General features: G+C 34.0%; 8 protein-coding genes across 20 annotated transcripts in view; 5 read left to right on the top strand and 3 right to left on the bottom strand.

Annotated features, from left to right (window-relative positions):
• LOC117929081 (putative disease resistance RPP13-like protein 1) overlaps window positions 1–3,408 on the bottom strand; it is a 9,810-nt gene extending 6,402 nt beyond the window's left edge. For all 8 annotated transcript variants that reach the window (XM_034849275.1, XM_034849276.1, XM_034849274.1 and 5 more), the window contains exon 1: window positions 1–3,408. This exon is cut by the window's left edge and continues 959 nt beyond it. In XM_034849275.1, coding sequence (XP_034705166.1) covers window positions 1–3,114 — 3,114 coding nt within the window. In that variant the 5' untranslated portion in view covers window positions 3,115–3,408.
• Window positions 3,409–6,108: 2,700 nt separating this feature from the next.
• Window positions 6,109–11,415, top strand: LOC117929119 (pheophytinase, chloroplastic). 2 transcript variants are annotated; one of them, XM_034849335.1, is made up of 6 exons: window positions 6,109–6,235; window positions 6,858–7,628; window positions 8,721–8,947; window positions 9,189–9,380; window positions 9,465–9,621; window positions 10,837–11,415. In XM_034849335.1, exons 2-6 carry the CDS (start codon window positions 6,873–6,875, stop codon window positions 11,077–11,079), a joined length of 1,575 nt encoding a protein of 524 aa, XP_034705226.1. In that variant the 5' UTR covers window positions 6,109–6,235; window positions 6,858–6,872; the 3' UTR covers window positions 11,080–11,415. The 2 variants fall into 2 exon arrangements, with proteins under 2 accessions (XP_034705226.1, XP_034705225.1); XM_034849334.1 differs by lacking the exon at window positions 6,109–6,235 and adding an exon at window positions 6,250–6,310.
• Window positions 11,416–12,221: 806 nt separating this feature from the next.
• Window positions 12,222–17,731, top strand: LOC117927571 (putative disease resistance protein RGA3). Of its 2 annotated transcripts, XM_034847157.1 has the most exons (3): window positions 12,222–17,075; window positions 17,324–17,395; window positions 17,486–17,731. In XM_034847157.1, exons 1-2 carry the CDS (start codon window positions 13,742–13,744, stop codon window positions 17,326–17,328), a joined length of 3,339 nt encoding a protein of 1,112 aa, XP_034703048.1. In that variant the 5' UTR covers window positions 12,222–13,741; the 3' UTR covers window positions 17,329–17,395; window positions 17,486–17,731. The 2 variants fall into 2 exon arrangements, with proteins under 2 accessions (XP_034703048.1, XP_034703049.1); XM_034847158.1 differs by lacking the exons at window positions 17,324–17,395; window positions 17,486–17,731 and having other exon boundaries at window positions 12,222–16,423; window positions 16,684–16,840.
• Window positions 17,732–18,911: 1,180 nt separating this feature from the next.
• On the top strand, window positions 18,912–21,745 carry LOC117927941 (structure-specific endonuclease subunit slx1). 2 transcript variants are annotated; one of them, XM_034847674.1, is made up of 4 exons: window positions 18,912–19,220; window positions 20,027–20,133; window positions 20,905–21,035; window positions 21,329–21,410. In XM_034847674.1, exons 1-4 carry the CDS (start codon window positions 19,033–19,035, stop codon window positions 21,395–21,397), a joined length of 495 nt encoding a protein of 164 aa, XP_034703565.1. In that variant the 5' UTR covers window positions 18,912–19,032; the 3' UTR covers window positions 21,398–21,410. The 2 variants fall into 2 exon arrangements, with proteins under 2 accessions (XP_034703565.1, XP_034703566.1); XM_034847675.1 differs by lacking the exon at window positions 20,905–21,035 and having other exon boundaries at window positions 18,922–19,220; window positions 21,329–21,745.
• Window positions 21,746–24,874: 3,129 nt separating this feature from the next.
• On the top strand, window positions 24,875–26,860 carry LOC117929360 (serine/threonine-protein kinase-like protein At3g51990). The gene has a single exon (XM_034849650.1). The coding sequence runs from the start codon at window positions 25,132–25,134 to the stop codon at window positions 26,548–26,550; it is 1,419 nt and encodes a 472-aa protein (XP_034705541.1). The 5' UTR covers window positions 24,875–25,131; the 3' UTR covers window positions 26,551–26,860.
• Window positions 26,861–31,006: 4,146 nt separating this feature from the next.
• Window positions 31,007–46,666, bottom strand: LOC117927638 (protein transport protein SEC31 homolog B). Of its 2 annotated transcripts, none has more exons than XM_034847259.1 (22): window positions 46,154–46,666; window positions 45,159–45,213; window positions 44,920–45,042; window positions 43,158–43,254; window positions 43,035–43,071; window positions 42,802–42,907; window positions 42,660–42,717; window positions 40,084–40,181; window positions 39,829–39,948; window positions 38,762–38,804; window positions 37,406–37,527; window positions 37,202–37,329; window positions 36,530–37,097; window positions 36,261–36,353; window positions 35,417–35,602; window positions 35,125–35,338; window positions 34,127–34,233; window positions 33,849–34,022; window positions 33,067–33,192; window positions 32,704–32,986; window positions 31,710–31,948; window positions 31,007–31,618 (listed from the first exon to the last, which is right to left on the bottom strand). In XM_034847259.1, the coding sequence occupies exons 1-22, from the start codon at window positions 46,468–46,470 to the stop codon at window positions 31,523–31,525; spliced, it is 3,390 nt and encodes a 1,129-aa protein (XP_034703150.1). In that variant the 5' UTR covers window positions 46,471–46,666; the 3' UTR covers window positions 31,007–31,522. The 2 variants fall into 2 exon arrangements, with proteins under 2 accessions (XP_034703150.1, XP_034703152.1); XM_034847261.1 differs by having other exon boundaries at window positions 36,530–37,085.
• Window positions 46,667–53,363: 6,697 nt separating this feature from the next.
• Window positions 53,364–55,120, bottom strand: LOC117927908. The gene is made up of 2 exons (XM_034847633.1): window positions 54,827–55,120; window positions 53,364–53,846 (listed from the first exon to the last, which is right to left on the bottom strand). The coding sequence occupies exons 1-2, from the start codon at window positions 55,118–55,120 to the stop codon at window positions 53,574–53,576; spliced, it is 567 nt and encodes a 188-aa protein (XP_034703524.1). The 3' UTR covers window positions 53,364–53,573.
• An 11,012-nt stretch (window positions 55,121–66,132) lies between these two features.
• Window positions 66,133–70,497, top strand: part of LOC117929392 (EEF1A lysine methyltransferase 4) — a 6,787-nt gene continuing 2,422 nt past the window's right edge. For both annotated transcript variants that reach the window (XM_034849703.1, XM_034849702.1), the window contains exon 1: window positions 66,133–66,402. In XM_034849703.1, the coding sequence (XP_034705594.1) occupies window positions 66,219–66,402 (184 nt within the window). In that variant the 5' untranslated portion in view covers window positions 66,133–66,218. The remainder of the gene's footprint in view (window positions 66,403–70,497) is intronic.

Genomic DNA, 70,497 nt, shown 5'->3' with positions numbered 1-70,497 from the left:
GACATTGGGGAAGGACGTCAAAGAACCACAACCTTTCACAATCAAATGTCGAAGACAGTTATTGTTTTGCATCATTTCATCTGGTAGGGACTCCAGACTCCTACATTTTTTTATTTTAAGGTATTCAAGCATGGATGGCAGCTTCATCTCCGAAACTGATGAAAGATTTGGACATTTCTTGATAACCAAGCGTTTTAGAGAGATGAGTTTGTGTAGAATGGTTGGCAATTCAATTAAGTCCTGACAATCAACAAGGTACAATTCTACAAGAGAATGCAGGTGTTGCAATTCCACTGGTATTCTACAAATATTACTTGCATTCAAACAAGTAAGTGAAGAGAGGTTAACAGCATTTCTAAATATCGCATCATCGAATTTGTCTAACCGCGGCTGATCAATCGATGGAAGCATGGGAGGAGAATCCATCAGCTGCCCACATTCAGTAATCTCAAGTTCTGTTAAATGAGGAAGATGCTTAGGTACATCTCCTTTCAGCTTTGGACATTGTACAATATGAAGCTCCTTTAGACAAGGGAACTCAACTTCAGAACAAACCCATTCCTCCCACTCCAACATCTCTTGAAACACTAGAGTCACTAGGGATACAAATGGCTTAAATGAAGAACCAGAACCATTTCTGTAGAACTCTGTACCAACCTTTTGCACTCCATCCATCTTTACAATGCAGAGGTCCTTGAGAGACTTTAACTGCCCAAGAGGTGGTAAGGACAAGCAATATTTACAGTTCTTAATTTCCAAGGAAACTAAGTTCATGAATGAAGAATCCCCCAACCAGTTTGGAAATTTTACTCCACAGTAATACTCAATGGTGAGCCTTTTCAACTTGTTATGAGGCTGAAGCCATTCAAGCACTCTTGTTTGATTGTCTGAATCCCCGACAATTGCATTAGGATCCCAGGAAAACACCAGGTCTTCAAGAGCTTTCTTGTCCTTCAAATTAGCTTCTAAAGCATCAGTAGCATGCACCACATTCTGCAAGTTCAAAATAGAGAGTGCTCCACCAAGGCATGAAAGATCTCGCAACTCACAAATTCTTGCTCCACCATCCTTCACAACAACAAAAGTACTCAATCTCTGAAGATCTTTTAGCCTATTGATTCCTATTGGCATCCCTTCTATGTTTGTTTCAGAAATATCAAAATGGCGCAGGTTGATGAGTTCTCCAATTTCTGATGGCAACTCGGTAAGCGAACCACAATTTGACAACATTAGTGATTGCAAATTCAAAAGTGCACCAATTGATTTGGGTAATTCTTTTATTGCAGTATAGGAAAGGTTCAAATAGCGCAAGTGCTTTAAATTTCCAAATGAATTAGGCAAGTGAGTGATATTATAATGAGACAAGGATAGAACCCGCAAAGATCTTAATGTTGGCAATAGATCATGTAGGACTTTGTCAGCTAAGTAGCAGGTTGAAACATCATGAGGCATACCTAGTGGCAGGAAGGTCCGCAAATTATTAGTTTCATGAAGGGGATCAAATTTCTTGGACACATCAAATTCCTCACGGATGTATGATAAATGTCGAACCTTCTTTGAAATACTGCTTTGCTTTCCAACTTCCAGCCTAAAACAAAAATTCCCACATATAAATTGTGCTAGATCATGAATCAAGTCATGCATCACAAACAATGACTTATCGCGAGCAGATTGTTGAAAGAATGATCTGGATAATAGATTGTGAAAACAAGTTTCACCCACCTCTTCCATTATCTCCCCCCTTTTCAAGCCACCCACTAATCCTTGTGCCACCCATAACAAAATTAACTGCTCTTTTTGAAATTCATGATCCTTAGGAAATATGGAGCAATATGCAAAGCATTGTTTCAGTGTTGTGGGGAGATAATGGTAGCTCAAGTGTAAAGCTGGAAGAATGCTACTTTGTTCCGCTGGTAAATCCCATATTTCACTGTTCAACATATTCTTCCAAGCATTCTCATCGTGTTTCGAGCGCAGTAGACCTCCGAGCGTCTTTGCTGCCAGAGGCAATCCTTTGCATTTCTTGAATATTTGCCTACCAATAGGTTCCAAGTTTTGGCGGGCATCTGGAGTTATGTTTTCAAAGGCAAGATCTGCAAAGACTGACCAACAATGCTCATCGGACAGTTCACTAAGATGATGAGAAAGAGTCGTGCGCATAATTGATGCAACATCTTCATGGCGAGTTGTAACCATTACCACACTGCCTTGTGCTCCTGCTCTGAGGGTCTTTTCTAAGCTACTCCAGCGGATAGGGTCCTGGTTCCACATATCATCCAAAACAAGGAAAAACCTTTTTCCATTCAGTTCTTTCTGCAACCCATCTTGTAGCAATGGTAAGTTTTTAGAATCAGATGAATGTCCAGAGACCGATTCTAAAATTGCTCTTGTTATTCCAACCAAATCAAATTCAACAGATACGCACATCCAGACTCTGATATCGAAATTGTCCTCCACCCTCTTGTCGTTATAGATTATTTGAGCTAGGGTTGTTTTACCAACCCCGCCCATACCAACAATCGGAATGACCCTAACTTTACGACCAGCATCATGTACTTCATCTGATAGCAACAACTCCATGATCTTCTCCTTATCAGCATCCCTACCGTAAACCTCAGACTCATCTACCAAACAAGTAGTCCACTCAGTTGAAACTCCCCCAACTCCCTCTCTTAGATGAAGGTCAGATTTTCTTTTTACGACATTATCCAACTCCTGGGTGATTCTCTTCATCTTTTTACCAATCTTGTCATTAAATCTCACACCACTAAAATGAAAAGTTGGGATGAGCTTCCGTACCTTACTGGTGCTGGTTTGACCTGATCCTTCCACCAAACTTCGCCGCCTAGCTTCGCTATCAAACTCATCCAGGACGTCTTCAATGTCGTAAGCCAAAGCTTTGAGATCATCCAGCCACATCTTCACTGATGTATCCTTGATCTGCTTCTGCTCTGCATCATTCACCACTGCTTGGAGATGCAACAAAGTCTTCCTCCAGTCTTCCAGTGTTGACTTAACCTTCTGCCGGCGCGCATACTCCAACAGCGGGGTAGCCACCAGCTTGTCCAGCACCACCTCAAAGAAGGAAGACAGAAATACCTCACCCACAAACATTTTTTCTTTGGATAAGATGAGAAACAGAAAAAATGGAACCAGGAGCTTAGGAAAGCCCAATGTGCAAAAGCCAGAGAGATGGGTCCGCACTCCGCAGCATGAAGACCTTCCCACTTGGAAAACTCGTGCTTTTGTGACATGGGCATACCCATTGGTATTTTTCTGCTCTTAGTACATTGAATTTGGAATTTGATGCTCTTGAACCCATCAACCGGTGCAGAGAGCATCAGAAGGTGGGTGATTTGATCAAGAAACATTTTACCATTAAGTATTTTGAAACCTGAGGAGCATCAGAACATGGCTGCGTTGATTGAGACTCATTTTAAAAATCGGATTACAGCTAAGAGGGTTTGAATGGGTGAGATTCATGTTCCAATACATCCACCCGCAATAGGCCCTTACAGAAACCTCGTTGACCACGGATCCCACTAGCCGTTCAAATAATATGAGGTGATAGATGGAAAGAAAAGAAAAATAAAGGGGAGAGAAAAAAAGAAAAAAAAATATATTAGGAAATTATTGTACTAGTTTAATTAAGATTCCTATATTACCTTCCTTAAACCAAATTATTCAAAATTTATCATATTCATCCATTTCTTCTACTTGAATAATGTTTTCACTTTGATTGACATCATAAAATGCATGTCTATTACTTGATTTCATAAAACAAAATTCGGATATGATTTCTTTTATTTTTTCACCAATTCATGAATAGTAAAACTTGGTGTCAATGTGTTTGGTTCTTTTATAAAAAACTAGATTTTTGGTCAATGAGATTAATGATTTATTGTTATAAAATGCTTTAAGTTAGAACGCATTCAACAAAACCACATTGTTCAAGTAACTTTACTAATAGTTGTAATATTTTCGATTTTTGTTGTTGACATTATTTCTATAAATCTATAGTAAGATACGACTAACTCCTTCCAAGTGAGAGAAATTTAAAGACTCATAAATCTATTTACAAGTCTAACTCTAAATACAATTTTTGGTCTTGTATTAAGTCAAATACCACAAATTTCCAATCATTCTTCTAAATTTTACAAGATCAACTATCTGAATTTATTGTTTCCTAATTTCAGTCTTTCTTCAATTGAAGTTACAATAGTTGTATGATATATGCTGCTGACCCTACTAAAATCTCAACTCAGAAACATACATCGTATCCTCTTGCAGAAGAAAGTAGACCAATGAAAACATGACACATAATTCAGATTCCTTTTCAGCCTTATCTTTCTGAATGAAAATGTTTCCACCAATTTGTCTTTCCAAATCATTTGCATCACTTGGGCATGTTAGAAACAAACAAACAATGGTCCAACCGAAGTGGCAGTTCAAAGCCCTCATTTCTGAAGAGATCAAATGCAGAACCCCTAGAACAGAGGTCATATATCATTTGGAAACACAAACCCTCTACCTCATTTTTTTTTTCCTTTGTTGAGTGCCCAAAAGCTATAACCCAGCTATAAACCTAATCCGAACAAGATAATATCTCCCAAAAATGACAGTTTTCATATTCCAAAGGTATCATTTCCCATATATTCCAAAAGGATTCATTGTTCAGTGTGCAACTGGGCAAGGCAGATAGATACCTTTGCGTGTTGAAGAATCACTCTTCCTCCAACTTTCTCTGCAATGGGCCAAAGCAAGTATGCCACATTTGGACGGCAAACGTGAAAAATATGGAGGAGGATGGCGATGGCCAATAATTGATGAGGGGTGACTACAGATTGTCACCATGGGCTTGACGGGAACATGTCAGTGTGCCACATATTCATCGTCCTTTTCTAAATATCGAAAAAACCAAATGCAACTACAAAAATTAGTAGTACTTGAGTGGATGCATGAAAATTTGAGTCAGTTTGTTTATACTTTTTTTCTATTTTAATTTAAAATAAAAATAAAAATTTTATTTTAATTTTTCAAAATTTAAGCCTAATTTGTTTATACTTTTTCTATTTTAATTTTTTTTTTAAAATAATTTTTAAATTTTTTTGAAAATTTGAGCTTAAAAATGGACAAAAAAAAAAGTTTGATAACGGTTTTAAAAAATAGATTTTTGTTTTTTAAAAAAAATTGGATAACATATTTGACAACTAGAAAATTATTTTATGTTATTGAAAAAAAAAATATGTTTTTAGAAAACATATTTAAGTTGTTTTTACTTATTTTTTTTATAATTATTTTTAAAAATAATTATATAAATATGTATAATGATAAAAAATAAAGTTCTAAATATAAAATTTATTTTTAAAACATATTTCAAAATGTTGAAAATAAATTAAAAATATTTTAAATTTTCAAATAGACTTTTGTTTTACAAAATAGAGATAAAAAAAAGTTTTTAAAAACTATTCTAAAAAATATATGAAAATTGTTCTAAAAATCTATATTTTTTAAAATTATTTTTAAAAATAATTACCAAATAAAACCTAAAACTTAAAAAATGACACAAACAAATATAAATATACTTATCTAGTTACAATTTGAAACTAAAAAATACATTTTAATAATTTAAAATTTTATTTTTATGGATTTTATAATAATTCTATTTATTAAAATCATATTTAGTTAGATTAAATTTTTCAAAAGTTTGTTGTATTCTTTATATGATATAATACAGTTTAGCTCTTTCAACCCGTAATCTTTCATAAGATTTGTTATAAATTATTAATAAATAAAATAATTAGATTTTGAGACAAATTTAACAAAGTTGATTTAAATATAAAGAGACAAGATATAATTAAGAATGTAAATTATATAAATAAAAATAATAAATATGTTACTTATTTAATATTTGTAATAATATAATTAATAATTAATTTTGTTTTGTTAATGTTATTATCATTATCAAACACAATTTTCTTCTATTTTTCTCTAACTGCCAAATTAACGGTAAGCTCCCAAACCCGACAATACCCAGTGATCCACCTGTCCAGAACAGAGTCCCTTCTGTCTTTTCCGCTCCCAAAATATCAAAAAATTAATTTTAAGTTCCCTAATTTTCCTGGCTTGGAGAGGAAGAACAAACTTCCAAGTAACCCCTCCTCTCAGTTTCAGAGAAAGAAGCTCAAAGTCATCAAATTTTGACCCTAATGACACCTACCGCTCCTAATTAAAGGTAAATATCTCTCTCTCTTTATATATGTATCTATGTGCTGTGAAGGAGAAACCAGTTTTCTTTGATCTGAAGCAGGTGGGGTTTGATTTTTTTCAATATTAATTTTGTGGGATTTGTTTTCCTGAGATTTTGGAGTGGAGAAGATTGGTTTTGATTCAATTTTGGTTGTTTAGTTTATTGCATGTTGAGTTATGATGTTTGATTTGTTGATGAGACTTATTGATATGTAGGTTGATGTGTGATAGTGTTAATTGGTAGATGGGTGGTTGGGGAAAAATTTGGTATTTGGTCGTTTAGTTTCTTAACTGTTGGGCATTAGTTGTAGTTACTTCTGTTTGGATGCTGAGAAACTGTTGGGGAAGTGAAGGAACGAAATTAAAATTTTGAATTTTGTGTTGATTTATTACTTGGGATATGGGACACAAAAGCCTTCAATTTACTTTAACCAATGCACATGTTAACACGATTTTCCCTTCTTTTTTTTTTTCACTTCATGGAAGGTATGGAATTATTAACATTAGATTTGAAATATTGTTCCCTCTGCTTTTCCTCAAGTTTTCTGTCAGAAATTGGGGAAAGTTGAATTTTTGCTAAATAATTTGTTTGCGGCTTTCTGTTGCAGTACACGATTTCTGATATGGAAATTCTCTCCTGCCACTCGGCACCATGCTGTAAACTTGTAAATTTAAGGGGGACTTCAGTTCATAAAAGCTCAGGTTCAAGTCAAGCAAAGCTGCCTGGTTCTAGAAACAATAGGATTTTATGTGCTAGAATTGGTTCTAAATTAGGTTCTTCAGGATATTCTAATTTAGATGATTTTTGCACAAAGAACCTTGGTCGACATGAAGGTTCTAGGTCCTTAACAGCTTTCAAAGGGTCTGCGAATGTAAATTCAAAGGCCTTGAGTGAAAGCTATAATGGTTATGTAATTGATGGAAAGGAGGGGGTAGGAGATATTTCAGAACGGGGGGACCTAATAACTCAGATTTTGATCCCGGGTTTGCCAGATGACTCAAATGATGATTCTGGTGCTCAGATAAGTAGCTGTTTTTGGGAGTGGAAGCCCAAGCTCACTGTGCATTATGAAAAGTCGGGGTGTGAAAATGTAAACTCCCCACCAGTGCTCTTTCTTCCTGGGTTTGGAGTTGGGTCCTTCCATTATGAGAAGCAATTAAAGGATTTGGGCCGTGATTTTAGAGTGTGGGCAGTTGATTTCCTTGGGCAGGGCATGTCATTGCCATTTGAAGATCCTGCTCCTCAATCCAAGAAAGAGTTGGATTCAGAAAGAAATGATTTCAGTTGGGGCTTTGGAGATGAAACTGAACCATGGGCAAATGAGCTGGTTTACTCTATTGACTTATGGCAGGACCAAGTTCGCTATTTCATAGAACAGGTAAATCTACTTGTTTTGCGATTGCAGCTTATGTGGTGATGCATGGTAGACAATTTTCCTTTTTCTCTTACTTCTTCACAGAATTCTTTTTGATAGGAAATAAGTGTTTTTTTTTGGGGGGGGGAGGTGGGGGCGCGAGAATAAAAGTAATCCAAGGATAAGATATCCTTGAAGCACGCTACAGAAGAAAAAGGCCTTGAAATGCTGCTACCACCTCCAAACAAACCCAACAAAGAAAGCACAAAGAAGCTTGGGGAGAGGAAGTCTCTTCAAACTCCAACAAGGCATCTCAAAACTTAGCCAAACAATCACTTCCTAGTTGGCCGACCTAGATTTCCATACAAAGGAGCACCCAAAGCTTCTAGAAAGCTCAACAATTTGGTGAATTTATGTATCATATACTGACTCCAGTGAGGATGTCTATTCCAAGCCTTTGAGTGAAGGATCCCCTCTCTATGAACAATCCATCAATCTCCATATGCCTTAGGTTATCCAAAGAACAACAATCAAAATTAAGTGTAGGGTTTCATGATGCGGGACCACATATACTCCCAAAAGCCTAAGCTAATGGGAGGTAGAGGTAGCTCCACATATAAGGCCCAACCAATGTTGGTAATCAACAGATGTGGGACATTGGATTTCCATCCGTCCTACATTAGACACCCCCCACTCAATTGCTAATGCCCATTTTAGCAAGGGCAAGGTGAGTCGGGCCAAACCCAACTCTAATACCAAATGATGCGGAACCACATACAAACCCAAAAGCCTAAGATAATGGGAGGTAGAGGTAGCTCCACATATTAGGCCCAACCAGTGTAGGTAATCAGCTATGCAGGATGTTGGACTTCCATCCATCTTATGTCACTCCAAAAGGGGGATCCCACTCTTTCGTAACCTTGAGTTTGCTTGTATGCAAAAAGCAAGTTGTCCCTGTCCAGAAACATCAAGCTGATGCAAATACCAGATAGCTAACATACACCCAGATGGAGGGGATATCTGGGATTTCTGATGATTATTGCAATGATTAAATAAATTAATGCACCAAGTTATCATGAAAAATGCTGACTAAAAATTCCTGTTTTCTGTTTGCAGGTTATTGGTGAACCAGTTTATATTGTGGGGAATTCACTAGGAGGATTTGTTGCACTCTACTTTGCAGCTTGCAACCCACAATTGGTTAAGGGTGTTACATTGCTCAATGCAACACCATTTTGGGGATTTCTCCCTAATCCTTCAAGATCTCCAAGTCTAGCTAGGATATTTCCATGGGCTGGAACATTTCCTCTTCCTGCTTTTGTGAGAAAGCTCACAGAATTTGTGTAGGTTTCACATTTATCATCAAATAGCCATAGGATATCTATGCAGCCCCGTTTGTGAAATTCACTTTTTTTTTACCATGAAGGATTACATTCCACCCATTTAATTATTTAATTGCCTATTTGGGTGCTTCATTCAGCATTTATTTTCCTGAGCAAGAAACTGCAGTAATTTCCCTCTCTAGAACCATGGTTGTTTAATAAACCTTTCTGAATTAACATAGCCTTTTTGTTGTAATTTCAGTTGGCAGAAAATTAGCGACCCTAGAAGCATTGGAGAGGTACTTAAGCAGGTTTATGCAGATCATTCAACAAAAGTTGACAAAGTGTTTTCCCGTATACTTGAGACAACACAACATCCAGCAGCTGCTGCATCATTTGCCTCAATAATGTTTGCTCCTCAGGGACAACTATCTTTCAGCGAAGCTTTGTCTAGGTAAGTAGCAGAAAAGCTCATACTTCTAGAGATATTTCATAAATATCCCCCAAGTTGAGGACTTGAGTTTGTTTGAATCTAAAGGTGTCAAATGAGCAATGTGCCCATCTGTCTGATGTATGGGAAAGAAGATCCCTGGGTGAAGCCTGTCTGGGGTCTTCAGGTGAAGCGGCAATTGCTTGAGGCTCCATATTATGAGATCAGCCCAGCTGGTCACTGCCCTCATGATGAAGTTCCTGAGGTATGTGCCGTCTCTCCTGTTTGGAAGTGCATTTTCATTGTTCTTACTATCACAGGTTTCTATGGAAAAAATCATATTCATAACTTGTGAAGTTTCAAACTTCTATTTTTCTTAATTTTAGAATTATGCATTGTGTCAAAGTATTGATTTTTGAGTTTTCTTGTTATGCATCATAAAGTATCAGGTGTAGTAGGGTACACAACAATTTTGAATAACATGGAAAAAAAAAACTCAGGAAATTAAATCCATGGTAAGAGATAGTGCTGATTTGCATGACAAGTGTATATTGCTTATTTTTTCACATCCAACACTAAAACATTAGGGCTTTTGTGAGTTACATTTTATCATATGGCAGTTACATGCATTTAATTGCAGCATAAGGTGCAACAAGAACTCTTTAATATCTTTAAGGCTCCCTTTGGATCTTGGAAAGTAGTTGGCAAGGGAAAAAAAATGAGAAGGAAACTCAAATTCTCATATTTGGTTTGTCATGAAAAATCAAAGGAAAATGAAATATAAACAGAAATTTATGAACTTATAGATTTTTGAATTTTTCATTCTCTATATAAAAATAAAAGTGTGTAATCATGATAGGAAAAGTAGGTAACATTAAGTTTTAGGCTTTTTTTCTTATTTTCCTTCATATTCTTGCCTTCTCTTTCCTTATCATTTTTCTTTCCCTCATGGCCCTTGTGGACCTTGTGGTGGATGAAGGTAATGAAAGGGATATGAGAAACAATAACCATTCTTGTGAAAATGGTTGGTGATCTAGTTGAGTCTCACCAGTCAAATTTCAGCCTGATGTATGAGAAGAAAACAGCAGAGAAGTGTCTTGGCATGCTCCACACTGTTATTGTCCAATCACCTCTCTGATAAACTAAGTAGGTCTTTTGGGATGTTTCTATCAACGACTTTATTAGGAAAGAAATGTTCAAAAAATGTTTCAAACCTCACCTAGATCATTAACAAATTACTTGTTGCATTAACTAGAATCTTTGCCATTTTGTAAGAAGGAAAGAAGAATGTCAAAGAATGTGAATAGAATAGAATAATCCCAAAGGACAAGGTGTCTGGATTCATATTTTCATGCACATGTTGCCAGGGTTTTAATTGGTTTAGGATGTCCTGCAAATGCTGTTAACCATTTATTTTTATATGCCTTCTTTGCTCACTGTTGTTGGTACTCAAGACACGCTAGCTCTCTTTGTTATTCAGGTTGTGAATTATTTACTGCGTGGGTGGATCGGAAACCTAGAATCCAAGGGGTCTGTTACCTTACCTCTGCTTGACGACCCAGAAAATATTCAGTATGGCACCACAAAGGACTTGGAATTTGTTAGAGAAGGATCAAAAAAATCAGTGAGGGTGCATTTCTATGGATCCAGGTTTTCACTTTGGAATAGGATACGCTCTTATGTCAAATCCCGTTTTGAAGCTTTAGAAATCAATTCTCGATAACATAGCCTCCCTAACCTTTGTTCCAGACATTATGTAAATCCTGAAATGTATAATATCATTTGATTATTTTTGTATCATAGAAAGTAAATCAATATGCAAGTCCATAGTGTTGCAAATTTAAAATGTCAAATTAATGTATTTGCATTCACTCAATAAATTCCAAATCCAAACTACATCAACCATCTTGTACGCAGCTTGTCTTTGACTTGGGGGCGACATAGCAATTAGTAATTTGATGTCCTTGTTGTATTAGATTTCATATACCCAGAGAAAGCAAGAGCCGGGAATTTGTAAATATGTGGTGCCTTCGCAATTTGATCAATAATGTTCTGTGCCCATTTCTCATGTGGCTTGTTGTTACCGGCCAGTTGAATATTTGAAGCGACAACTTTGTGTTCCGGTGATCCTTGGTCTTTTTTGTTCTACATATGCTTTTAAAACTCGAGTTCTGCTGCTTTGCAGTTTCAACTTCCACTTTGATTTTGGTTCTTTCCTCTTGATTTTGGCTTTGATTTGCATGCTTCTTACCATTGAAAGTTGAAAAACGTTACTGTTAATCTAGTTATTAGTGATGGCCAACAATATATATTAAGCTGATTCGGGTACCACTGCACAGGCAACCTTCTGTTGGGTCTACTATGAGGTTCAAGCTCCTAACATCATGTAAAACGAGGGTCTAATACTATGTTAAGTTACCAATTTTACCTTTAAGAGGGCGTTCGACAATGTTTCTATTCAAAATGTTTTTGATATAATTTTTTTCTCTAAAAGTATTTTCGGAAGAATCAATAAGCAATTATTACATACGAAGTGATTTTTATAGAAATTTTTTCTCTAGAAGTATTTTTGGAAGAATCAATAAACAATCGTTACATACATGGTTGATTATATCATACATATATTAAGTTTTTCATAAAACAACTTTTAAATGTCATTATTGTTTATTATATTATTTTTAGAATTTTTCTCAATATTTTCATAAGTTTTGATCAATTTTAAGTTCACCGATATTTTGTGTCAAAATATTTGTTGATATATCTCTGATATATTTATAAAATCAAAGTATTGATATATCCATGATTGCTGATATTTTCATCATTGGACTTAACACAATTTATTTATAAATGTGAGTAGAAATTTTATTTATGAGAATACTAGTCTAATATCTTCCACTGCAGTCGGCATAGCTAAACTATTTTAGAGAAATTTTATGCTAATCAATGTTAATCTCTAGTATGATGTACATGCACACATCCATTCATGTAACTACATGCATATTGTACAGTGCCATTAAACATTCTATCTGACAGTCTTCCTTCTTCCTGGTGATTTATGAATAAGATTGTAATTTTCTTTCCGTTCAGCTTGAATCAATCAACACTACAAAAGGTTGCTTTTGATATATGAATGCCAGATAAAAAGATCATGAGCTTGTTGAAGTAACTACTGATAAAGCTTGACAGACCACTGATCATTAACTCAATTGAAACTTGTTCCATTAGCTTCGCGTGGAAAATGTTACGACTTAAATAACTCACAAGCCATGAAGAGCTCCAGTTGAACTACGCTGAGCAGTGTTTCTTTAGCTTTCTTCTTAGTGAGCCTATTTCTTCTTATGATAAAATTTTAAGTATGCATCCTGTGTTTGGATGCAGTTGCAAGCTCTTGCCAAACTATCTAACTGGTTGTTTTTTTCTCTCTCTCTAGGATTGTTCTGTATACCTTTTTGCCTCTAAAATTTCTTCATTAGGCATATAATGCTTTTTTCTTTTTTTTGATAATTTTGTGTCTTAATTGACAGTAGTTTAGGCCATTGACTCGTCTCCTTGTGGATCTTTGTTTTTTTTTTTTTTTTTTTTTTTTTTGGCATTATCCACAAGTAAGTTAAAATTTTTCCTAAGAGTTGAGGATCCTCTAATTGCTTGCTGACCTCTTGCTTGTGTTTATTAACTTGTCTAATGAGATTTTAAGATTTGAAGGATTTATCATTCTTCTACTGGTTCATGGATTTTCCTTTTTCTTTCTGGAGGCTCAATTCAAAGACAATGCTACCTGAAATTGGATTTTCTGGTTCCATATCATGGTTTTGACCTTGAGTTTGTTTTCCACTTTTATTTGATCCATTCTAGTCCTGATCAATGATATTCAAGCAGAAGTAACCAGGATGGTGTTCGAGTCATACATCGTCAGTAATTGAATTATTCTGACTATTGGGTAGACGCGTTTTTGCCCTGAACCTGAAGCTTTGGAAGACCATGGCGTGTGAATTAGATGCAGCATTATTAAATTCCTGGTTGTGAGTTTGCTGAGAAATTGTTTGGAACGATTTCTATTTGAGTTGTCATAGTCACTCATATGGGAAAGCATTTTCATGGGACTTTACTGGAAATCACTGAGGAAATCTACTGGTGTACCTCCCCATTTTTCTTCATGCGAACACTTTCCTGGAAAGAGAGATTTTAAGGATCTTTCAGTAGGAAATCATCTGCATAGATTGACCTGGCCGGCCAGCTCTTCGTATGTGGTTACAAATGAGACAGGTCATCTGGGTCCCATAATTTAATTATTTCTAACTGCTAAATAAGAAAACTTGGCCTACACAAGACCTTTCTGTACAATTGAACCAGAGTTTCCCTTTTGGTTTCTCTTCCTGTAAGCAGCCATGGCCGAAGCAGTTCTATCTGCACTTATGGAAGTAATATTCGAAAAGATGTCTTCGCAAATCCTGGAGCACAGAATGCTGGGAGGCACGGAGAAGGAGATGAGCCAGCTTCAGAGCATATTATTGACGATTCAAGATGTGCTTGAAGAGGCAGAAGACCAACAATTAAGGAATAAGATGGTGAAAAATTGGTTGATGAAGCTTAAGGATGCCGCTTATGATGCAGATGACTTGCTGGACGAGTACATGATGGAAGCTCTTGAGTATGAAGTAGGGGCTGATGATAACACGAAGCTCAAGGATTGCATGATTAACATGGTATGCAACTTCTTTTCACAGTCAAATCCGTTCATCTTACATTACAAAATGAAATGTAGGTTAAAGCAGATAGGGGAGAGGTTAAATTCAATTGCAAATGAGAGGTCCAAATTTCATTTGAAAAATTCAAATGTTAATCAGACCTATCAGTCATCTGGGAGACTGCAGTCAGATTCTTACTTGCTTGAATCTGATGTTTTTGGAAGAGACAAAGATAGAGAGGAAATAATTAAGCTACTGACAGATAATAGCCATGGGGATGTTTCAGTCATTCCAATAGTTGGTATAGGAGGGCTAGGGAAGACAACTCTCGCAAAACTGGCCTACAACGACAAACGGGCAGACAAGCATTTCCAGCAAAGAATCTGGGTTTGTGTCTCTGAAGATTTTGATGTGAAGCGGATTATGAAAGCAATTTTGGAATCTGCCACTGGGAATACATGTCATCTTCAAGAGATGGAAGTGATTCAGCAGCGCATTCGAGAACTGGTCATGGGGAAGAGGTTCTTACTAGTTTTGGATGATGTATGGAGCGATGATCATGAAAAATGGGAGAGATTGAAGAATTCAGTGAGACATGGTTCTGAAGGTAGCAAAATCTTGGTTACAACCCGTAGTGAAAAGGTTGCACTGATAATGGGTACCATTGCCCCTTACTATTTAAAGGGCTTGCCAGAAGATGATTGTTGGTCTTTGTTTGAGCAGCGAGCTTTCAAGCTTGGGGTACCAAAAGAAGCTTCAATAGTTGCAATCGGAAACGATATTGTGAAGAAATGCAGGGGTGTACCTCTTGCAGCAAAGACTCTTGGAAGCTTGATGTGCTTCAAAAGAGAGAAAAGTGAGTGGGTAGATGTAAAAGATAGTGAAATATGGAACCTACTTGGAGGAGAAAATGGAATTCTACAAGTATTGAGACTCAGTTATGATGATCTACCATCACATCTGAAACAATGCTTTGCATACTGCTCCATTTTTCCCAAGGACTACTGCATAGAGAAGGAGAACTTGGTCCAGCTGTGGATGGCTGAAGGATTCCTTCCATCATCTGGAAGAAAGGCACCAGAAGAAGTTGGGAACGAGTACTTCAATGAGTTACTATGGAGGTCTTTCTTTGAGAATGTCACCAAGGACAGTGATGGGAACATAGTAAAATGTGGAATGCATCATCTTTTTCATGATCTTGCAAGATCTGTTTCAGGTTCAGATTGCTCAGCAGTAGAGGTTGGTAGGCAAGTAAGAATTCCTGCAGCCACACGGCACATATCAATGGTCTGTAAAGAGAGGGAATTTGTAATTCCAAAGTCCTTACTGAATGCTGGGAAAGTCCGCTCTTTCCTTCTATTAGTTGGGTGGCAAAAGATTCCCAAAGTATCTCATAATTTCATCTCAAGTTTCAAATCCTTGCGTGCTTTAGACATAAGCAGCACACGGGCTAAGAAGCTATCTAAGTCAATTGGGGCATTGAAACATTTAAGGTACCTCAATCTCTCAGATGCTCGCATCAAAAAGTTACCAAGCTCTATTTGTGGTCTTTTGTATCTGCAGACATTGATACTCAAGCATTGTGACCTTCTGGAGATGCTACCGAAAGATTTGAGAAAGTTGATCTTCCTCAGACATCTAAATATTTATGCATGTAGATCATTGGTCAAGCTTCCAAATGGGATTGGAAAACTCAGCTCCCTTCAAACATTACCAATTTTCATAGTTGGTAGGGGAACTGCTTCTAGTATTACTGAGTTGCAGGGCCTGGACCTGCATGGAGAATTAATGATTAAGAACCTTGAAAATGTGATGAATAAAAGATGTGCCAGAGCTGCAAATCTGAAGGAGAAGAGAAACCTTCGTTCACTGAAACTTTTATGGGAGCATGTAGATGAAGCGAATGTAAGAGAACATGTTGAGCTTGTCATTGAAGGCCTCCAACCAAGCTCTGATTTAAAGAAGCTGCACATTGAGAATTATATGGGTGCAAATTTCCCATGTTGGCTGATGAATTCATCTCTCTCAAACCTCACTGAACTCTCACTAATCAGATGTCAAAGGTGTGTCCAACTTCCTCCGTTAGAGAAGCTAAGTGTTCTTGAGGTTCTCTCAATAGATGGAATGGATGCCACAAGGTACATCTCTGGTGACTCCTGCACAAATGACGGGGTTGTTGATTATGCATCATTGAAACACCTCACACTCAAAAATATGCCATCTTTATTGGGGTGGTCAGAAATGGAAGAAAGATATCTGTTTTCCAACCTGAGGAAATTGACAATTGTTGATTGCCCAAATATGACGGACTTCCCAAATCTTCCATCTCTGGAATCTCTGGAGCTGAATGATTGCAACATCCAGTTATTAAGGATGGCAATGGTGAGCACTTCTCTTTCCAACTTCATCATCAGTGGCTTTTTTGAGCTAGTAGCTTTACCTGTTGGATTGCTAAGAAATAAAATGCATCTTTTGTCTCTTGAAATCAAAGACTGTCCAAAGCTCAGATCTCTCTCAGGTGAGCTTGAAGGTCTTTGTTCCCTTCAAAAATTGACAATTAGTAATTGTGACAAGCTAGAATCTTTTCTGGAGTCTGGAAGCCTCAAGTCTCTAATATCTTTGTCAATACATGGGTGCCACAGTCTAGAATCTCTGCCAGAAGCAGGGATTGGAGATCTCAAGTCCCTTCAAAATCTTTCACTCTCAAATTGTGAGAATCTAATGGGCTTGCCAGAGACTATGCAGCACCTTACAGGCCTCCAGATTCTATCTATTTCAAGTTGTTCCAAATTGGATACCCTTCCTGAGTGGCTGGGAAACCTTGTTTCACTCCAAGAGCTGGAGCTTTGGTATTGCGAAAATCTACTGCATCTGCCAGATTCAATGGTGAGACTCACATCCCTTCAATTTCTATCTATATGGGGCTGTCCTCACTTGGAAATAGGATGCATCAAGGAGGAAGGGAACGATTGGCGCAAGATACAACATGTTCCATATATCAAGATTAATGGCCCTTATATTCAAGCTGCTGGAGGTATGCACTTCTCAATTCTCTTTCTGAAACCTCTCCTTTTTTTCTTGATACCATTTTCAAATGACTACACCATGGCCAACTTTGTCAAATCTTGAATATTGTTCTGGTGATTCACTCCATTTTTGTTGCAAATCTAAGACCTATTTGGGCACATAGTTTTGCTTTTCTAGATGCCACTGTTTGTAGAATCAATGGATGCTTGGGTCAAGAGATACCTGACATATTCTCATTCTATGCAAACTATGCAGTGTAGTGTATCAATATCGTGGCAAGGATAAATTGGGGATTAGGCAGCATTGTTAGTTTCCAGAATTGGTTAGGTATGACATTGTTCCTTGATGCTTAATCTCTTATTTAAAAGTATACAACTAAGAATATCTACTGAGAAGTTGACATCTTTTCGTGTTCAGGAAGCCATGAAGGAAGATAGCTGGCTCTTCGAACAAGCCGGTCAGTTGAACTATAGGATTGAAGAAGCATACTTGTATAATTATATAGAGATACGACTATCAAATCTGTTCTTTAAGGTCTTGGCAGAGGGTTCATAGGGGTTTATGGGATTGGACTTAAGATTGTGTTTTTGTTTGTACTGATTTATTCGCTTGTAATAAAGATCTTTCCAAGCTTATATGTTCACCTCTAGTGATTACTTTTCCTGCTTTATCTCTAACATTTTTCATATAGTGGTTTAGTTTTGGTATTAGTAGAGACTTGCAGGCATAATGCAGATATTTAAAAATATCATCTGGGTCGGCCTGGTCCATGTGCAGTGGGTGGGGCCTAGACCTACCTCATGGGCCTGGCAGCCCATGATCTCTGACCTCCAATGGACTGGGCTTGATGGGCTAGCCCAGTTCTGTCTGCCTTCACAGGCTAGCCCTGTCCTATTCAACCTTCAAAACAAGGTGAAAGAGGGGAAGAGCGAGTGACCATGGTGTAATGTGTTGTGCTTATAAATACTCACTTTTATAGAAGCCTTCATAAATCTCAATCAACAAACCATGGTCCTAGCAATTTCAAAACATGTGAGTTGTCTTCCCATTTGTTAGCTTCTATGTCTCATCTCCCTTAGCTTTTGTTGAAAAAAAGCTAGTAATGTTTCATTTTACCTTTTTAATATCCAAAGTGTTTCCGCTACCCGTCTTTTGTTTCTCGCTACCCTTTTTTTCCTTTCACTCTCTTCAAATTTTCATAAAAATTTCTCCACAACAATCAGATATGCCAGAAATAATTTTGAGAATTTGTACAATCTCATCGAAAATTATTATAAGCTTGTCATGCTATTACTTTAATGACATCAATTTCTAAATTTTCATGTATTCTATATTATTTTTATTTTCATAATTATAACTTTTTTAGTTTTTTTTAACAATATAAATGTCTATATATTTTTTTAATAATTTTTTAAATTTATTATAATATTTTATTTTTTTGTAATGAATATACTTTTTAGTAATTCATTAATATAAAAAATAGAATCACTTTTAACAAAAGTGTTATAAAAGAAAACATTTTTGGTAAAAACACTTCTATTAAAAGCGTACTCAAATAATGTTTTTAATAAAAATATTTTTTTAAAGGTGTTTTTAAAAAAATGACTTATAAAGTGTTTCTCTAAAATAACACCATAAATGATTTTTAAATATTAAAAATGATGTTTCAGATTTTTAAAAATGTTTTTTAAATTTTATCAATTACTAAAAAAACATTTTTTTACATCAAAATGTTTCATAAAATCACTGTGAAACGGAGTATAGGGATTTTTCAAATTTTAAAATTTTTTCACTTTAATATGTGTGAAAACAACAATCTGATTCCCACTCTTCTCTCGATTAACCGAAATAACTGAAACACAAATTAAAATGGAATTTTAAAATATTTTCATGTCCGAAAACGTTGGAATTCCAAAATCATCCAATGCAGGGGAGAAGCCTCCACCCACCAGCAGTCCCAAATTATGGTGAGGATATCAAAGATATTTCGATCGATCAAACGCTCTAACCCTAACCCTGATCCATCAAAGTCATCACCGTCTTCATCAAGATCAAGATCAAGATCGAGTTTTTCATGGTTGGTATATCTCATTCTTTCCACCAACACCCCCATCAAAACCTACGTCGGCGTCACCACCAATTTCTCTCGCCGGTATGTGTCCGCAATATGCCAATGCCCTTTCTTGTTTTAGGGGCAGATCGAAGCAATTTTGATTTTTCAGCTAAATGGGTGAAATTTTTTCTTGAATTTAATTGAATGATTCAGTTTTGTTGTTTGATTTCTGGGTAATTAGCTCATGAGGTGCCCACCTGTTTTATTTGATGTTGATGCAAGAATGATTGGAAATTTATCAATATTATGTTTGTTTCAACGCGGATTTGTCGAATGAAATGCAAGAACAAACCTAAATTTTAACAGAGGTATATCACTTGAATCCAATTCAGTTGTGAATAAGGAATGGAATGAAGTCAGCTATCATATGAAGGTTTTGAAGATATGAACTGTTGATTGAATACCAATATCATTTAGAAAAATAGGAAGAGTTACAGCAAAACATGAAACATTTTGGATAAAGATTAGGGAAATATACAATTTTCGGTTATAGCTTGAGTCATTTAAACCAATTTTTAGCAAGGAAAAGAATATTGTTTATTCAAAGATGAGTCGGTTAAAGCATGAAAAGGGAGGAGCCAAACCTGATCTCTGTAGAGCATGCCTGTGAAATTTTCGGTTCTGGTTTAATTGATCGGTATTCCCTTTAATGTTATTAACATGCTTACTCTCCATTGTAACTTGTAGCTCATGTGTTACTCTTGTTCGTTTTGGTTTTAGTTTTATACTTCTACTTTGTTGGGTGCCTTACAGACTAGAAAATTCTGGCTTGTTCTTTTTATTAAATGGTGAATTAGTATACCCTTGAAATTACATTTGCTAAAAATCTGACAGTTCTTGTGCAGTTTGAAACAGCATAATGGCGAACTTAAAGGTGGTGCAAAAGCCTCCCGCACAGGAAGGCCATGGGTTTGTGCATGCATCATTCAAGGATTTAAGGACAAAAGTGAAGGTATTTTGTCTAATCGAAACTATAGAGTACTATGGGCTATTCTTTTCTTGCTTCAAGATGGTAACTAATTTTGCATTCACTGTCCAAAACTGGAAAGGCCATCATAAGTTATCAAGTGGATAACTTTCTCAAACCTTATGCATTCACTTATGCTAGGATTTGAAAAGAACATTGCACTTCTCGTGTTTCTAGTACTTTCTTGTTTCAGGGTGCTGATATACAGGATGATTATGGAACTCAATTTAGTGTTTTTGTCCTTATTGTTATCAAAACTCTTTTCAGCAGTATCATTATCTTGCTATAAGAAAATTTGAACTACCCACCAGGCCACTTGACTGTTGTGTCATTGGTCCATTATCGCAGCTGAAAGCTTCACAGATGATCATGAACCGGAAATAATTATCAGTATTAGAATGCACAAAGAATGTATATAGAGCCCATATCTCTTACTGTTGATCACGAGTCCACTAACCATTGGATATTTCATCAGATGAAGTCATCTCCTTGGCATCGCAAACTTACATTACAAGACCATTCAAATGATGCGATAAATCCCATGTTAGCTGAATATCCATAGAATATTATTGACATAGGCTTCTCTCATTGTCTAACGATCATATTGATGTACATCTATTTCTTTATAATTTTTTTCTTTCTTGTCTGGTCCATATAAAAAGAATAATCAGGTAACCGGATGACACCCAAATATGCCTACTTTCCTGAACAAGGAACTGGATATAATTTATGACCTCTTACATTAATGTCAAACAGGAACACCACATACCACTGAGCTAAACAGTTCATTAGTTTCTATCAGTGATGTATCTGTTACTGGTAAGCTGGTTGGATCTTGTGGCTGCATCCAATTGCACGGAGAAGTGATCCACCAAGTTTATAGCCAGGTAGACTGATTCCTTAAATGGAGGAATAATATAATGCCTTGGAAGAGTTACCAGCTGAGGTTGTGAACTAACTGTAAAAGATTCAGTTGTGTACACATACTTGCATTGGTCGCTTTTAATAAATTTTTCTTAACTGGAAAAGAATTAAAGATATGAACTTAAGTGTAATGAGAAAAGAAAGTTATTAGCTTTTTCAAGATCTACCTCAACTTCAAAAAGTATTCATATTTGAATCATAATTTATTTGTAGCTAAGCAACTAATTCCTTTTCCTTTATCATGATCTATTTGTAGCTTGCCAGTTTGAATCAAAATGGAAAAGTTTCTCAAGAAAATTGCCCCGCAAAAGGAATGATACAGTGAGGCAGGTGGACAATGACTCACTTCTATTGTTGCAACACAGGCAAGCAGCTCTTAATAGAGTCAAGGGGTCGCTTGTTTGCGATCACTTAGAAATTAACTGGCAGTTGAATCCTTCTTGATTTAAGGAGGGGTCATTTTGTCAGCTACATTTTTCGTAATAATTTTATACTCTACCTCAACTTGTTAAGTTAGTGAAAATAATGAAAATTGTTGTATAGTGTGGGATCACAATGTGTCCTAATACCAGCATGGTCAATTGTCAATAGTCCTACAGTACCATCAATTTTTGTATCAATAATCAATGATGTAGAATTACATTAAGTTTAATAAAATGACTTACTGCTTCAATATCGTGTCATACAACTGCCCCATATTTGGCTCTGCCTTAAATCTGTTTCCGAATGTTCTTATGAAGGTTCTTTGTTTATTTAAAGGTTCTGTATTTTATTGACTCCAGTGCACTGATTCTTTTCCATCCATGTTCATCTGTTCATTTCTTGTGCACCTTCTTTGGGAGACGTGTTTAGGTTGCACTTCCACACACAACACAACAATGTAGACTATAGATGCCAAAAATCATTTCCCACCCTTACCAAAAATTCTGAACACTCTTTATGCTCCTTCCAAGCAAAAGTACTAAAAACCGCTGGACTCGTTCAAATGAAACAGTATATCTCATTAGTCTTACTTCTAGAATGTGAATACCCAGTAGGATTGCTCAGTTTCCCTTGGATGCCCCATAAGCTCATTGCCTTTTGAAACCCTTGACTTATAATTTTTAGTGAGTCAAACCTTTGAAACAAATCCACATGGTTGAGTAGGTGAGTAGAAACTACGGGTTCTTATTATATAGAGAGAGAGGGAGAGTGCTTCCAAAGGTGTTAGATGGAAATTTAGAAATTTCTCTACACTTGGTCGTTGCCCATCACTTTCTCTGACCTCCTTTCTCAGATTCCCCATCTACTTCAGAAGCATACATGGATAAGTTTAGTTAAAAACATGGTTTATTATCTATAAGGACTGTGTATTGATCACGGCATGGAGGTTTCAATGTGAAAGCAACCCATCATCTTTCACAGCAAAGAGTTGCCCTGTAAGGTATAGTCTTATAGACTAATTTGGGAGAATTTTTCTTCCATTTTTTGTCCATACCTGCCTAGAAAAGTAAGAGTATGACTCATGAAGACAACGTATACACAAGACTTGGTGTGGTTTCTGAGTCGTCCTTGTTATGTCTTTCTGGGCACCAAGTCTAGATGATGTTTGGTTTCGAATTTTCCTAGTTAATTTCCTTAAGCCAATCCAAACCCGTTCTAGAATGATATTAACAACTTATTTTAAGAGTTTATAGCTCTTTATCATGAAATTAGGTATATGTCTTAGTGACAGCTACAGCCTAAAACCAGAAGTTGGAATTGGGTCCTCCATCTAAGAAAGAGAGAAGAAATCAGTAGAACAAGAAATGAAGTTTGCCTTTGTAAAACTAGGCTGTTGAGGTCTGTCTTTCAGATATGATATATGGTTTAAATTGAAGTCTTATAAGAGTGGTTTCTTGCATGAAATATTTTGTTGATGTTGAGGGTAGTTCCCAATCTGGTAGCATTTGGCCATATTTGGAAACGCTTCTGTTCTTACTTTCTTTCAAAAAAAAAAGGAAAAAAGGAAAAGGTAAAATTTCCACGCATTCGCATTCATATAAAAATAATCATAAAATAGGAATCCTCTAAAAAAAAATTTAAATTTCATGCACTTATCAATCAAAAGTAATACCTAAGATGGATAAAGGCAATACCTTTAAAAAAAAAATACATGAAATGATAATTATTTTTAAATAACTATCTGAAATTTGCATTTTATAAATTTGGATTCCTAGTTTAGGGTTTTTATATATATAAGTGTATGAAAACACACTTTTCCTAGAGAAATTTTTTTATTACACTTTATATTATTATTCTCTCTTTCTTGAATGATATTGAAAATTATAATTATATTAAATTTATTAAAAAAAATTTCTCTTTTTTTTTTTTTCTTTTTTCTTTTAGAAGTTTTGAGGGGCTGTTTAATTTAGTTTAGGAGTTTTAAAAGCTTTTAGGGAACATGACATATCATTTAACGGCTTAAATTCCATAAACCATGTCTTGGTTCTCTTTCGAATTTAAAACACTACTGGAAAGTTATGGAACATGACATGACATTAATGTTCAAAAATAAATTGAAGTCAAATGTCCTTGGCCCCATTTAGCTGTAAAATTTGAAGAAGGGAGTGGAATGGAAGGAATGAAGTAAAAAGGTGAGTATGAATTGAAGAGAAAGATGCAAAACCATAGATTGGAATGTTATTTGGTGTGATTGGTAGCCGAGAATCAGAAGGAAATTGGCAGAATGTGTTTTTTCTGAATGTTGCAAAAGCTTACTTGGAAACCTTCCAATTACTCCATAGAAATATACTTTTTTGTTTATCAACTCGAAAGACACCACCACAATAAAGGGATTTCATGTATATAGCTTCATTGTGTGTATCATAATCTCATTTGTTTACTTCGTTTTTATTTTTTAGTACCATTATTCGATGGTTTAAATCTCACCATTCATATTTAACGATTCAGATTTTTTGTTCGATAGGTATTATCATGCTGTGACAAAGCGAGGATTTTAATTTAGGAGAGCAACTTTTAAGACATATGTAAATTTTGTCAATTATAAAAGATATGAGCTTTAAGCCAATAATCCAATCTCGACACCTTTTTGGGAGTGCAAAAGCTAGCTTGAGGTTCGATTCCTCTTGTAAGAAGTGGGCCCTCAGGCCTTGGCTGGCTCCGCCCCTACCACGATACCTTAACATTTCTCTTTTAATTGTATGAAAAAAAGGTTAGTAGTAGTGTAGGGTTAGAAATCCTTTTTAAGAGGATAATTAGAAAAATAATATATTATAGTTATTATATATTAATTTTAATGTAATTGATGGTATTCATTATTATTAAAATTTTAAGTAATTTTAAATATTAATAATAAAAATTTATCAAATTAAATAATCAAAATAGTAAGAAGAAACATTAGAAAATTTCAATAATTTTTATAGTAAAAAGAAAATAATTTTTTTAAAGACTTCAATAATTTCTCTTATAAATCTTGAAATTTTTCTAAGGCTCTAACTCCAACACAATCACATTCCGTCAATGTACTTTCAATGGTAGGGATGGGAGTTTCTTCACACCTTAGTTTTTTCTTTTATATATGATTTTTTTTTAATTTTTAAAATATTAAATTTAATTCATATTTTTTTTAAAAGTAAAATTTTTATTTTGGTTTTAAATTAAATTAATTTCACATTAATGTTTTAAGAATCGTCATTGAACCGACCTGAGAAGAAAAGGAAAAACAAAAGAAATAGATCGAGATGAGTTGAGGCATAGAGATACCTTCTTCTGTAAAATCATATAATGGCCCGCCCCTCGTGATGCCGTTTGTGGTGGGCACCCACCAGTCTAGCCAAAACCAAAAAAAATACCCAAAAGGCAAAAGCCAAAACAATCACTCGCAGAAACTACACACATTTCCCCTTCCAGCCCGCAATCTCAACATTCACTGCATTTCCAATCTCCAAAACTTCTCCACAGAATCATTTCTTAAATCACATCCACAACCTTCTTTCTTGTTATCCTTCGTATGTTCCGTTTCCTCAGGCTCTAGCTTCAAATTCTGTTCATTCTGAGCATAGGAAGAAGGTTGGTGAGATGGGGTATTTTTCTTGCAGTGCGGAATCTGCTATTTCTACCTCCAGTTCTCAGTTGCCTCAGAAACCCATCAACAGAATCCAGCAGTTTCAGTATAGTGATCTTGAGGCTGCCACCAATGGGTTTTCTGAGCAGAAGCTACTGGGGAAAGGCAGCCACGGCTGCGTCTACAAGGCCGTCCTCCGGGGCCGCCTCGTCGCCGTGAAGAAGCCCTCCCGCGGCAGTGGGGCTGGAGTCTCGCCTCGGGTGGCTTCGTCTTCCTCGTCAACCAACGAGGTTGAGAACGAAATCGAGATTCTGTCGAAAATTCAGAGCCCGAGGCTGGTGAATTTGGTGGGTTTTACGAATGATTCCAAGCAGCGGCTTCTGGTGGTTGAATTCATGAGCAATGGTACGCTCTATGATGTTCTTCATTCCAATTCTCGGACCCCCAATTGGGGTCGGAGGATTCGATTAGCACTGCAGACTGCTAAGGCCATAGACACCCTTCATTCATCAGTTCCGCCGGTGATTCATAGGGATATCAAGTCTGCAAACGTGTTGATTGACAGGAATTTCAATGCCCGGTTGGGTGATTTCGGGCTGGCGCTGCGGTGCCATGTTGATGATTATCGGCTGAGATCAACCCCACCTGCAGGCACAATGGGGTATCTTGATCCATGCTATGTGACCCCAGATAATTTGAGTACTAAAACTGATGTTTTCAGTTTTGGGATACTGCTGTTGGAGATTATTAGTGGTAGGAAGGCCATAGATGTGGGGCATTCGCCGCCTTCCATTGTGGATTGGGCTATTCCATTGATAAGGAAAGGGAAGCTTCTTGCTATATATGATCCGACGATTGCACCTCCGAAGGAACCTTTTGTGAGGAAGCAGTTGGCGGTGATTGCAGCGAAGTGTGTGAGGTCTTGTAGGGAGAGGAGGCCGTCGATGAAAGAGGTTGTTGAATGGCTTGGTGGGTTGAGTAAGCTGGTTCCTCTGCATACATGGAATGGTTTTAATAATCCATGTTTGATGGTGGAGACAATGGGGCGCCCTGTTGAAGCATCAAAGATGGATGGTGTTGAAGGAGGGAATATGGATGGTATGGATGCTAAATTTGGTAGGACACCATTGAGGAATTCGCGGAGAGTGTACTCTGATTTGGGGTTCAGGAACAATTTGATGGATCTGATGGCTGGAACTGATGGTGAGTCTGAATTTCGAGGGGAGGCTGAGGGGTTTGGACCTATGTCAAAGTCAGTGAATTGGGGTTCTAGTTTTAGATTTGATAGGGGGAGTAGTCAGTCTCGGACTCGTGGTAACGATAAGGGTAGTCTCTTTCGCTTAAGGCGAAACCTTTCTGCAGGAGAGGGTTCAGAAATATTCTCAAGGAGAGATCAATCAAGTTTTAGTGCTAGTAAAGCCAGCCATATCTGACCATGAAACAAGCTCAACCTTGTAAGCCACTCTTGCTTGGAAATCACATTGAAGTAGATTAATTGTAGTTCATTCATTTGTGGATTTCAATCAGTTGACCTTTTCAGTGTTCATTAAAATGTTATGTATTGATGATATATGTAGAGCTAGGGCACATTGCTGATGTCCCCCTTGTAGTTGTTGATCCTTTTTCTTTGTTCATCTTCATTATGCAAAGCTGATGTATGATAAATTCGATGTTTAATACATACATTTAGCTGATTCAAAAGTCATCAATGCTAAGCTTCTTTTTATTCTTTTTCTTCGGATATCTTGGTTAATACTTATCTTTTGTTCCATTCTCCTCTGTATTGCTGTTGCAATTCTTAATGTTAATCTAGAATTTGAAAATGATGAATGACGGTCTTGGTTTAAATTGTTCTGTGTACCATTTTTTATAACTTTGATCTGGCAAATTCTAACAGACACTTCTCCAGTTTTCTGCTGCAATTTTTTTTCCCTCTTTTTTCTATGAGAGATAGGAAAATCTATAACAAGTATTCAAAATTTAAAATTTTCAGAAGATTTTACGAGTGTTTGGAAGTATTGGGAAAAGATAGGCCGCCGTATATTTTGAAGTAGTCCTGAAGGTTCTGTTTTGAGTGAATCTCATTTTGTCAATAAGCAACTTGATCCTCTGATTTTCCCAGAACTTCGCTCTTTGTAGTTTTCAATTTCATAGTTGATATCAAGACAAGAATTGGCTAGATTGTCAGCACTCAGCAGCCTTAAAGCTAATGTAGTCTGTTCATGGTGGAAGCTGTGTTGCTGGAAAAATTTGAAAACAGTTCTAATGTATCAATCTTGTTGAATTTGAAAAAGACATAGAACATCAAGAGGAAAAGTTTCTTGACTAATTGACATCTAATGGCCCACTGTCATTTCATATTTCATCTAATGCTCTGGTTGCAGAATCTTTTCACACTATCTCTGGATAATGTCTGGCTTGAAAGGTATAAAACATTATCACATGTTGCACCAAAATGAAATTTCTGCAGATTCAGAAAGAGTGACTCTTTTTGCATCAAAGAAGAGATCTATACTGAGCTCCTTAATAGTGGATATCTTTTGTGGCTTCATTTGGTTGGTGTAACATTTATGTGGAGAAATTATATTATAAATTTTCTCGGCTAAAACTCCTGTAAACTGTGTGAAACAAAACTGAAACAAATCAGGAGAATTATGCCTATCATTTCTTGTACTTTCATGCAAAAGTTCATTCACAGGCATGTTTGGTAAATGTAGCATCAAATGAAAGCCATCACTTCATTGTCTAGACTCTCTTTCTAAAGAAATGGATCTGGTGTCGTTATCCAAAGCATGGAAGCAGCAATATGTCACAAAGAAAAAGAGGATCATGGGAAAATTTGAATGCATTGAGAGTAAGTAAAATTTACCAAGATGATACCTCTTGAAAAAGAGGCCTCGGGTGTACTACAACTCATGAAGCAACTACTTGAATAAATTGACTCTCTGTTTGCTATGTCATTGGATCTTGTATGCTTTCTATTAGAATTATTTTTCTTTTCACTGCCTGAATGATAGCCCATTACAAAATTAGTACAACTGGGAAAAGTATGCTACCATATGCTACGGCCATATGTGATCCAGGGAACAGACCTAAGCAAAATCGGTAACCAATGTTTGACAAAGAACTTGTTTCTGTTCATTTCTTAAATATTGATGCTTGTTTTTATTCGCTGTGTTGGTTGAATCGTCTATTTTGTCGCCATACTTATTTATAAAATATATGAGTCACAATACATGAATTGCTGTACTTTCCTACCAAACTTCTTTATAAAATGCTCAAATCACAGCTGGTATTATCCTCCTTATTGTTAATCTTTCTATATGAGGCTAACTTCCTAATTGATATGATGAATTATGTCATTCACAAGGAAATTTTTTTCTAAATCTGGGAGCATAAGCCTTCTCTACCAACCTCTGGGACCATTCACCTTGAGGATGATCACATACTGAGATTATAAATTGAGATTCTCCCAGTGAAAGCAGGTTTGTCATTTTCTTATTTTTCATTATCTTACATGGATAAAGTACTTCGCTGCTTTCAACTTGTGGGTGAGTTTGACATGATATTAACAGCAGAAAATGAACTTTATCACTGTATATTCTGTACATTTTACTTGTGAAACAGGACAAAAATGGAGAATTTACTTTATCTATAATTTCTTAGCTTCTTTCTCTGATTCCTCATTTAACCTCCTTTTGAATTTTTGTATAGGCTGTGTCATCATTCTCATGCACAGGTTGCTTCTGGTATAAAGAAATTGCTCTTGCTATCAGAAAAATCTCAACTGCACGGTAGTGGAATACTAATATTAGTCTTGTGTGCTTGTATATGGAATATATTCATCTCAAATATTTGTACTCCAAGAAAAGGACTACACTAACACCAAGCTGCCGTATTCAGACAGTCGTGGTTGCAGCCAAACACTCTTTTTGTTACAGACAAATTGGAGTACAATTATCAAGACAAAGAAGAAGCTGGCCCCCAAGAGATTGTTTTTTCAAATCTCCAAACCCCAAAAACCAGGCTTTGGTGGTGTCCTTAGCACCTAACAGCAAGTAAGAAAAATATATTCCTTCCCACATATCAAGGCTTTACAGCTCATAGATCTTCAAATGCATGTGCTTCTTTCCCTTTGAAATGCAGAAACCCCATATCATACTGTTGTGCTTGTGACATGGAGAGATAAATGGTTGACCTCAAAACACATTTTCTCATATGGGGCCCCTTATCAACTTGCAGACCTCTCTCTAAACATCCTCTGATCTCTTTTCGTTGGTTGGATTAATTCTTTTGGTTCTTGAGATGGGCCCATGAATGATTGTGTTTTTTTTCCCTATAATTATTGTTTCCAAGCACAACTATAAGTGGAAGGGATGCTTTTGGAGGGGGGAAAGGGAGGGAATCATCATATCTTGGAGGAAGATGTGATGGGGTTTTTACCAGGCTAGGGAAAATGTCAAGGGCAGGCACTCATTCTTCAACCGGCCCTGCCCTTTTCTCTTTTGTTTGTATGTAGATGGATCTTTATGTTTGAATTGTTTCTTATTGAGAAGTGGGTCGCTTTTTCAAAAGGGATTTTAATACTTTGATGAGGAACAAGAACCTCAAAAATTGCAAAGGTTTGGACTTTGGAGGAAAGGAAAACAGGGAAAAACATTTGGAATGTACAAATATTAGAAAAAAAAAAAAAAAAGATGTGGTGCCAGTAGGTTGAATGGCCAGGATGCCCTTCCAATAGTTGCTAAAATTCTTCGTCTGGACTTCTTTCGGCTCTCAACCGCCTCACTTTTTGCTCATGTCTTTTACACTTACAGATGTTTAATTTTATTTTCTTCTCCAAAAAGTAAAAAATAAAAGCGCATCCTCCATTTTCCAGGAAAGTGGAAGAGAAAAGTTGGGGTCAAGAATTTTAACGAGTATGGTGGATAAAGAAGATAATTTGTTTAGAAATAGGGTTTGAGGAACTACATGTGGAGTGATTAAGCATAAATAGAACTCACTCCTTAAAGACTGGACTTCCTACTCTGGTAAATCTTTTATTTTTTTGGCTTATATCCATTACCTCAGACTAATCCAAGGACACAAATAGTTCATGGGGAAAATCGAATTGATTGGGACAGTCGATTTTCGGATACAAGATATCAACCTTAGCAATTCATGCCAGGATTGGTCGTCCCAGATCTCTAGAAAGCTTGTCGTATTTAATTTATGAGAAATCAAAACAGGTACAGACACTTTATTTTTAAAAGTAAGTTTGACAAGAAATTCCTTGGCCTGAATCAGGGTATTTGAGGGCATTTTTACCTTTCTATGTTCACCTGTTATTTCAAAACAACTAAATAAAATTGAGGTGAGGTGATGAGTTTGAAGAAATATTTTAGAGATGTACTTGACATCTCCAGCGGAATCGATGTCAACAGATATCTCTACTAGAATCACATGACCTAATAATTTGCAGATATTCTAAGGAAAACATAATCCTTGGCCTTTTTTAAGAGTGGCATTCAGGGGACAACTCAAATGCCGTCCACTTATGCTTCAAGCACCGCAGACAAAATTTCCTTTTTCTAGCTAAAGATTATTTTTCCACCTGCCTGGCCTAATGCCCCTGATGCTAGAAAAGGTTAGCATGTATACAATACTAATAGAATCAGAATCAGTAATCTGCAATTCACACAAAAAATATATATATATATGGAAAACTTGTAGAAAGCACAAACCATAGACTACAAAATCACTTGTAAAAGATAAATAAACTGGAAAGAGACTTCCTGCTTTATACACAAAGCCAAAAATTTCAATATGTTCCCAAACTCAGGAACTGAAGGTCGGGCTCCAAAACAATGGGCGAGCTGATAAGAGTAGGAAAACTAGCAAAAACTGAAATGGAGAACAATCCAACAAATCAGAATGCCTATTATTAAAATTCTCAAATGTTCTTACTAAAGATAAAATCACATGGGTGGTACAAATTTAATGGCCATGTAGATACCAAACTGGGTGACCAACTCACCAGTAAGCAAATCACTGGGCAGCTTACAGGATGAGCTCCAGACAAAAAGGAAAAGAAAAATAGAAAAATGAAAAACTATGGAGGGTAAAAACATATATGAATTAAATACCAGACTCTATTTCTCCATACTACAAATCTTAAATGAAAGACAATCAGCAAAAGTTCATTGATGTCCTGAGAACCATCTTCTCTGACTGCTTCCAAAAATAGCATGAGAGTGAAAGCCAGTCTTGGATGAAAGATGCAGTGAAATAACAAAGAGCCAAAATCCTGCAATTGCAATCTCAAGAAGCCATTTCTTGTGTATTTTGAAGAAAAAGGATTGGTATGCTTCAATGTAATTACCCTTGCAAACCAGGTATGGAATGGTTGGAGGAATTTGTGCCTCTCTAACTTAATCTCACATTCTGCCTTGTCTTGATCATCCTCTTTAGTGTTGCTAGCCAGAAGTTGCACTCATCCCACTCACTGGTCGTAAGGAGTACCTATCCCAGGAAGAATAAAAAAAGACCAAATACAATGTCATTTCTCATTTGGAGTTGCCTAAGTTGAATATTTTAATCCCCAGAAATATACCTGAATTTGTAAGGCAGTGCCGAAATCACCATTGTCTAAAGCCTGGCAGAGCTGAACAAGCTTATCAGCAGCATTTTTAGATATGTCTCCACTGTTAAGTTTTGCAAGCAAGGCACCAATTTTCCTTGAATTATCTTCTATTTCCCGCTTCTTGGCTGGGTTTGCACGTGAACCTCCCAGGGCTTCTGACGTTTCATTGAACAGTCTTGTCAATGTTGCAACTACTGGCCTTTGCTGGGCTGGAGAAATAGAAGAGGAGCAAGGTCAATTTACAAGAATGCAAGTAACTAGATGATAACAATAATACAAATATTGCCCATTTAATAAAAGTATAAAAAATATAGTAACTTGGTAATATTTTGTTGTGAATAAATTTCCTCCCCAGCAGTAACTCCCATCAAGATGTTAAATGCTTCTATAGGTACATACATGGAAAATCTTGACGTGCTTCAAAGCTTCATTTTGGGTATGTAATGAATTTTGAACTAAATAAGGTCCTACTTGGAATTTCAGGCTGTATAATGCAAAAGTGGATGCTAGACACCACCTTGACCACCATCTTTGCCGTATTTGAGGACATCTTACTGGACAGCACATATTAAATATTTGCATCAACACTATTTTATACTCCTTATCCACAATGAGAGAAGCATAAGAAAGAGAAAAAATTTAAAATATTTACCCTTGTTTGGCTTGTCCATTAAAGGGGAAAAACGAAGAAAAAAATTTGTAATCAACTCACCAAAGCTATCGCCCAAAAGTTGGGGTGATTTGAAGTGAAAACTTAGAATACATGAAAGTTACAACACTTTTTATGTATATAATGCAAGTGCTTTGAACAAAAATTGTGGGGTCCATAATTTCTCTTATATTCCTATCATACATGCATACACACACACACACACACACACACATACATACATACATACATACATACATAAGCACCCTGTTTAATGCAAAATCTTACTGATGGAGAAAAAAAAAATTAGATTACCAGGTACATTTGAAGTATCAACTGTCTGTATTGTTGGTGGTGGAGCTGCAGGTGTAATAGCTGGCTGAACTGGTGCCTGTTGAGTAGGACTTGGAGGTTGCATCGGACCCATCCCAGGTCTTTGAACAACCCCTGAATTAACTGGCATAAATCCCCTTTGTGTGGGAGTGGGAGCCACAACCTGGGGCAGCTTATGACCAGGAACTGTACCCACATGAGACGTGACACTACCAAGGGAACCAGCCCCAGGAGGTCCAGATTGATAAGTAGAATTAGTAGCTCCCTGACACATACAAGTTTGGTTATATCAGTTAGTGAAAGATTTAACCTATTAAATTGAAAAACAAAAGCACATATACAGACAGGATATAGCTGAGAACCCAATGTGGGCTGCTGATATTGTTCAACATTTCTCAGGACCGGGGGAGTGGCAGGGACAAAGGGTCTCACAGCAGGCTGACTAGTGACAGGAGGTTGAGCAAAGTTCTCCTGGAAGGAAAATACAAAAAGAGTTGCTCAATCTAACAGTGAATCCAGATCATAACAGAATAATATAGCATTCTTTAAAGTATGAAGGAAAATAAATAAATAAATAAATATAATGCTCTATAATCATTTAGGCTATGTTTGATTCCTACAAAGTACCAAGGAAAGAAAAAATGTTAAGGAAAATTATTTTCTCATGTTTGGTAGACGAGACAGAATTGTTAGAGCAGATGTTCCTTTTACAAGGGCAGAATCGAAGTATAGTGTCGAACAATTATTTAATAATTATATAGAAGAGCTACAATAAGTTAAATGACTTTGAAGTAGCATATAAAAATAATTTATTGACTTTAAATATATTTTTTTATTTTCTTTTACTTTTTCTTCCTACTTTTTCACCTCTATTTTTTTCTTCACATTCTTCCTCAAATTTTCCAGGAACTAAAAGATGTATACTCAAACTTGTCCCACATCCAAAAAGCCTATAATTAGAGATTAAAAAACAAAACAACAGAAGGAATGTCTGGGTAGTCATTTGAGTAGCTTATGGTCTTATCAATCATCATCAAACATCAAAGACAAAATATTATTTGTAATACTTAATAGTCATTCAGAGACTGACAAAATTATGAGATATGAAACTAGTAAACATAATATACCTGGGGAACTTGAGGTGCCTGGGATGGAAGGAACATATGAGGCTGCGGGGCAGGCTGATATGGGGCAGGAGGAACATAACCTCTACTACCATATGAAGTACCAAAAGGCTGTTGATAATTGTCACCATATGGACTTCCAGGAACACTAGACTGCATTTGTGTCGGAGCTGTTTCCTGAGCCAAAATAAAAACAGAACCAATCAAACAAGATAAACAACAAAAAAGGTGTCAAATGCAGCAAGGCAGCAGATTCTGCCCTCAAACAGATATGGCAAAACCTGATAATAATGTTGAGAGGAGTCCACTACACCATAACTGGATTGATCGGCACCATATGCAAGTCCTTGAGAGTTATCAAAAGGCATAGTCTTAGGCACCTCTTTCTCTGCAACAAAAGTTCATCAACAATTAAACGGCAGTAAAGAGTTTCAGGCAACAAAGATCATACTAGGAGTTAGCATGTAGTTGGATTCACTCTGCTTTAATGTTAATTATGCAAAAATAATAATTCCCATGTCCTTCACTGAGCCAATAGAAAAAGACCCAGAACCTGCTAATATATGGAACCAAGGAAGTGTTAACTCACAATGCATCATATTTCACTTTGAACTTAATTTAGCTCTCAAAATTATCAACCACTTCCACCTCCTACAGCCCAAAATGCAAGAATAACCAACTTCTGAATGATACAGGAACATACCACTGAATGCATTTAAGACAGAAAATATCATATTCTACAATCATATGGACAAGCCAAAATATTTTAGAGTTTCATTAAATTTTATCAAAATCCTAAGCAAAAAGCTCACAGAATTATGTGAACATGTTCAACAACTAACCATCAGAACCCTAACGGAGTTGTGGTGTTTGGACCTTGATGACTAAGAACACAATGCATAGCATGTCCTTTAGGAGGTAATACTACCATATCTACCTTTACTATCAATAGACAGGGTGTAGCTCTGATCTCATCAGATCACATGAGCAACCTAGCAAGTAACAACTACGGTCATATTTCAGCCAGACATAAATCCAGCTCCAAATTACAGTACCAAATCAACATCAACCTTCTTCCACTCTTGCGATAGCAACAGAAGGTGGCTTGAATCAATTCCTCATGAGGAGCTGGTCTTGACATCAAACCAGGGAGGACAGGAGGAAAGCAAAATGAAACTAAGACTAAAAGGATTAAAAGGAAATTAACTAAGACTTCCCCTTCACAAGCTTAGCAATGAGATCATAGATGTGCACACAAAATAGCATCACAAGCACATACCAGGTTCTGTGGAGAGAGCAATTCGATCTCGTAATATCACAAGTTCAGGAGATAGTTCATCAGACCCCAAAAGTTTCAAGTACTCCATAGCTGTTTTCAAAAGCCCTTGACTTGCTAGTATTTCAGAATATTTCTCAACAAGCTTATACAAAGACGCACTAAATCGCTTCTGACCAGTTGCCAAAGCAAGGACAATAGTTTTTTCCATCAAATCCTAATCAAGCGAACAAGAGTAATGAATTTCTAGCTTTGAATAAATGTGCAAACAAACTTTCAAAAGCAGCATACTTACCTGAAGAACATCAACATAGGACTTTCCTTCATGCTCAGCAGTCAGACTCCGGGACCAAATCTCCACCGTTTTATCAATATTTCCAGCACATATATAACAAAGAGTTGCAGCCAGTGTATTGCCAAAAGCCATGAGCTTTGAAGCAAGTGTGTCACAAAGCATAGTCCATTCCTCCCTTGGTGCAAACTGTTTATTGATGGCAACAAGTAAAATAAAGAATGTGGAAAATGCGGCAGATTTAAGTTAAATAGTTTCCTACTCCCATATGATATTATCCTCCTACTATCTTACGGTTTGTTAAAAGTAGTCCTACTTGAGCACAGGAACCCTTAGGCTTGCATGGACCTATCTACTTTTCAGCCAAGATTATGTGGCCAAAATCAGGTCAGGGTAGGTTACTGGGTTCTATGCCCTGCCATGAATCCAGAGAATGGGAATTCCTGACTTTAAAGTTTACAATCAATCCTTGTTAAGGAATCATTTCATTGAAGGATAACTTTGTCCACAAGGGAAAACATTGAAAGAAAAGCTTCCACAATTCATAAAATCAATTGCAATAGATGAGGTCCATGTACAAGATGAGGTCATTCATCAATATCAAGCTGCATACTTTCTTTCTCAAATCATTCTCCCTTCTCCCTCATAAATTTTTCTTTCCACAATAAAAAAAATAAAATAAAATAAAGCAGCTGAAAATGCAGTACATAAAAATTCTTAACAAAGCAAGAGCATAATGGAAACATTCTGGTAAGCAAGTCTCATTTCTCTAATACAACGATGACTAAAATCTCATGTAACATAAAAAAGCAATCACTAAATTACAGCATGGAGTTGAGAGACTTACAGTGCACAGAAGAGCAAGTGTTTCTTTCCAGGATTTTAGAGGTCTGGTGTTAACAAGGCTCATAAGATCATTGTTCACCATTGCAGACACAACCTGAGAGGGGAAACACCACATCTAATGAGAAGTCCTTTTAAATACCTTGTTATTGCTTCATAATTCTTAAAAGAGTAGAAGTGTGAATCTGATATAGATCAGAATAATTATTAGTGGAATAGATAAAATGCTTCACTACTTTCTAGAAAACCATTTGCAATTCTTGGATACACAACCTTTAGATAGGGTGAACGGCTCATCTTGAGGTACTGATCACGCGTACTCTCCCACAAGGATGAACCACCCACGTGAGCGATAACTAAAGCATCAGCCATTTTATTTACAGCCATACACTGTGCAACTGCCCCCTTGTAATCTCCAACAACCAAAGCCCGTTGCACACACTCATCAAATGCTGGATCAGCACTTTCCTCCTGTCCATCCACCTCTTGCTGCATTTGTTCGACAGTAGCAGTCTCTTCAACAACAAAGTTATTAACAGAAGTAGATAAAGGTGTATCAGCTTTAGGACTGGGAAGATTGTTAAAGAAATCTTCCCCATTATCTGAAGGGAAAACGGTGGTTTCTTTCTCCTCGACATAAGCCACTTTCTCAGCTGTGCTTTCCTCAAGACCGAGGGCATTCACTTCTTGAGAGAGATCATTTTGTACAGTATCTTTTTCTTCATTTACCATATCAAAACCAAGGTGAGTGAGCAGCTTTGACCTTGCTGTTCCATCATCTTCAAACATAACCTTCAAGAAGCCCCATGTTTCTCTGTCATCTGAAGATCTGTTCAGACAACTCAAAAGAACAGAGAAATGCAAAGTAACAAGTCAGTTCATTGCTAGAATGGATTAAAAAAATAAATGAAAGAGAAATATTTCGTTTTTGGATAAGTGGCATACTCAGACTCTTGAGATTTTCTGTCACACAAAGCCTTCAATGAAGACCTTTCTCCATGTTGTACTGCAGCTTCAAATTCGGAAGAGCGGGTTACCAAACTTTGTTCTGTAACTAAGTCATGCACATGAACCTGGAAGAGAAAGAGGAAAAGATAAATTCAGGTCAAGAAGATGGAATATAAGTGTAAGAACTCCCACCAAGCCTACCTCTGAACCTCCAGTGGAAGCTCCAGCAGCAGATGACTTGGTGTGAAATGAAACAAGTTTGCCTCCAAAACCAAATGAAACCCCTGCTGGACGTTTGTACCATTTTGGAGCTTTTAGGGGTGCTGCATGACAAAACATAATATATAAGAACAATTATTGAAAGGCTGAAGTTAATAGAAGAAATAAGAGAGCAAGACAAGAAATTCCAACACTTCTTTGAACTTAACCTTCTGCACTGTCTCAAATTTCAAAATTTCAAATTATCACTCGCTATTTCCATCCATACCCTTATGCACTTTCAACACCTTAATTCTGCAGCATCTATTCGCTGCTCGCTGAAACTGTCACATAAGTTGTTCATGTGCAAAACATCTCAGCTAGCTCATATTATTTTATCTACTCTGACAACATAGTTGTCTCCTATGCAGTTTTTTCTAATTTTGTCCTACTCCATTGCCCAATTAGCATCTGGATTACAGCTTTGAGCAGAGCACATTTTGTTAATTACCACCCAATATTAGAATCTATAAAGCATGATGGTGTTATTGACTCTTCAAAGAGTACAGTCATAAATCAATTTGTTATTTGGCCCCAAGCCTGAATTTAGTCACAACACCTTCCACGATCTTCTCCACATGTATAAACTTTATATTAGATACAGGAACTGGTAACCTAAGAATATATGTTGCTTATGATGTGAACCAAGACTTCATGATCACACATGTGAAAATGACATCCAGCCTTGACAAAGGGCTAGGAGGGAAACAAGTCACAGTATGCAATCAAAATTATGTAATCTATCCAGTTAAGGCATTTATGGGCCTACGTTTTTGAATAAGAAGCACCAACAAGTGTATTATATGTTCCTAGAATGCATACCAATACTGATACCACATGTCAACACACTGATTTAAAAGTTAAAGTTTGCAGTATATTTCCGTGGTAAAGTGAATAAAATACTTTAATAACCCATGAAACAGAAAATTCACTAACTAGCAACAATACAGTTTCTGAAATAAGAATCATCAATTCCTAAAAAATCTCATCAAATGCTTGAGCCTAAAATTTGATATCACTTTATATTTTATGCTCATTTCTATTATTTGCTACTGTAAAAAGGGAAAGAAAGGGGAAAGTGTAGTTCATAGGTTAAAAAAAAATGTACATGAGCTTGGGTAGGATACCAGATGCACATTTTTATCAACCAGAGTTTGTAAAATAACAAAATCACATGAAACAAATTAACAGCAATGGAAGTTGATTTCAACATAAATCTGGGACTTGATAACCATAAAAAGAGAGTATAAGTGGAATGATCAGAAACCCATGATTCTTATTAGCCAAGAACTACATTACCTGCACCAAACTCATTTTCCCCAATGCCAAAACGGCTGCAACCCTGCAAAAGAAATGTGGATGTGAATCCATGAAAAAAAATGGCAACAGAATTGATTCCTTAAAGAACTATTTGACAAATGAAACAAAAAAAAAAAAAACTTCCAGCTTAAGGAAGAGAAACTGCTAAAAGAAACTTTATGGAAACCAAATGAGCATCTTTGCAACTCCCATCCATTGATGAGAGCTCCACACTCCACCTCACCCAGTTTTGATGAATAAAACATATTTTTTTAAGAAAATATATATAAGCACAAAACAAATGCAGATATGCGACATAAAAGTAATCAAAAGAAGGAGGCAAACATGCTACCAAATAAGTAAAAAAGGAAAATTAGATATGATAATGATGCAGCACACCAAAAGGCAAGATCCAAAAAGAAGTGGTATTTACCAAGGATCTCTTTTTTCCACTCATTTCCACTTTTCATACACCTACCAAAACAAAACCCCCCACCCACACCCAACAACAAACATCTCAGATCTTCAGACAGTGTCTTTTGTTTTTCTGTGGCCAACATTTTATAGCATACAGACGAACAGTAGCACAATAGCAATGACAACAAAGACAATTGTTATTCTTATAAAAGCAATCAATAATCATCCCAGTGGCATGACAGCAACTGGGATCACTTATTACAAAATAGGAAGATAAAGTAGATTTAATACCAAGGATTCTTCTACTTCACATACACCTACAAGATAACACCTGGTATCAAATCAGATCATCCCAGATAACAATAGTTTTCCCATTGTCACCAGTATGATATCTTCATATTGTCCATAATATTTTATTTCTTCCAAACTAAATATATGCATGTATATTTGTATGTGTTCTTCATTTAGCTATTTTTTAATCCAAATCATTGTAACCAATTAAAAATGTGTAAATCCATGCATAAAGAGATGTGCAACCTTCTAGCCTCAGTTTCTTATGTACCTTGCCACACTACTTGCAATAAAAAATCAAGAAGTCACATAATAAAGCATCTTATACAAAGACCTGTCAGCATGCAATTCAACCATACCTCAATATTATAAATGCCAATTTTCCCATCAAATGAAGACGCTGATATGACTCCAGGTATCTTGGGGTACCAGTGTATATCAAAATTCCAGTTGGTACCAGCTGGCAATTCACAGACAATCTGCAAAAGAATTGAAAGAAATAGTACCATCATCATAGCAGAACAAAAGCCAAAAGAATTTGCTCAAAATAGGAAATGTTCAAAACAGAAATACACAACAATCGGAAAGAAGGCTGAAATTGGCATTTCACCTACCTCTCCAGAAATTGTGTCCCAACAAATGGTTCGATTGTCCTTGGCACAGGTAAGCAAGTAAGAGCTGTCAATGGGACACCATGACATTGCAATTACACCTGGTGTAAGAAAAGCAGACAAAAAGATGAAATATTAAAGTCGGTAACAAGTCAAATAGAAGCAAGATATGAAGGAACTTATATAAGAGTGGATAATTCAAATCTGAAATGAGGAAAACTAGAATAAAATTCATAGCTGTTTCTCAGGTTAGAAGTGTTCAGAATACTAAACATGATCAGATATTCCAATCCAGATATAGAAAATAACATAAATAAGAACTTCTACATTAAAAGATGAAAAAAGTCCAAACGGAAATCAAGACCTGACTGGCAAGATTCATTTGTGAAAACTGAAGGACCGGTTTAAATCACAACTTAAAGCATGTGTGTGTGTGTGTGTGATATATTTACATAGCTCAAAGTATTTCGCTGAGGATTGCCATTGAAACCTGGCTCAAGGGGCAACAGGTTTGGGTTAGGATGTGTGAGGTTCCTGGTTCAATTTCCGAGGAAAAAAATGTTGCTTATCACAAACAAATATTTAGATTTGGATTTAACTTGAGTCAAAAGAGAAACATAGTTAAACTCAGGAAGTTCAGCGAGGTATGATTGTCAAATCATCACAAAAAATAGAGTTAATTAAGAACTTTTTTTGTCTTTTTTTTTTTTAGAGGTAAATTTTCGTCTGTATTGAAACTTGAACCTGGAAGCTCCCACAAAGCCTCCCAAACCCTTTACCACTTGAGCCAGACCTCGGCAGCAAGAAATAGAGTGGTTAAAAACATATGATATCAAATACATATCATGAATGATATTGTGTTTCACAATGCATTGTACCAAACATATGATGGATGGTATTCAATCTCATAACGCATTTTGTGATACATTATGCATCAACTGATAAACACGTAACATACCACAGTTGGGTGACCTGCCCATAGGATCCATAACTTAAAAAGCTTTTGTTTTTTTCTTTTTTGACCATAAATTTTTCATGGTCTCCTGTAACTTGTTAGGGTTTAAAAGAAAAACACTGCTTTTCTTCTTTCCTTATGCTTTTTTTCTTGACATCTAGATTTCCAGTGTTATTTTCCATCTGTCACAAGACTTCAAATCTCTCTATGAAAATTCAAATCTGGTTACCATATTTTTATAGGAATAAAAGAATATGATTAAACCAAAAGGTATCTAATGAAAAGCGGAGCACAACCAAAGCAACACATGAATGTACCTTTCAAAATGCAAATTAGGTTGATTTTTCTCCACATGTTCCTATCCAAGAAAGGGACTTATACACAAGTTTGGAAGGATTTGAACCTTCTCTACAGGTTGGTTACTAAAGGATATATTTTTTTTTTAATAATGTAGGGCAACCTTTTCTTTTACTTCTTTTTGTAATCAAAATGAGTAACAAAAGGAACTTGGAGACTTTGGTACAGCATCTTGTAGATTTTGGCATAAGTACTTCGTGACCTTAGTGCTTGGGAAATTTTGGTATATACGTACATTGACGAACGTCAAAGCCTTAATCTTTCTTGCCACATATGTACCATAGGCATGTTGTGTTTGTGTGTATTTCCATCTATTTCTCCGTATGAAAAAACTTGAGATACATGAAAAGATACTAAATACAATACAGAAGATGGGAGAATGGTACACAATATGTATTACAAGTTGAATACCATTACAAAAGGTGTGAAACTAAATTTGTAAAAAAAACAAGAAGAGAAAATAAGGAACTGAAATTTATTAATCATTTCTTCTAATTTATTTTTTCTCATAAACTAGACTATTCCATTTCTAGGAAATGTGCTGGTAATTAAAGCAAAACATATTAATACTCACACTAGGTTACATGTCACAACAAGCCATCTCTCTACCAATGTTCACGTCTCACCTGAGCAAGTGATTAATGAGTAGTAGGGATTGACAACTACTCCCTCCCCCCCTTCTTTTCTCACACAGAGAACTTTTTAGGCTAAGTGTGACTTTTATATATATCTCTAACAGGGAATCCATTCCAGCTCCCAGTGAGGAAAAACCAGGTGATATGCACCCACCCCTCTATCCTACATCACTTAAATACCAGGAAAACCAAAATTTGGGACCTTTACTACCACTGTTAAATCAGTTGAATTTTTATCATAGTTTACTTCTCATAACATTTAAACAAGAGTTTTAAGGGGAAGAAAAGGATAACATTTTGTGCCAACAACAAAATTTAAGAACATGTTTCTAATGCACTTAAAATCCATTTAAATTTCAAATCACATGGCAAAATGTAATGCAACATAATAAAGTATCAATACGCACTTAAAGCATTTCCAACTCAAATTTCGTAAAAATAAAAGGAATAAATTGACTTAGAACTTTTCTTGATCTATGAACAACCTCAGAGAAAGATAGCTCCAACTCAAAAGTACAGTAAAAAGTATTCATATTTGATTTTCATGAGGTAAAAAGTATAGTCAAATAACTGGAAACCGGTAAAACACTGATAGCAAAAAGAGAAGCAAAAGATAATTTCAAGTCTCATACCTTTAGTGTGCCCCACAAACTCTTTCACTGGTGTTATTGTGTTACGCATATCCCATAGCTGGTTGCAAACATTAATGTAAATTATCAAATCTCAGATAATTTATTGCCATAACTTGAAACAAAATCATACAACCAATCATACCCTAAGGGCAGGTGAATTGTCTTCATCTGATGCAACAACTAGCTGAGTGGCAACATCAGGATTCCACTGCAAAACAGAGCATCGCCTTCTATTTGAATCTGAAAAACTAATAATTGAAAAAAAAAAAAAAGAAAAAAAAAACATGTTAGGCTACCAAATGATAATGACAAGCAATCAAGTCAATAATATATTATCCATAAACACCTAAGACTCAGTCCATAATAGGAACTTACCTTATCACTGGCTTTTGCTTCTTTAAGTCCCAAACCACTGAAAAAATAGAAAATTTGCAATGTTTAAAACCAAACAAAAATAAATTGGATAATAAATAAGTTGTGAATATTATCCTTCCTCACCAGTTGTTCCATTGTATGAAGTGGATGCTAATATATGTTGGACCTTGCTATTCCAAGATAAGAAAGAAATTTCACCTTGATTAGCAGATCCACTACCCTGCATCAAGATCTCGCAGGCAATGTCAGATGACTCATAAAACTAGTACATAAAATTTGCACAGAAAAAAAAAACGGAAGGTAGAATGGCTTGTTGTGTGCATGCCCATTCATTTTTGTATAAAAATCCATCTATTTCATGACCCAAAGTGATATGGTGTGTACTGACCACAAGACAAAAGCAGGTGATCAGAAAATCCATGAGATACTAAAGATCCTTATCATTAGTGACAATTTAAAAATAAAAATAAAAATTCTGATAAGGAATCAAAAACTATTAAAAGTTCAATCCACCATAAAAAATAAAACCGACAATGTTCTTTCTCAAATATGGAAAAAATATAATGAACAAAAAAATAAAATCTAATGACTCTTCCCACTATATTGTCAATTTTCTCATTCTTTTAATAAATCACCTCCTTTAGGGGAAGGGAAGATCTGTAGCTGTGTAGGCATACCCACAATGCACTGATAGAAGGCTCTTTTTTCGTGAATGGCTAATCTACAAGTTTTACTATAATTTTATAACATGGAATCAATCTAGAGTATGGTACTAAAACAAAACTACATTTCAGGGTAGAAATTTGAAACAACTGAAACATACATGGAACGCATTTTTTGAAAAGAAAGGCAATCAAGCAAGCATATAGAACTCAAAATGCATAATTAGTCTTATAGAAGGAACAGATTAGGACTGGAACAAGGTTTCTCCCAAAACAAACTTATTAAAAAATTTATCGAAAGATTACAAATTAAATTATGAATTACATAATTAATTGATATGTGTTTTATATTACCGTAGAGGATATAAAAGGCCAACCCCATCTATGGGCAGGATATACAGCAATAGTATACAAAATGAGAATTTTAGGAAATAAAATACAATAAGAGCAAATCATAGAAACAAATATCATATTCAAGATCCTCTAATATCATATCCTTGGGAAAAAACTACACCCTGCTCCATTCAAATGAACCAAAAGTCCCAATATGGCAGTGCTTCCTAATCTCTTAGATCACACAACCATCCACAAAGAGCCAGCCCCAAAAGAACCGGAAAACCAAAAATCGACAAGGATAGCAAAGAGAAGACCAAAGATGAGATGCTTATTTCTAGCACATTAGAGATATGATGGAGTAGGTTGTCCACTGATCCAATTCAGCACTTCTCAGCAATTCCCAAACTTGGGCAATCAGGGGACTGCACAAACACCTTCTAGTAAACACAATTGTTTGGTGTAGGAAATGTGACCTTACAATTGGATCCATACTGCCTTGTCAGGAAAGTCTTCTCTAACATAGTTCTCTCAAGAAAGAAGAGGGAATCAGATAGAGATTCGTTTTGATTCTTCTTCCAGACCAAAAGCATCATCTTCATACTTATCCAACAAGTCCAAATTGAGCTTCCAAACATATATAATGGTAATTGCCTTCTAACTAATTTCTTTCTAAGTCAAAATTACCTCACAACCATTTGATCCCCATTATCCAATAATACCATGATTATATTCATATAAATTTATTAGTCACCAGACAAAGGGTTAACTTTACTCCTAATGACAATTTACAGATTGGTATGAATACTAAGAGGAGAATTTCCTAAAAAACATTGTAGAAGGAAGATATAATTTTCAAATAAATTGTGCATAAGAGGAGGACTATGTACCTTGAGAGGTGGAAAATGAGAAGGTTCTGCAGGTGCTGCCAAATCCCAAATGCAAATCTCGCCTTCATCAGCTCCAGAAGCAAGTAGGTTTGGTGCAATTGCATTAAATTCAAGACCACGAACCTGAATTTTAGAATTTAAAGGAAAAAAAAAAAAGTTCAAATAAGCACCCAATACCGTCCCAAATGCCCAATGTCAGGAAGACCCAAAACGGATGAAAAATGTGGAGGAAAACTTACAGGCCCTTTATGCCTTGAGAGATGTCCAACAAGAGCACTTTCACTTGCCTCAGAGCTGGAAAGGAGAAAGAGAGAGAGAATTAAAAAAGGCTTCATGAGGATCTGGGAATACTTTTTTATTTTTATTCCTAAACATGGATGATGATGGAACACCCATATAGCTTGTTTGTGGGGATTAACAACAAATATTTCTTATATGAGAAGACTAAGATCCATTTTCATACAACCTAAATTAAGAAACTACACCATAGGAGATATTTTAGCAATGAGGGGTCACGCAGTTCCCATTCATTTCTTTTGAGGCTTCAAATACAATGCATACTTATTTAAGATACAGGAGGAGAGAAGATTAACATATGAAATCATAAGAATGATAACAAATCAATAAATGGGAAAATTCAAATTCAACAAGTTAGAAATGGCCCTCACTATAACAGAGAGGGAAGGAAGGAAGAAGAAAAAAGTTTGAGAATGAAGAAAAATTTTAGAGAACATTTGAGTTTAAAGTTTTATTCTTATAATAGATTTTTTATCCTGCATTTCGCACTTAATTCCTTGAGCTACTTCACTCACAAACACAGCCTGCAACAAATTGCGGTGAGTAAAATTCCAAACCTTCTTCCCTACTGCTATAGTATTAATGTAGTTCATAAGAAGATTTTGAAGACTAAGTTTGATTACACAGAAAGGGAACCATGGGAATTTTAGGATCCATTTCCAAATCTACAGTATAGTCACTCCATATACTAACAGATTCGGAAATGAATTCTAATTTCATAGGTCCCATCCCACTGTAATCAATTCAAAAGTAAAATTTCAATACATTAAACAATTGAATCTCCAATAAACTTCTAGCCCATCAACAAAACCCCAATAGAAACAAAGTTCAGAGTAAAACCACGATTTCCAAATTCCGAATCAAACCCAATTCGTTGCAAAAAAAGTACATCACACCAATTCAAATCAATAAAACAAAGTAACAACACAATCCTTACCGGATCAGCTTAAGAGGATTCCAAACATCAATATTGCCGTCGACGAGCCCACCAGCAATAAGCCCAAGCGCGAATTCCTCGGACCCCGATCCGTTCTTGCCCCAGGAGAGCCTGTTAAACCGCTCAGAACTGGGCGACTCACCAACTAGAGACAGGTCCTGATCGTCGGACTGGAAATCGAGCTTGAAGATTTCGAGATTCGCAGACGAACTAAACGACAGATCCACCGCTCCGGCCATTGTCCCGGCCGCCAGGTAGGACGCGTCCGGCGAGAGGGCCACGGAGGCCGATCTGTTCACGCCCTTTATGCACGCCATGATGAAGGAGAAACCTAAAACCTAAAGAACGTGAATAGATCTAAGTATTTGGGGAATTGAGAGGAAATTGTAGGGTTAGACTTAGGGTTTTGATCTAATTTGGGTATTGAGGGAGGGATCTGAGAGAGAGAGAGAGAGAGGGTTATGTGCACTGTTCTCCTCTCAGTTTCTGCATATCTATGGTTTTGCGTTATTGAGGGTTATGTTAGCGGCTTCAGCTGAGGGTCCTCCGTCTAGGCCTTCTGATTCATCACACCACCCAATGGGATGATGCCACGTTGGCAACATTTTTCATTTGTGTGGAGACTATAGTTATTCAGACCACCTAATTACTTCTCCAAAACCATCATCACTATTTTGATATCTATTTACATGTAACTATTAATTACACAAAAATATGTATATATTTTATAAATTTAGAGATAATTTGATTCTATTAAAATTCATTTTTATTGAATTAAAGAAGTAATTTAATTATATTTAAGAGGTAATTTCGTATCTCATTCGATACACTTTCTATTTTTTGTTTTTAAAATAAAAAACTCATATATAAGAGTGGAACATCTTGTAAATTTGGAATATAACTCTTAGAAATTTTAAAATTTTAAGGTTATAAATTTTTTTTTGATATCTCAATGTTTTAAAATGATTTTAAAAATAATTATAGTTAGTAACTATTTTTAAAACGATTCTAAAAAATAATTTTTAAAAACGATTCTTTAATATTTTTTTAGAATAAATATGTATTTGGGAATTTGAAATATTTTAATCATATTTTTATGTTTTTTAATATATTTTAAAAATAACTTTTATGTGTGAAATTTTATTTTTAATAATTTTTCATATTTGTATAATTATTTTTGAACAAGCAAAAATAACTAAAAACAATTAAAAAGATATTATCTAAAAACATATATTTTCTATTTTTAAGAATATAAAACTATTTTTTTTTTTTAAGGAAGTTAACATATTTTCTTTCGATTACTAATTTAGTTAATTTTTTTAAATAATTTATTTCATTTTGTAAATAATCTATTAGTAGATTAGTTATATTCTAGGTTATAATTTTAGATAATTAGGAAATTTTTCAGATTCATATTAAACAAATTATTTACAAAGGAAACAAATTAGTGATTGAAAAAAAAATATATGTTAACTTCCTTATTACAAAATATAGTAATCCTTAAAAAAATGGACAAACATTTTTTAATTATATATATTAATTCTTTTATAAAATGTAAACACTCTGTGACACTTATTTTAAAAAGATAATGATTTTTACAAGCTATTTAAAATATTGAAATATTAAAAAAACTTCATTACCTTGAGAATTTTAAAAACAATTTTAATGACATAAAAGTAACTTACTTAATTTTTTTATAAGAATTACTATATTTTATATAGAAGATATTCCTATTTTCTATTTTAAAAACAGAAAATAGAAAATATATGTAAACCAACGCTAAACTCATTTGTTAAATAAATGAATTAACTAGTAAAATTATAAAAGTTGTAATTTCAATTGTTTAAAACTCAATTTGACTTGGAACTTGTTGAATCATCAATATAAAATTTGCTATTATATTTAATTTGATAGTAATTTAATACATACCTTTTTTTAAAATAATAATAAAAAAATAAAAAAATAAAAAAGGAAGATTGAAGAAAGTTTGGAAGCATACCATGAACCGTCAAAGCATTTTATATAAAAAGTATTTACAGGGAGAAATACTTAATATGAGAAAACATGATGAAAAATGAATTGTACATTAAATAACATTTAAGATTGAAAAGATAGATGTTTCTTATAGTAATTTATCTCAATTTTAAAAAAAAAAAATTCTATAACTTGAGCAAGTGCATGACTTGAGATTCTACCAAGCTAGCCAATATAACAATTTTTTTTAAACAAAAAGAGAATAAAATTAAATAAGATAAGATTACCTATTGCATATATCATATACCATAATTCATCATCTAGCATTCCCACACATAATTCCACAATGTGAAGGGCTAAAAAAATGAAATTAGCTTCCAAGGATATCAAGAATGGAAAAATCTTGTCGAATTTAAAGAATGGGGTTTGATTTGGAGAATTTAAAGACGAATGATGAGTGGTTACCCAAGGTCTACAAAAATAATGCGAATATTTTTTTTTCCACCAATAGTATAGCAATCCTCATGATTAGAAGGTCTACATTGATGTATTAGCATTCATAAAGATGGGTTGAATAAAGTTGATTTAGGTTTAGTACCACGAAGTCTTGAATACAATGTGTTTTGTGCTAGTGCTTAAGAAATGTGATGCAAAAGGCATCAAGGATCACCATTTCTTAATAATTTATTTGGCATTTCATGTAAGCTAATAGGTAAGGTCTTGGAGAACATATTTAAGAAAAAAAACAATAATAAAGTAGCATTTAATTCTGAGAATGACTTTTGGAAAGTTTGATTTTTAACATAATATTGCTTATAGATAATGAGACTTTTGATTTTAAATTGAAGAGTGTTCATGTTGATATATATATTGGTGTTGAAGAAATTAGTTTCAAGTAGAAGTATAGGAGGATTAAGTTTATCAACACTACGATCTAATTCTCTATATTGAAAAAAGAAAAGGTTTTTCACCAATCTTACTAGTTTCAAGAGAAGACAATCCCTTTTCCTTATATTTGTTTGTGTAGAAACCTTGAGTTATGTAATTCAAAGAGCCATCAATAATGGCTTCCTTTAAGGCTTTATGACTAGGGAAATAATGTTGAAGGGGTATAAATTTTTTATTTATTCTTTGCTAAATTCTTTCCTTTGATAGGAAATGGTAATGATTAATTGTTATGTGTGAGGTGAACCTTCTTTTCTTTGAGGTGGTTCTAAGTCTTAGAATGAATAGAAAATTTTATTTTTGAATTAGGGCGTGAGAACATGAAATTCTTAGTTTCAATAGTTGATTGAAGGTAAGGCATCTGACATCTATGTACTTGGGCATACCTTTAGATGTTCCTTTTAGGTTGGTGTTAATTAGGTACTTAGTACAAGAAAGGATCATTAGAAATTAACTTCTTAGAGAAGACAATATTTATCTAAGGATAGAGACCAACTTTTATTCAAAGTTGCCCTTACTATCTTCTCAATTTATTTCATATATATGGAAGAGACAATTCTTTGGAAAAGAAGATTCATCTTATGAAGTGTCTACCATTTGTTTAGAGAAACAAATAGAAGTTTTGAAAGTTTAAAGCCTTTTAATACTAAACAAGGTATTACTTGGAAAGTAGCTTTAGTGATTTATTGATGAATGGGTTGATTATAAAATAAATTAAGTCACCTAAAGTAAACTGGGGATAAAAAAGGATTTAGGAAAGGGATAGATAGAAGGGTACGAGAGGATCCACATTGTCTAAAAAATGTTCAAAGTCTTGCATATCTAACATGAGCATTACTATAGAAAATAGTTGTTGGATTGTATTTTAGTCATACATGTAATATGATAACTCACATTTTCTATAAGATAAAAGTTTATAACCCTCGTAAAAAGGTACTTTCACATAATATTTAAATGTATTTTAAAGTCAAGACAACTAATGGACTTAAAATGAATCATGTGGTGGATAAGAAGTATGTCATACCCACATGAGATCATGGATGTGTTGTCTGCTATCCATTGAGCAAAAATGTTTTCGGTATGCATAAGAAGTGACTACTCTTATAAAATGTGTAGATATATTTCATAGGGCGCAAGCTCAAGGTGAATATTTTAGAATGTGCAAACACACCACCTAATGTAGAGATTTCTAGTTGACACTCATAAGGGTTGACTACTCTAAAATGTGTAGATATCTTTTAAAGACAATATTTAGATAAGATAACATCTAAACAATATCTAGACAACATTGATGTCTTGACACATGCTATATAATGTGAAAAATGCTTTTTAAAAGAGACCATATCTAAATAGGACTTGCATCTTAACATGTCCTGATAAAACACTTTTAGACAAAATTTGTGTCCTATGGAATGTGTTGATAACTTTCAAAAAATGATAGTTGTATGGATGAGAATATTATTGTATGATATTGTTATAGTTCATTTTTATAGAAATATTTTTTGTCATTCTTAGATGTGTCTTAAGTGTTTATTAGTCATTTCTTTGATTTCCAATGTTGATTTTAGTTTTTTGATGTAGCATCTTGGTTCAATCAATGTTTATGTAGGTGGTATCTTGATTTAAACAAGGAAAACAATTTATTTTAGGTCATTTCGGTCATTATATACATTGAATAATAAAATAGGTAAGTATCTATACACCTTTTGAGGATCTTCGGGATCTATGGTCCTACCCTATTAATTCCTTACATAAAGAACGATACATATGTGAACATGCATATATTTACTTTAATGTTGTACTAACTTTTTTCTTTTTTGTGATATATAATGTTTTTAACAAGTATTTTGATTCTATTGTAAATAAGGGTCAAATAATTTATAATTAACAAATCAAGTTATTTTGAGTTGTCATTGAGAGTATAGACTTGAGAAACATGGTGCTAAAAGGAAATACTATGAGCATCTAATTTGCAAATTCCAGTCTAAACTTGTTAGATGCAAGACTATTACTTTGGGATTTATTTGAATTCAAGGATTAATTTCAATTAGAAACTTTGAATTCCTAACATCACAATCTATTTTATTATGTTTCTTTCTAGACTTTATTGACCATCCAAGAAGGATCAAACTTTATTATTTTTAGCCTTTCCATAATAACTTTTAACATGTTGTAAGAAATGGTACATCTCTTTTTGGGTAAGCACTTTTGAAGATTCATTATCTCTAAAAAGAATTTTTATAAATTCCCATATTTGTACAAAATTCAATATCGCAAAAGGTGACATTATTAATAATGTTAGTAATCATACTTTTCATACAATATATGTATTTTCAACAATTAGTGAAGTACAAATAAGTTTTTGACATTATTCATGCCTCCAAAATCTATCACAACTCATTGAAGCATCCTCCATGAATTCATCTTTTGACTTAAACTTTACTTAAAGACAAAAAAAAAAAAGGATGGATTTCATGATGACTTGACATCTAGTAATATAATTCAAAAAGGTCTTGACAAACCCATTTGGATTTTACAAAGGCAATGGACTTTTATGAGACCTGCCCCCATTTTCTTCCCTTCCTTGTCTTATTTTGATGAAAATTTGCCCTTTTCTCTTCCTTCTATTTTGCCTTTCTTGCCAAATTTCTATCTTAATTCAAAATTATTTTTTGGGTCTCTAACATTAAGGCAGTGTGTCACTTCATTACTAGGATGGGAAGTGTATAGAATTTATAGAACCTATAAAAATTTGAAAAATTGAATGGGATATGAAGAAGTACATGGGGCAGACATGCTAATCAAGCATTCCGTTGGCTTGCAAATGTGAAATTATCCTTGGAAAATGTATCGATAGTAGATGTTGATGACAGTTTTTCAATGAGGGCCAAGTTGTATACAAGCAGCTTTCTAGCTTGCAAATACATTCAAATGCAGTTCACAAGATATTTAATTAATGTATTTCTAGTTCTTTTATATTTTTTTATGAATTGAAAAGAGTTTTATAATTTTAATTATTATAATATTATTTTATTTCTATGGATTTGATGAAAAAATTGGATGTTTGTCCCTCATAGTATAACATATCTAATTTCTCAATTTCTAAAATTCCAATGGACTAAATAAATAAAAATATAAAAATAATTTTTTAAAAAATCAAAACAAAAAATAACAACTTAGATTAAGAGTACATTTGTCAATAATTCTAGAAAATGTTTTTAATTTTTTTTAACACTTGAATAATAAATTTTTTAAATGTTAGAAATATTAAAAACGTTTTTTAAAATCATTTTCAAATAAACTCTAATTTTTATTAAATATTTTATAATTAAATATATATATATATATAAAAGTAGTTATATTTGACCCATTAAAATTAGTTTAATTCTAAAATATATCATTCAAATAATTATAATTTTTTTGAATATGGGTATTTCATTAATATTATTTTAACTTCAAAATCTATTATTTTAATTCTTCTCATTTCTCAAATACACCAACACCCTATTTAAACCACTACCTCTCCATCCCCTTCTTTATAATAATTAAGTACATCATCCTTATTTATCTATAAAGTTCAAATCTAAAACAATATTAATGAATCTGTAGGAATCTTTAAGACCAAACTAAGTTCTTTTGAATTTGTTAGAATATAAAATATTATTTATATGGAATTTAGTTTCATTTAGTAGCATGATGCTTACCTTTGTGAAACCTTCAATAAAATATACATATATTATATAAAAATATGACATTTACATTAGTTTTTTTTTTATATCAAATAGAATAAGTATCTTTTATTTCAAAAAATTGTATATGTCATTACACAGTTTATGAGTCAATACAATATCTTTGTTCATCTTATTACCCAATAATAAGTGGATTTCACATATAACTTTAAAACAATTTGTACTTATACTGTCAAAACGAGAAACGAATTATAAATCTTGTATAAATGAGAATTGAGAAAATAGAAAAATTGAGAAAACCAGAAAAAAATAAAATAAAAATAAAAAAATAAAAACTAGAGAAAGACTAAAACTAGGCTTTTCTTACTTGAGATATCCCTTAGACGAGGTATAGAAAGTCTTATATAGACTTTAAAAATGACTTTCATCACTTGTCTTTAAGACGAGTAAATGAAAATTTATAAATAAGCTTTAATTTGGTGATCATTTGTCACCTTATTTATAACATTAGTAATTTTAGCATAAAAAATGTGAAACGCTCACTTATGTGTACACTTAATTGTTTGATATAACATCTTCGTAATTAAACTAGAAAGTTAAAATGGGCAATATCGTCCATTTTCATTACCATTTATTTCTATAAAATTTTCATAACACAAGTGTACCAAATCCTAACTCCTAGCAAAATGTTCCATTAATTGGCGCAACCATACAACTATAAATCTGAAAAAACATTTTCATGAGAAATCTTACTAGTTGAACAAAATTTAAAGGTTACCTAGCTAGAAGGAATGAAATTAAGAGAACTCAAATCATGGCAATTCAGCTAAATCATGACCACCATGGTTGCCGTTTGCCAATTCGACCGGAGGATTATGTCGATCAAGTGGGAGTTTGATTTGGCCTAATGAACCTGCAGGGACAAGCTTGAGGTTCTCACAGTTGCAGATCTCTATCATGAATCCATCTGGGTCATTGAAGAAGAGTTGGTCGATTGCAGTTCCATGCTCATCCTTTATTGTCCTCTTCATGTACTTTATGTTGAAGTCCTTTAGTCTTTGCTCCATTGCTTCCATGTCTTCACACTGAAACATAACCACACATGGCTTAGTAATTACCTTGTTTTTCTCTCTTCCGTTTGAGTACATATGGCCTCTAATAGACTAGAGTAAAACTCAACAAAAAGCTATCAAAGCGTAGAAGATATATAACAAAAAAACTCATTTTCAAAACGTTAATGAGTAGGGGGTGGAATTGATTTCTTACCCATGTTCCCTGTTCTAGCCTTCTAAACACGGTCTTATAAAGTATACATGGTCTTCCCTCTTTTGATTTAGAGGGACCGGAAATTTATTAGCTTCAAAAGATATGTTACTTAGAACTAATTACCCTTTTAAAATAGGACTCTGGTTATGGTTGTCCAATCCTCCAGCTCGATTAAGCTCAATGCTTGGCTACCCAAAGAAAATGACTCTCTTAATCTGCTGAAAGGATTCATCAACAAAAAATTTGTAGAGTTTTGACAAAAAAAGTAGGTTTTTTTTTAAAAAATAAAATAAAAATCAAAACCATAATACTACGATTTTAAGGTTAAAAGTAAAAGTTGTCAGCAACGGTTTTGACTATTTTTAAAAAAGTTCAAAACTATAGTCACCGATTTTATGATATGAAATTCTACGTAATAGAGATCCAATATTTTTTTTTTAAAGGTCTGCTTTTGGACAAAACTCCCAATCCCAAACACTACCCTAGGTTCATTTGTATAAAACTCTTTCCTTTAACCCTCCACTCTGCTCCATTTTCAAATAGAGACTGTCAATATGTAACAATTCCTCTTCTCCTTATTTTCAGAATCCAACAAACCCTATTCAAATATCAAACAGTAAGCATAAAAAAATTGCAGCAAACCAAAATCAACACTAAACTCACTGATGAAAATGCTGAGAACATATCTAAGTTGTTCTATTTTAGTAATTTTTTTCTCTTTAATTTATTTTCATCCAAACAGAAAAACAGAAGAAAAACATTAAACTGATAACTTGCAATAGGCGGGTGTGAGAAGTACCTGGAAGGAGATATGGTTGTCCATGGGGTCCAAGTGATCTCTATCAGGCAACCTACAGTAATCCTCTTCCTTAGCCTGCACCAGGTGGATCCCAACCCCGTAGTTGAACAGCCACGCCCCATCAAAATGCAGAACCTGGGGCCTCTGAATCAACACAAACCCTAGAACCTTCACGTAGAAATCTATGGACTCTTTCACAGACCTGCACAGCCTAGACACATGGTTGAGTGCCATCGGAGGAAGCGCATGCTCTTGTTTTTCTTCTCCATTGATCTGATCTTCTGTCTTCTCCATGTGGGTGCAGGTGGTGGTGAGAGCTCATGTGAGGTGGGTTTTTGGAGGGTTTAAGAGCCATGGCTATGGCGGTTGACAGGTGGAGATGGAGGAGCGGTGTGGAGGTGACGCGTGGTGGTGGGGTGGTATGCACCTGTGAGTAAGAGATGGACGCTGATGCATGGCCTTTGTCTTTTACTTGGTTTTAAGAGGTGGGGTTTGGAATTAATTTTTTAATTGGTACACTGCAAACACCTTTTGTAGGCACAACATTCTTAATGTCTTCCATAGGATTGCCAACTAATTGACTCTAATATTATAGATCAAGTATCGATTCTAGTACCAATATCGACTCTAATATCATGAAGTAACGAGCCATATCTAATTATATAGATATTATTTGTTCTAAGTTCAAAAGAGCTCTCACAACTTTAAAACTCATTTATAAGGTTAAAAGAAGTTCATATTTGTATAGTATTAGGAACTTTCTCTCGTATTCGATACATTCATAGTATTTTTATTCAAAGTATTTTTAATGAAAATGTTCTTTTTAAAAATGTTATTTAAAAAATTACTAAACTAGAGTGTGTTTAATAGTGATTATAGGAAATATTTCTAACATTTTTAACACTAAAATTTTTTTATCTTTTAAGTATTAGAAGAGCTAAAAATGTTTCCTATAATCATTGTCAAACTGGCTTTAAAGAGCGTGTTTGACAGTGACTTTAAAAAGTATTTATATCATTTCTAATAGTTGAAATTTTTTATTTTTTAAGTATTAGAAATATTAGAAACACTTCCTAAAATCACTGTCAAATACATTCTAAGAGTATGTTTGATAATGATTTTAGAAATTGTTTTTAGCTTTTTTAATACTTAAAAAATAATAATAATAATAATAATAAAAGTGTTAGAAAGATTAGAAACACTTCATAGAGTCATTGTCAAACACACTCTAAGAGCTCATTTGATAATGATTTTAAGAAATGTTTTTAACTTTTTTAACACTTAAATTTTTTTATCATTTAAGTGTTAAAAATGTTAAAAATATTTTTTAAAATCACTATCAAATGCACTCTAACTGTTTTTCCAAAGAACATTACAAGTAATTTTTTAATATTATATGTGACTTTTAAAAAATTTAAAAGTATTTATGAATTTTATTAAATACCTAATTTTTTTTTCAAAAATACTTTTTAAACTAAAAACTCTTCTTAGAATAATTGTCAAACAAACTCTTAACATTTATTATATAAAAAAAAAATTATATGTGATTTATTATGAAAAAAATATAAGAAAAATAAAATATAATTAAAATTTATTAAAAATTGTATAGTTTTTAAATTATTTAACATTTGCGTAAAATATTAATTTTTTTTTAATTAAGTGTTGGTACTTTTATGAGTAAATATCTTTTAACTTCAAATTACTTTTTATAAAAGGATGCATCAATAGTTGGATGACAAGAACTTGGGTTTGAGATGGACACTTATTCTTGTTCCAATTATATAATCTTTTTCCATCCAGTCCCAAACTTAGGGCAAGACATGTTGATGAGTGCTCATATTCGTTTACAAAAATAAGGATAAACTTGCTCCTATATCGTCCCAATTCCGATGTGTGTCGAGATGGCGGGATTGAACTTTCAAAAACTAGCCACATTACATCAATCCACAAATCCCTAATGACCAAATTCACAATCTTTGTTCCATTGACACCATTTTTTGAAAGAGCCAAAATGGTTAAGAAAATTTTGAGAGGCCCCAATGGTTCTTTGAAAGAAAAATGTTAGAAATAAAAGAGTGCACAAAGATGAAAAGTTCCAAATCCAAAGATTCAATACATACAACATGGAAAAAGAAAATGAAAGGGTTTGAGGCTTGAGATAGATTCACACTTGGACCAACACTTGGGGAAGGAAGGTTGATACGCGAAATCAAAACCCAAATTAGAAAGAAAATAAAATCTAAAGTTTTTACAAAAGTCAAATATCTTTGAGTAGACCCCTGTTAAAGTGAGGGCCCCGGGGGAGAATGGAGAGGGGGTTTTTTTCTTACTTTTTTTTTTCATTGCATTTTTTGGAGAGTAGAGTGGGCCCCTTCTCTAGGTAGAAGACGTGCAGCTGCAGGTTGGTAGTTGGAGAGGCCATGCTGCTGAGGTGAGGAACAGGGAGCGTAAGGGCAAAGGGTTTTAGGGGGAGGAGGAGATTTTTCTGGGGAGGATTTTTTTCCGGGAGCTGAGGCTACTACGGAGGGAGGGCTTAGAGGAGATGAGCTAGAGAAGAAGGAAGCGGGCTGGCTGGAGGCAGCCTGAAGGGAAGAACGTAAAGGTATGACTTCCATTAATCTTTGGTTTTTCTTCTATTTAGTAAAGAGTTTTTCTTTCTCTCTTTTCTCAAGATTTTATGTGGATTGCTTGACATGTAATATGGCTTGTATGGGTTCGTTTTATCATTTCCCATTGTGCTCTGTTTGCCGTTTTCTCATGTTCTTGATGCCCTGCCATGGTGAACACCATACTTCTCTATTTTGTCGGAGTTTTTATACCGGAGAGCACCCACAATCGCAACCTCAGGTGCAGTTGGTGCTAGCGCGGGCAGGTGCTGGCTGGTGCTGGCTAGTGCTGGTGCTGGCTGGCGTCGCCGCTGACGCCGCGGGGAGGTGGTGATCGTGCTGAAGCCAGGCGCGGAGGGAGAGGCAAGCTGGAAGAAAAGGGAAGTCTTGGGCTTGGGCTTGAGCTGGGGCATTAGGCCCAATCCTATATTGGCTTTGGTTTTGGGTTTAAGTTGGAGCCCAAGCCCAAGGTTGCTGATGGAAGGCCCAATTACTCCTTATGCTAGCCACTCTCATGGCCCAAGTCCATGATGAGTGAGCCCATTTAGTTACTTCATATCCTAACAAGTTTTAAGTCTTTAATTTTAATAAATTATTAGCTTATTCATGCATTGTCATTTTACTTATTTTATTTTATTTTTTATCTTCACCAATTTAGTTAGCTCAAACTTAAAGACAAATTATTAATTATATTTTTATTTCGAAATTTATACTATTCGATTTCACTAGCTTAAACATTATGATTATTAATTATTATTATTATTTTGTATGAATCTATTTATCACCTTTTAAAAATCTCATTCGCTAAAACTTAATTCTAATCCTTCAAACACTCCATATTTTTTTAATTTAATTTTTCAATCCTAATTTAATCTTTCACTAATTCGTTTAAATCTTATTTTCATTAATTAGAATTATTATCACATATTTATCTAGTTATTTAAAGTCTAATCCTTCGAACATTTCATATCTTAATTTAATTTTTCAATCCTAAGAATTCCACAATTCGTTTAAATTTCCTTTTTATCAATTAGAACCATCATCCCATATTTATTTAAGGTCCGATATTTCAAAAGCCTCAATTTAACTTTCAACCTTAGAAATTCTATTAATCGCCTAAATGTTATTTTCGTTAACTAGAATTCTTATCCCCTGTGTTTTTTTTATTATTCATTTAAGGTCCAACTCTTCAAAAACCTAATGTCCTGACTTAATTCTCAAACCCCTAAAAATTCCAAATTCCTTTTATTCGGTTTAAATGATTATTTGCGTTAATTAGTATTATCATCCTATATTAGTTCATTTATCCAAAATCCGACCATTTAAAAAGATCCAATGTCATAATTTAATTCTCAATCCTAAAATCCTACTATTTGTCTAAATGTTATTTTCTTTAATTAGAATCAGTATCTTATATTCATTTACTTATTTAAAGTTTAATCCTTCAAAAATCCCATGCCTTAACCTAATTTTTCAATAATTGGTTTAAACCTTATTTTCATCTATTAGGATCATTATCCCATATTTATTTTAGTAATTTAATCTTTCAATAATCCGTTTAAATCTTGTGTTCCTCAATTGGAATCATTATCCTATATTCATCCATCTATCTAGCCTAATTCTCCAAAAATCCCACCTTTTAATTTAATTCTTCAATGATTAGTTCAAATCTCATCTTCATCCATTAGAGTTATTATCCCATATTCATCTAGTTATTTAAAATCTAATTCTTCAAAAACCTCATGTCTCAATTTAATTTTTTTCAATCCTAAAAATTCTACAATTCGTTTAAATGTTATCCTCATCATTTAGAATCATTATCCCATATATATTTAAAGTCCAATCTTTCGAAAACCTCATGTCCTAATTTAACTTTCAATCCCAGAAATTCCATTATCCGCCTAAATGTTATTTTCAGTAGTTAGAATTCTTATCCCCTATCTATTTATTTATTTAAGGTCCAACTCTTCAAAAATTTAACGTCCTAATTTAATTTTTAATCCTAAAAATTCCACTACTCACTTTCTATTCGTTTAAAATATTGTTTCCATTAAGTAGCATTATTATTCCATATTATCTATTTAATCTAATCGTTAAAGTTCAATTCATCAGAACCCGACTTCCAAATCTAATTTCCAACCTCAAAAGCTCCGTCGTCCATATATCGTCGTTTAATGATTATTCTCGTTATTAATGCTATCCCATCCACTCGCTTATTCAGTTATTCATATATCAAAGATCTCATCTCTAAATAAATTCTTAAGTTTTCAATCTCTAAATTCACATCTTCAAATCTCTAAAATTCCATCTTTCGCAATTATTTACCTAAACTTTGTTACTTCACCATCGTTATTATTCCATCCCTTTACTTATTCACTCATCCACTTATCCCCTCATTTAAAATCCCGAACTCTCAAATCATTTTCAAAGTTTCCAACCTCGTTCAAATTTAATTTCTAAAAATTCTCATTCCCGCATTTAATTCATGAAAGTCCGATCTTCAAATAAACTCTAAAATCCCAATTTTCTTTAAATAACTTTCGGGACTCCAATTTTTCAAATGAATTTCAAAAATCCGATTTTCTCTCAAATAGCTTAATTCCATTCTGGTCTTCAAACAATCTTCTGCTCCTCTTGTTTTTAATAAGCATGAATGAATTTTTCGTAATTCCAAACAATAGAATTTATGAGATTAATTCATGTAAAAAAAAGGGCTTTGGTGGGGGCTCAACATGGGTGACTTCATGATTGATTGATTGATCGCTTGCTTTGATTATCATACGTGATTGATTTACCCTACTCTTTGACATACATGCGATTATTCCTAAATTGTGCACTAACCATCTCTATTGATAGCGCATGACGGCTCGTTGCCCAGGTATGTACCCATTTTCCCTCTAATCGTTGTCTATGCATGTCTCGACTCTTATGTGTGCATGATCATTCAGGATATTCATTGATTTACTCATAAATTGCCACGTCAACTTTATTTTATTAGTAGAGACCCGACTTTAGGGACTTAGAGGGGTGCTACGGTCTTTACCGTGCCTTCCCGATAAGTAACCTGACCCCCGAACCCGATCCGGTTTTTCGTAGATCACCTTTTCCAAAATAAGGAGTCACACTTAGGGTTTTCTTTCTTATTTTGTTTACCCTTTTAAAATAAAACAAAAATAAGTGGCGACTCCAAGTCATTTTTGAATAAATAAAAATCATTTTTCAAATAAAAATCGAGCTTGCCATCGAGTGGGGAACGCATGAGCCGAAATGCGGGGTCCACACTTTGCTCAATCCATTTGGGCAAACCCTAAGGTATGACGAAAACTAAAACCTAAATGAAGACCCAAACCTTCAAAAAAAAGAAAGGGCTTGAAATGGAGGTCTTGAAGGCTCTAGCTCTCATATGATGAATATCGAAGTCATCATCGTTGTGATGTAGCATCATGTTGGGCATACTTTCATTTGAAGTGCCGATTGAATCTTATTCAAGTTTTACCTTGTCTTTATGATGCCCTACTATTTGCTCGTGCCCTACTTATTTATTCTTTTTCATGTAGAGTTAAATCAGTCTTGGTTGGTCATAGCCTTTTGTTTTGTTGCCTAGACATTCTAGTTAAACAAGAATTGATATTGTTAATGTCAATGATTTTAAAAATAATTTGTATTTTATATTATATAATAAAAATTTATAATATATTTATTTAGAAGATATTTTTATTAAATTAAAATGATAAATTAATTTTTTGATAATTTTATTTAATATTTTCAAATAAAAGGGTATTTCAAGAAATAATTATAAAAGTGCATGTAGATAAAACTGACTTATAAAAGTTAAAATTCATTTTTCTATATTTTTTTAAATTAAGCACTCAAAACCATGGTTTTAAAAATCGGACCAGATCGGCCGGTCACGGTTCCGGTTCGGTCCAACCAATTGGATTGGAAAGCAATCGAACCGGAATCGGACCGTTTGAACCGACGGTTTGACTAGCAAATCAGACGAACCGGGCAATTCCTCCAGTAGTTCATTTTCCTTCCCCCTTCCCCGTGCGATCGGTACCCCCACTGCTGCCTGGAGCATTGTCCGACTGGCAATGGTACCTCCACTATCACCTAGAGCATCATTCTGTCGGCAGCACCCAGTGCCACCTCCCCGCCTACAAAGTCTTATCACTCTCCCACCCTCGGCGACACATTGGAGAAGCTTCCCCTCTCTCCCTCCCGATGATTGGAAGTCTGGAACCTCCCATCCATTTTACCCCCCCTCCCCACCACCATTGGAAGTCTAGAACCTCCCAAAGAGCTTTCCATTTTAGTTTTTTAAAATTTAATTTTGATGTTTTATATTTAATTTTTTTTATTGATTATAATTGTAGTGATATGTTTAATATTTAATTTTTTATTTTTGTTTTATTTATTGTACATTGAAATTTTAATTTATTGAAATTATTTAAAATATAGGGTTGATTGACAACTATAGGTAAAAAATTTTGTGAAAAAAATCAACAAACATAATAGATAATATCAAAATTTAGATAGATTTTATTATTTTTTAAAATTTTAATAATATATAAACTATATATTAATGATGTCACCGGTTCGACCAGTGAACCGTGAACCGGTAACTTTTCCGGTTTGATGACCGGTCTGATTACAAAAACATTGCTCAAAACCCATTTTTTTCCTTTCTATTTTTAATGAATTTAGTAGAAGCTTGATAATTTATTTTCTTCTTGAATTTACTTATTGTTAATTTTTATACATTGATTTTTAGTTTTTTTTTTTTTTTTTTTGGGATTTTGCAAATTTTCAGCGATTTATCCGTGATATATCGATTTTTTTTTTTTATTTTTCTAATATTAGGTCTAATGGGCCACGTAGCCCATTTCGGTAAAGCCCATCTTACTTTGATGGCTTGTTTGATAGCTCCTCCGTTCTTAGATTTGAATTGAGGCCCGCTCACCACTTTGTTAAGTTTGGGTTTTATTAATTATATTAAAATATTAAATACATACAATATATTTAATCTAAATATCTAATATATATATGTATTATAAATTAATTAAAATAAAATTATTATAATTAAATTAATTTTAATTATTTTATTATATCTTTTGTAAGATAACTAAGGCAATATATATATAAACTTACAAATAACATTATCAATTGTTTTTTTTGTAAAAAAAAATTTCTTATACATAATGTTTAAAAACCGGATCAGATTGGGATTGAACCGGGATCGGACCGCTTGAACCGACGGTCGTTGGGTGAACCAGACAAACCGATCGATTCAATTGATTTTAATTTTTTAAAAAAAAAACAGCATCAAAACAACGTTGTTTTGGAGTCTTATATAAGAAAATGAAAATCTAAAAATCCTAAGCCCACAACCTCCGAAGTCTAAACCCTCCCTCCTCCCCCCGCAGCACTTTCCAGCCTGCCACTCTGCCCGCCGTCGACGTGTCGCGGCCCACGACACCAAGACAACTCCCGTCGGCAGCCTACGACACCCACACAACTCCCATCGGCGTTGGAAACCTCCTCCCCTTCCCTTCATGCTGGTACCCCGCCCCCGGCGTTGGAGTATATATATTTTTTTTTTCTGATTTTTAGTGCTAGTGTGAGCTTTTGACATCTTGGTTCTAATTCAGATTTGGGTCCTAACAAATCCTCGAGGTGTTGAAAGACTACCCCCGGGTATCATGGTATCTAAGTCAAATTTCTATTTCCATATATTGTGGGGTTCGCCCAGTGAGGTGCGTCATTTACCATAACCTTGATGCCATTTGTAGTTGAGTTGTTAATTAATCCATTATAAAATGTATCTGGGAGGAATATGATGTTGTTTCTCCTTGGGCTAATTGCACCTTGGTTGCAGGACCAACCACTGATCATTAAGTTTTGGGCATGGTTTGAGATTTTAGCTTGGTCACTAGATTTGGTGTTCTTGTTGAGAAAGGCACCAATGCACATGTTTGCTGGATGTCAAGCTTGCTTCAGTCAATTGAGACAAAAAGGGCACCAATCGCCATGTATAGATGTCAAATCCAGTGTGATAAAAGCTCTTTGTGGATGCTTCTTCAGTATAACTATCAACCACACCTACTGTCCTAGGCTTACTATTGATCTTGGCCCTACTATCAAGCTGACTGGAATCCTACCAACCTTTATGAGGTCCAAATGGCCACGGTTCAAAATGAGGAGAATTTCATATCCACACTTGAGAATCTAATTCTATGAGCATCCTTTGAGGTTGTTTTGCACCTTTAAAAATATTAAGTACAAAGTTGGGTGATTGTTATAATTGGGATAGTCTTTGAAGTCAAAATGCAATAAAGAGGATGAATTTAGACTTCTGTGGATTGTTATTAATTTTTTAATTTTTATATATATATATAAAATAATAAAATATATATTTATGACGTCATCGATTCGACCATCGGTCCGACTAGTGAACCGTGAATCGGTAATTTTTCCAATTCAATGATCAGTCCAATTATGAAAACATTATTTATACATTTACAATCATTTAAAAAAAATACTTAGGCATTATAATCATTTCTTTCATATCTAAATTAAATGTATTATTTTAGTATTAATGTGTTTTAAAATTTTATATATCATTATCATAAATTATATCATATATGCATCAAAATAACTTTAATATATTATTATTATTATTATTATTATTATTATTATTATTTAATTTTTTTCTTCAATCTTTTCAATCTTTATTTTTTTATAAAAAATTTCACTAATATTTCTTAATATATCCCATAAATCTATAAAATTCAACTACTATATATGAAAATAAATATTTTCATCCTTGCACAGTTCACTCACATACACCACCCACATTTTCAGTGTTACCTTAAAAGGTTTTGAAGGTCGAAAGCTTTTTTTGGTTTAATTTAAAGTCTTCAAACATAATTAACCGGTATTAAAAAGAAAAGGTTGAAGCATCAAGAAAAGTACAATGCATTGACTAAAAAAAAACCCAAATTTAATAATTAATGTGTCAATTATGAATGTGCAGGTGGTTGAATATAATTCAAGATATAATGATACTTCCAAGAAATTTCCTATCTTGGAACTTCTATAAAATTTTTGGTTTACCAACCAACATTACCAAATTTGGAATTTACTTAGAAGCCAAACCTTACCCTTTTTGGTAGTAAAAGCAAGATAAAAACTAGGACAAAGAAATAAACTATAGAAAGCAATGGGAGTTACTTCATTGGATGGTTATATTATCTAGTAGAAAATTTTAATGCATAAATAAATACTGCATTCAATTATTATTATTATTATTATTATTTTTTATAACCGAGGAACTTCTATAGTCAAATCTTTATAGGACTCTTCATGAGAATTTAAACCTCGGTGCTGACCATCCTACAACAACCGATATTGAGTAAATTTTTTTATAATTGAGGAACCTTCTATGGTCAAACCTCTATATAAGAATTTAAACCTCAGTGCTGACTCTCTTACGATAGCCGACATTGAATAAATTTAGAGTATCATCAATGACAAAATTTAAACTAGGATCATGTGCTACTTACTAAGACTACACTTCATAGCATTCGTCTTGACCAACTAGGTTACCATGATGGGTACTATATTCAATTATTGCTATGAGTTGTTTGATATATGTAGTAAAATTTTGACCATAAAAAAGTAAAACACAAAAAAGGATATACCAATAAACAAAGGTATAAATAAATGAAATCGTTTTTCACATACAATAATTTATTATCCAAGATCATTGTATTATATTATTTTCTAATTTTCTTATTTAAAAATTTAATGGAATTAATCTTTTCTATCTTCTTTTCTTTTTTATAAGTATTGATAACTTTGGGATACATTTAATTTTTTTTTTAATTTTAAAATTGGAAATTTTTTATATAAAATTAGAGCATCTTCTAAAAAAAAATATAAATTTATATTAATATTTTAAAATTTTTAAGGTGGTAAAATTTGTTATCATTTTTTTTTTAAATCATTACCTTTTTTTTAAAATAAAAATTTAGCTTATATTTTTAAAAAATTTAAAGTGGTAAAATTTCTTTGATATTTTGATTTTTTTTAAAATAGTTTTTAAAATGATTACTTTTTCGATGGAAAATTTAAGAGTTGTTTTATCTAATATAATTTTTTTTATTTAAAAAAAAAGAAAGGTATTAGAATAAATATTTAGGTCAATTTGGTAACCATTTTTGAAAAGAATTGTAAAAAATAAATTTTAAGATGTTTTGTAAAATAAAATTATGTAAAAAATTTAAAATATTTTTAGCTTATATAATGTTTTATTTTTAATCATTTTATGTGTTTGTATAATTATTTTTTAAAATAATATTTTAAAAATAATTAAAAAATATTTTCATCTTATTTTTTATTTTAAAAATAAAAAATAAATTTTTATTGTAAAACGTGTTTTCTCAAAAATTTTAAGTAAAATGTTCTCCAAAACATTTTTAGAAAATGGTAATCTTAAAAGTTTTAAAATAAAATGAATAAATAAATTTAATATAATTATTGTTGTAATTATTTGAGTGACTTTTTTTGGACAGGCAACAGACATGTCCCACCAACTCAAATCCCCATCAGACGCACACAACCCAAAAAGCAACAAACCATCACTTCTAAGTCTCTAACATAACATCTAACCCCCCAACCATAAATTAAAATAAAACTGAAAACACCCGCAAAACCACATCCCCAACCTAAAGACAAAACCAACCACCGCCACCACCACCACTTCCGCCGCCGCCTCCACCACCATGTACAGGGACGTCTCCAGCTGCAACTCCTACAACTATGGCGACGCTCTCTACTGGGACGCCCGCTACATCCAGGAGGCTGGCTCCTTCGACTGGTACCAGCGCTACTCTGCTCTTCGCCCCTTTGTCCGCAGATACATCCCCACCTCGTCTCGCGTCCTTATGGTTGGTTGTGGCAATGCCGGTAATTTCCAGCCTAACCCATTTTTGGATTTTGTATTTTGTTTTCTTGGTTCGGATTGAATTACTCTAGTGTTGGGATTTAGGGTTTTTGTGGGAGTTCGGTTTGTTGCTTTCTTTGGGAGCTGGCAAAGTGCGGGGAGGGGTCAGAAATTGGAGTTTTCGGCTTTTTTTTGGGAGTTGGGAAAGTAAGAATACGTTTCAATTTAGCAATAATAGAGCATTTGGCCTAAACGGGGTTGGGTTTTGTTTTTGGGCAAATTTGTTGTTGCTTTATTTGCGTCATGGGCAAGTGTGGGGAAGGGAAAGGAATTGAAAAAATCTGGGCTCTTTGTTTGGAGTTGGGGGAATAAGAACATGGCTCAATTAAGCAATGATAGAGTATTTAGCTAAGTGGGGCTGGGCCCTTTTTTTTTGGGAAAAATTGTTTCCTGATCTGCCTGGAAGTTGGGCAAGTGTGGGGGAGACAAGAGATTGAAACTTTTGGTTTTTTGTTTGGGGTTGGGAAAATGATAGTGTTGCCTCAATGGAGCAAAAATAGTTTACTTAACTAAGTGGGGTTGAGTTAGTTATTGAGATTTTTTTTCTTGCTCCGTTTTGGTGCTGGGAATATTTGGATTTTTGTCTGGGGTTTGAGGAAAAAAGGAATATAGCCCTAATTGAGCTAGTGTTGTATTTCGCTCAGTGGGATTGAGCTATTTGGAAAAAATTGTTTGTTTGCTTTGTTTGGGTGCTGAGAAAGGATGAGAACTTGCAATTTTTGGGGTTTTGTTTGGAGTTCAGGGAATGAGAACATCTATTGAGCAGCAAACGTTGAGCATTTAGCTCTGTGGGGTTGGGTTCTTTCTTTTTGGGAAAATTCATTCTTCTGTGTTCTTAATTTTTTTTTTTTTGGGTTGTTTCTTCTTATCATTTTGCCTGAGTTTCGGTAGTAGGAATGTGTAGGGAAGGAGAAGAAATTGAAACACTACGTGGAAGTTGAGAAATCTTTGGAATTGACGAATAGTAGGATCTTTGGCTAGGTGGGATTGGTTTATTTTTTAGGGAAGTTTGCTTTTGCTCTGTTTGTTTGTCGTGAAGATGTGGGTGGGAAAGGAAAAAGGAATTGAAATTTCTCTTGGGTAGTTTTCTTTTTGTAAATTCCTCTGTTCAGTTGCTGAGAGCATAGGGAAAAGAACTGCACAAAAATATTTAGGATTTTAGGTGTTTCAGTATTTGAGACTTTGAGAAAACAAGAACTTCTTGGCTTCTCCTATTGCAGTGGAAACCGTTACTTGACTCTGTGGAGATGGGTTGTCATTTTCTTGCTGCCAAGTGAAATGACATTCAAATCCTTCCTTTTATTTCCCTAGTTTTTCCAGCATTCTAAGGGAAACTTTTTGAATGTGTTTGTTAAGTGAGAATGAGGAGTGGAAATGAGCATCTCATTCATTTGCTCTTCATTCCCATGTTTGGTAACTTAAATGATGATGGAAATAGAATCAAAAGTGATTCCAATGGAAATAGAAATCTCACTTATAAGTGGGATTTCAGTTCATCCTAAATAGGAGGTATTTTGATTCCCTAAAGTTATTTTTAAAAATACTTTTCAAAAATTTAAAAACTAAAGACTTTTTTAGATAAGTTATTTTTAAAAATAATTTTTTTGTTTTGATTTTTATACAAAACACAAATTGTAAATTCAATTTATATGATATAACTAACTTTAATTCATGTCTTATTAAAAAAAATAAAAATTATTACAAATAAATTAAAAAATAAATAATTTTAATAAAATATGAATATTAATAATATAATAAAACCATAAATTATATTTTTTATAAATATTATAAAAATATAGATATTAACATTAATTGATTTTTTTAAATAAATAATAATAATTCAAAATTAATAATTTCTTATACTATTTATATGATTTTATAAATTTTATAAATTTTATAAATATTATAAAAATATGGATATTAACATTTTATAAAAGCATAATTTATATATTTTGTTAAAAATGAAGAATAATTATTCAAAATTAATAATTGCTAATACAATTCTATTTTAAATTAATATAAAAACAAATAAAATTTAATTTTTTTAAGGTATAATAAGCCAAAATTTTCTTTATATGCATACATTTATTACTCAATAATGAAGATGTCTATAATTAATTAATTAGTTTTCTAAATTTTAAATTATTCTTAAAAATTACAAGATCTATTAAAGAATTTAAAGCATTAATTAGTCTTATATACATTTTTTGAGCTTTAAATTATTTTTAAAAATTGCTAAACTTATTAATAAATTCAATACAAATCTCACTTGATTTGAAATTCATTTTCTCTAGTGAAAAACATGAAAAGAACAATTTTCTATTTTACTTTGTTTTTAAAAATTGTTTCTAAAGAACAACAACCAAATAATGTTATAAATTTTTAAGAACACACACCCAAATAGGTTTTTATTATTTAGCAAAAAAAACTCTCAAAGATTTTTTTAAATGAAAATAAAAAATTATTTTTAATTATGTACAATGTGAGATTTTTTTTAAATAAAAATAAAAAATAATTATTTTAAACCATATATATGGTATTATTGGTAATTTCTTTATTTATTTATTTTTTCATTTGCATTTTCATTTTTATTTGACATTGAAATGGAAACAACTTATCATTCCAACCTTACATTCCTATATGCATCCAAATACAAGAATTGAAATTACCAAGTTCATTCCTATTAACAGGGAATAGGAATGGAAATAAAATATTCATTACAATTCCTTAGTCCCGCGTATCAAACGCACACTAAATGTTTTACCCTACTTAGTCAATCTGTCCTAAGTGGATATTACCCAACCCGTAAAGAGGGGTATACCTGCAGAAAATATCCTCTAAGCCTTGTAGCAATCCTAAAAGGGGGACCTATCCTCTAAATCTTGTAGGGCCCATTAATTACCCCTTTGAAAACAGCTTATACCTAAAAGAGCTTTCAAGAAAGTAAGGTAGACCATGTTCATACACCTTGTTTGAAAGGTGCACTCACTCCTTATAGACGATAGTGGATTTTTGGGCCACATAAAGTTGTCAGAGCAATGCTCTTAGCTGTATCTTTTGTTTTTTTCTCTTTGTTATTGTGTGATGAAAACAAATTTAGGGAGAGATATTAGAAGAATTCTTGGATTCATACTATTTCAGAATTGTTTCTTCTCTACTGTAACAAGCTTGTGAGAGACTACTGAATTATACTAACTCAGTACATCTCCAGAAGTTATGTAGAGGATAATCTTCTTGCATATTAAGAGGATTTCCTTTCCTATCATGATCAAAAGGAAGTTTGGTAGTTTACATTGCTCTTGCAAGCATAGAAATTATGGATTGCTCCTTTTTTATGAACTAGCTTTTCCTTTTCATGTTGCTGGTATCTAATTAAGTTCACAAGTAAGCAAAGATTTGAAACTGCTAAGAAGCAGTTGTTTTCATAAAGGCATGGTGAATGTATGGTTGTGAAAGAAAGTCAGCGAATTTGAATGGAGTAACCACCAATATGTTACTCTATGAATCACTTCTAATTTCTCTAAATGAAAAATATGTTGTTTTGGACCTCCTCAATCTGTAAGCAGCAGGAAAATGATTGGTAATTTGGTGACTCTGTTATTTATCAAATTGAGAAATGTTGGAGCAATGAAGCTCACTCATTACTCATTGGAGCTAAAAGGATATAGTTGTGGTTTACAACTATGTACCAAATTGGCTGCATTATGAAAAGTTTGACTTTGCTTATGGTTTTGATTTTTTTTTTCCTTTTGATTTCAATATACACCCTGGTATGAGGTGGCTTATCATTGTCCCAATAGCTCAAAGGAAATACAAATGGGATGCTTATGGTCATGTTTCATTATGTTAAACACCCTTTTGTTGTCTTATAGCACCTGCATTTCCAATGCCATAAATATGTTATACACTGTGAACTTGTTTAAATTAAGTTGTAAATTGTCATTTTAAGAAGTAATGGTACAATTTCAAATTTTAGAGGTGATGGTGTATTTATATGGTTGAATTCATGTAGAACTAGTTCAGAAAGTCAGAGTATCCTGAAAACAACAATTTGGGGA

The sequence above is a fragment of the Vitis riparia genome, chromosome 13 (assembly GCF_004353265.1).
Source record: "Vitis riparia cultivar Riparia Gloire de Montpellier isolate 1030 chromosome 13, EGFV_Vit.rip_1.0, whole genome shotgun sequence".
Classification (NCBI taxonomy): domain Eukaryota; kingdom Viridiplantae; phylum Streptophyta; class Magnoliopsida; order Vitales; family Vitaceae; genus Vitis; species Vitis riparia.
The sequence above is the reverse complement of the archived record's forward strand: the minus strand, read 5'-3'. Positions and strand labels throughout refer to the sequence as shown.

Excerpts from the sequence above, each read along its gene's own strand:
- LOC117929360 (XM_034849650.1), top strand. The coding sequence starts at position 25,132 with ATGGGGTATTTTTCTTGCAGTGCGGAATCTGCTATTTCTACCTCCAGT.
- LOC117927638 (XM_034847259.1), bottom strand. The coding sequence starts at position 46,470 with ATGGCGTGCATAAAGGGCGTGAACAGATCGGCCTCCGTGGCCCTCTCG. Across the intron at positions 43,255-44,919 it reads CTCATTTTCCACCTCTCAAG|GGTAGTGGATCTGCTAATCA; the intron begins GTACATAGTCCT and ends ATCTTGATGCAG. Across the intron at positions 43,072-43,157 it reads TTCATACAATGGAACAACTG|TGGTTTGGGACTTAAAGAAG; the intron begins GTGAGGAAGGAT and ends CTATTTTTTCAG.
- LOC117927941 (XM_034847674.1), top strand. The coding sequence starts at position 19,033 with ATGGTGAGGATATCAAAGATATTTCGATCGATCAAACGCTCTAACCCT. Across the intron at positions 20,134-20,904 it reads ATTTAAGGACAAAAGTGAAG|GAACACCACATACCACTGAG; the intron begins GTATTTTGTCTA and ends AATGTCAAACAG. Across the intron at positions 21,036-21,328 it reads TCCACCAAGTTTATAGCCAG|CTTGCCAGTTTGAATCAAAA; the intron begins GTAGACTGATTC and ends ATCTATTTGTAG.
- LOC117929119 (XM_034849334.1), top strand. The coding sequence starts at position 6,260 with ATGTATCTATGTGCTGTGAAGGAGAAACCAGTTTTCTTTGATCTGAAG. Across the intron at positions 6,311-6,857 it reads TTTTCTTTGATCTGAAGCAG|TACACGATTTCTGATATGGA; the intron begins GTGGGGTTTGAT and ends TTTCTGTTGCAG. Across the intron at positions 9,622-10,836 it reads CTCATGATGAAGTTCCTGAG|GTTGTGAATTATTTACTGCG; the intron begins GTATGTGCCGTC and ends TTTGTTATTCAG.
- LOC117927571 (XM_034847157.1), top strand. The coding sequence starts at position 13,742 with ATGGCCGAAGCAGTTCTATCTGCACTTATGGAAGTAATATTCGAAAAG.
- LOC117927908 (XM_034847633.1), bottom strand. The coding sequence starts at position 55,120 with ATGGAGAAGACAGAAGATCAGATCAATGGAGAAGAAAAACAAGAGCAT. Across the intron at positions 53,847-54,826 it reads ACAACCATATCTCCTTCCAG|TGTGAAGACATGGAAGCAAT; the intron begins GTACTTCTCACA and ends GTTATGTTTCAG.